The sequence below is a fragment of the Notothenia rossii genome, assembly GCF_949606895.1.
Source record: "Notothenia rossii genome assembly, chromosome: 5".
Classification (NCBI taxonomy): Eukaryota; Metazoa; Chordata; class Actinopteri; order Perciformes; family Nototheniidae; genus Notothenia; species Notothenia rossii.
Genome location: NC_136903.1, coordinates 36,526,665 through 36,587,612, shown reverse-complemented (window position 1 = coordinate 36,587,612; position 60,948 = coordinate 36,526,665). Strand labels below are relative to the sequence as shown.

Below are 60,948 nucleotides of genomic sequence, written 5' to 3'. Positions count from 1 at the left end.
ATTATTCTACATTCAAAGCCAGAAATGTAGTTATGTGTCAGATTCTCAATAAACCTTAAATATATTCCACATGTGTAAAATTCCATATTATTGATATTCAACTTTTCATTGACCTTCATATGGAACCTATTCTAACTATCACTAATACAAATATTTAAAAAAACAACAACATTGATATTAAATGAGAATCCTTATTTCAATTGAAACCTTCCTATTGAAAGTTATTATTATCGTTGTATTGTGAGTAAGTGACAATTGTAAGATGGATTTTTTCAATAATTATCCTTTATGTCGTCGTGCACTATGCACCTTATACAGTATCTTAAATACACTAGTAGTTGCATATTACTGTGCCAAATCTTCCGGGGTTTAGTCTGTCAGGCAGCCTACTTGCCATAAACTGCTTACCGAATATTTCTCAATAAAGGTAAACTATTACTAACAACTAGTAACTGTCCAACACCTGCAACGTTTTATATACAATCTAATGACCACTGCTTATATTTTGCCCAGGTTAGTGTTTAACATCCGGAAGCGTTGTTACCTGACAGACTCAACTTGGGGGAAGTATATTTTTAGGATGCTATTGCATGATGACGTCAAACAAGTTGTGTTGACGGCTAGCCTGATGCTAACCCGATGCTAGCTAGCCTACTTACGTCAACACAGTCTGGGCAAATCCCCTTACCGACTCTTATGGTTTTACAAGTCTTGTGGACATTTTTATTCATGCAGTGTCGACTATCGGTGTGAGACATGCAGGATAAGTATACGGAGATAGACCTTCTTCAGCAAATACTCGGTTTGAATTTAGTGCCGAGGAAGAATGGCACATACCGAGGAAACGACACATCTCTCAACGACTTCTCAGGTGGGCTAATGTTTGGTAGCTTGTTAGCTCTACTCACTGTGTATCAGTGCGAATATGCTGTATAGTGGCGTCTAGTGAATTATTTTTAAACGAAAATGGGGGTTAAATTGTGCTTAATTCCCTTTTTAAATGCATTGTTTTTATAGATGAAGTAAAGTTGTTTCACGCTGGTGTACGTGTTAGCTTAAAGCCTCTTACACACCAAAGAATACGTCCCGACGGAACGTCGCCTCACGTCTCCTGTGTGTTGACCATGTTTCGCACTGGAACACACCGCAAACACTTCAGCCAACGGCCAAGTTGCACGTACGAACTGCGCATGCGTGAGTGGCAATAACTCTCCTTAGCAGCAGGCGGCGGTAGTGTATACACAAGTTATTGAGCCGTTTCCGCTCTACATCCTGAACTCCTCCCTTCGATGCAATGCACTTCCGTTTTGGCGGACTGGGTTTGTTTTGCTAGCTAGCTCCGTTGTGCCGACAAAGCACTGATATCGCAGAGACAAAGAGGATATAACAATTACAACATGAAGAAAAGTGGTTCGGGAACTACGTGTGCGGTAGTTGGTTGCAATCACTCGAGAAAGCACCTGAACGAGTGGTTAGATAGAGAGTGCTACGACCACAAACCAGCACCCAGCCATGTTGTTCATTAAATACAGATAAACACAACAAATACTGCATGCATTGTATTTTTTAATATTATATATGAATATTTTCATAGTGATGTAATTGTGTGGGCTGCTTTTATATTTTAATTTGTAATACCTGTTAGGATTAAACATGTGATCTTTCTTGTTGAAGCCATTTCTTTAGTTTCCTCTCAACAATTAATTAATTCAGTGTTATTTATGTACAGTATGAGCTTAATATGAATGATGAACTGTGTTAAAAGAAATTGTAGCACTCTAAGGAACATATGAAATGCAATAATGCAATAACAGTGCAATAATGAAATTAAATTACATCAAACTTTATTTTCACTCAAACAGTACAGGCACATATGATATATTGCACAGAATAAAGAGATCATGTAAATTGTGCATTATGTAAACAACAGACAACTGTTGGCTCCTGTGGGCATGACCTAAATAAGGCAGTTTATTTTGGTTTTAAAATGCTGAGATATTTACTGCAGAACTGTAACCTTCCCTCAACAAAATCGTCAACAATTTTCGGGAGCATGTGGGCAAAGTAGAATGTGCGCAGCCTTATGATATGCCTTCAGACTGTCCATTGCTTTTCCATCTATTGTCATGGATTGAACGAAGTAGGAGCAAATTTTGCTGTACGTTATGCTGGGCCACGTCGTCATGTTATCCTCCCAGTTTTGCACTGAATTCGGGTGGGGGAGAGTAACGCCATCTCCAGTCAAAGAAGTAGGATCGTGTTCCCAAGCTAGCATCACTGTTAGCATCGAAATCGCTGTGTTTACACCAGTGCCCGTCTGACTGTTTACACCGGTTTACACCGACAGACGCTGTGCAAAAGACTTCCGGCGGAAATGAAGTGCATTTGTGTAGGGTTATGGCGCTACCCGTGGTTTGGCGCGTAAACTTGTCTATAGGATGCAACAACCGGAAGACAGACTGCGTGATACACCGAGAGAAGAAGAACAGACAGCGTGATATAAACAAACAACAAATAGTGGGCGTTCCATTTTCACTCTAAGCTCAAGGGGCTTTCCCGAACCTGTGTCGAGAGCTGGAGTTAAATGCAATCTGAGATTTGCCTTCTTAATAGTTTCTTTGGGTCACTCACTTCCATTTCGCTTCTCATGCACTGATTCGCTAAGCTGAACAGCCAATCAGAGGGATTTCTTTGGCCGATGGCCTTTGGCCGACAGTCGGCGGCGGAAGGTGTCAGCACGGCCGAAAAGACACGAAGGTGCAGTACACACCATTCTGAGTAGGGCGACACGACGCTCATCGACGGCCCGACATCTATAGAGAGTAGGGCTGCTCAATTAATCGTGTTTTAATCGCAATTACGATTTTGGCTTGCAACCATTATGCAAACAACATAATCGAAATAAAACGATTATTTATTTTATTATTATTTATTTAAAAAAATATATATATATATTATTTGTATTGGTTTTTCAATTGAATTACACATGGGACCTTATTTCGGAAAAAGTATTGAAGTCAATGGCGAGAGAAAGAATATCTTTCGATCCTGTTTGAATTGTGCCACGAATGACACATATGATGTTTGTCAATTTAAAAGATCATTTTGCAAGTCAAAAAAATAAAAATGTGTCATAAAACTGTGAAGTAACACTTTTTTTTGTGTGAAACCGCTCAATGAACTACATATCCCGTCTCGCACCACACACCAAGACGGCCTTCACGTTAGCACATTTCACTTCTTCCTTTCAGAATGAGGCGAAAAGTATTAAAGATCCCATGTCATGGCCATTTCTACTGATCATAATTCCATTGTTGAGGTATACTAAAATAGATTTATACTGTGCAATTTTCCAAACTCACATTGGTTTCTCATACAGCATCTCTGTAAAGCAGTGGTCACCAACCTTTTTAAGCCCAAGATCACTGACCTCGGCCTAGGTGAAAGGCGAGATCTACCTATTGCAGAATTGAGTGAAAAAGACGGCCCAGACAATGCTTCCAATTTGAGGCCTTTTATATAGGCTTATTGCATCTGAATTACTGTTACAATGAAGGCTCCATAATCAGCTCACGGCATTTATAGGCAGGGGTAAAGTGCTATTGGGGGGCGGACCTCACCTCCTCAAGGTGGGTTCGGGGGGATGCTCCCCCGGGAAGATTTTTTTTTAAATATTGAAGTTGGAAGCATCAATCTGGTGCACTTTGAGAGCAACATGAAGAGATCTATGGATACCTCTCTCAGCACCCATATGAAACAGAACTGTAAACAGATTTTCTTTTTCTTTATGGATATTTTACAAATCACATTAAACTGTATTCTTGTTTTACTGCCATATAGTAGGCTATTTCATACCTGTTTTTCATTTATTCTCTTATTGTTTGTATAACTATAATGATCATATGAAGGTGTGCCGTGGAAATAATCTTTTGAATAATTTGTGACAAAACTGTTCTAAACACTCAAGAGTCTTTTAGCTCACCTGAGCCCCTCAGTCTGACAGGAGAGGACCCTCCTCCAGCTTGTTGTGGAAACAGCTCCTCATGTCCGTTAGTGCAGCTAGCTAACCAGATGCTAACATCACGGTCCCCGCTAGCACCGGTCCCTCTCTCTCCCTCACTCCCTCTCTCCCTCACTCCCTCTCTATCACACTAAATGCGCTATCACCACACACACACACACACAGAGCCGAGCTTGAATGACACAAGCACACGTGTATTTCCATGCAACTCTCTGATTGGTCTGGTGTGTTGCCTCTGTTGCGTTCACTGAACACGGGAAATTACAGTCATGAGGTTCGCGTAAAGCACGGTTAATGTATTATATTATTCAGGTGTCTCAAATATACGTCAATCAAGTGGCGCCTGCTAATGGGGTGGTGGATGATAGGTTTACATCTAAAAACCTGTTTTTCAAACATTATTATTTTTATTTTATTTTTCTTTCTTTTGTTACTTTTTTTTTAACGGACCGCAATCTACCCGCACCACACTCGCGATCGACCGGTCGATCGCGATCGACTGGTTGGCGACCACTGCTGTAAAGTATGTGTATTCACCGGTATTCACTCTCTGTCCTAAACGGCTTGTTGGAGCTCCTGCCCCCCCTCCCTGTGAGCCCAGTGTGCTCTGATTGGTCGCGACGTTGAGGCTCGTTGCTGCTCGCAGCTGCTGCAAGGAGCAGACAGGCTTCCATGTCGGCGATACACGGAGAACAAGCGAAACTCATCCTGAGCACACACAAACACTCAGCCAAAGTAAAAACAATAAGTGTGGCTTGATATTGGGTAAGAAAAAGGTTTATAACGCTGTGAGCATGGGTCTGCGGTAGGGCTGTCCCGAATACCATTTTTCGGGCTCCGGATATTCGGTAGTAATCAGCAGCGAATATTCGGCCCGCGCGGGGGGTGGTGCGTAGTAATCAGCAGCGAACCGCTTCAACACGTGTATTTCGGTGTATTCACGGCATTCATTTTTATTTTCAGTCATATCTACATATAAAGACGGAGAAAGTAAACAATAACGTTTATGGTTAAGTCTTAGCACCCCTCCCAAAAAAAACGGGAAAAACAAACAAAACGAATATCCGAATAACAAAATTGAAACCCGAATAGTACTCCAACGAACGAATATTCGGATATTCGGGTACAGCCCTAGTCTGCGGAGAGCATTTCTCCGCGATCCCAACGTAGTAGCCCGAAAAACGTTTACCCATTTAAATAGTCGTGGTAGATACTGTGTTTGTTTTAAACATCATAAATACACAAACAACAATGAATACTTACAGGTTGTGTACCCGAATCTCCCGCTTGTCCAAACAAAGTAGGAACAGCATCGTTCTTCAGTGCCCTACGCTGTACACAGTGTTTCCGCCAGGGGGGCGTCTTGCCGTCATTTGACGCCCTTATTCAGCTCGGAACGCCCTGCACTCAAGCCGAGGGCATCCAAAAATATTAATAATTCGAGAGAAGATCGAGAGTTTTTATTGCTTGAAATGACGAAAAGGAAAAAGGACAAGGACATCCCTCTGTTGGAGGGGCAGAGGAGTCTGGTGGGATTCTTTTCGGAGTATTGAAGATTGTTTCCCCGACATCGGCGGTGCCTGCTACAGGAAAACACGGAGCGTGCGATTTGGACGCGATGAGCTGCGCTAGTGGAGCCCGCGCGAAACTGAGGCTCCGTGGTAAACTGTGGTAACATGAAGAGCCGTTTGGGAGCCGAAACAGCCGGCGCTTTAAGAGAGCCGAGCCAAATGATCCGGCTCACTAACGTAAAAAGACAGTATCTATAAGGGATAGATACGCCCTCTCAGCCCTGGTCTGGCGAAAACACTGGCTGTACATTTCCGGCATGAATCGCTGAAAGGTTTGGGAAGCTTTGTTTCGTGAAAGGCTGGCAGAGGGTGCGGCCATAGCTCTGGGCGTGGCTACTGGGTATCCCTACGTAGCGATACCCAGGAAGTAAACAATGGAAAATCTCCAACGAGGTGTTTTGGGGAGGTCTTTTCTGTGTTAGAGTTTTACTCCCTACAGGGTAGGCTTGGGCGGTATGACGGTATTACGGTATACCAGGGTATTTCGAAATACAGTCGGTATGATTTTCAATACCGTGACGTCACAGACTGTGCGCCAAATCACAGATGCGTTTCATTCTATTACACTGACACGGAGTTTTGACAGGGACGACATTGGTTGTAATGCACAGCACGCGCCAGCAGAGGGCAGGGGAGGGCAGTCCGTCTTTCCCGCTCTCAGAGCTCAGCACAGAGCTGAGCTGATCAAGATGGCGGCAGCATTTGCCGGCCCCGAACTCGGACAACTAGTAAAAAAAGAAAAATGCCTCTTCGCCTGTTTGGGACTATTTTGGGTTTACTCGTCGCCAGTGACTTCATCCAGCACAACGAGAGACAGAGGCACTTCTTTGGGAATGTTTAAGACGGGGTGAGTGAGTGTTGACATTTTTTAATCCTATGCAACTGGTTGATGGTAGGCTTGGGCGGTATGACGGTATTACGGTATACCAGGGTATTTCGAAATACCGTCGGTATGATTTTCAATACCGTGACGTCACAGACTGTGCGCCAAATCATAGATGCGTTTCATTCTATTACACTGACACGGAGTTTTGACAGGGACGACATTGGTTGTAATGCACAGCACGCGCCAGCAGAGGGCAGGGGAGGGCAGTCCGTCTTTCCCGCTCTCAGAGCTCAGCTCAGAGCTGAGCTGAGCAAGATGGCGGCAGCATTTGCCGGCCCCGAACTCGGACAACTAGTAAAAAAGAAAAATGCCTCTGCGCCTGTTTGGGACTATTTTGGGTTTACTCGTCGCCAGTGACTTCATCCAGCACAACGAGAGACGGAGGCACTTCTTTGGGAATGTTTAAAACGGGGTGAGTGAGTGTTGACATTTTTTAATCCTATGCAACTGGTTGATGGTTTTGTAGTCGAGGTCGGACGGTTTTAAAAACGAAAGCATTTACGTGCTAAACATTCACGCGAGTAATCCAATGAATCAAACGGAAATAAGGTTTTTAACACATGCACGGAATAATATTGCCAAACTAGTTAGTGAATATAGCAAACTTTATTCAATAAGCGTTAGAAATTAAAATCAATGTTTTAATGGGGAAATGTAGTTTAAACATGCCTTCAGTTTTAATGCTCTTTTATACTAAAAAACCAGAAATTCTTGTGCACAAGCAGTTAAGCTTTTATTCTGAAAATTCTTCATCTACGCATGTAGCATGTGGCTAATATACGATTTCCTAAAGAGGTGAATTTAGTAGCGAAATGATATGGAGTGGTGCAAACCGAAGCCTACTGATTTAACACTACAACTATAGATGTCGAGATACTACCATGCTGAATATTAAATGAAGGTACAGTTTATTTGAATACATTATTGTTTACAGACGAGAGTAGCATGTGACAACATCCGGAATGACCGGAAACCAAACGAGCCGAGAAGTATTTGTTAGAGTATTGATTACAGCGTTTAGAATGTGTTAAATGAAAAGTGATGAAAGAGAATATGAGGAGAAAAGGCGTGTTGAGCATATATTGGATGTGAAAGGAGCCAATCCTCTGTTTAAATGCAACAACGGACATTGGAGACGAGGCGAGCCGGCAGGCGGGGAGGAGCCAGCAGAGGATATATAACAGCACCAGAGGAGAGATCCAACTCTTGGGTTCCCTAACGAGGAGCGGATCACAGCTGTTTGTCTGACTGAACAATATCATTCTTGTGACAAACCCGCGCCTTTTTTAATTAAAGTACCCAATTGAAATTTCACAGAGACTCCATTTAGTCTCCTTTTAAAGCTTCTCTCCTGGACGGGAGAATAACGAACACAGTTTACATAAGTCAAGTATTTACTCCCGGAAAATGTTTATGTATGATGATATATTGTTAACTTAGGTATGAAAAAAATGATACCGCCCATGCCTAGTTGAAGGTTTTGTAGTCGAGGTCGGACGGTTTTAAAAACGAAAGCATTTACGTGCTAAACATTCACGCGAGTAATCCAATGAATCAAATGGAAATAAGGTTTTTAACACATGCACGGAATAATATTGCCAAACTAGTTAGTGAATATAGCAAACTTTATTCAATAAGTCAAGTATTTACTCCCGGAAAATGTTTATGTATGATGATATATTGTTAACTTAGCTCACTATGGAAACAACGTCGGACATCTACAAACGCGTCCTGTATCCGATCTCAAAATGTGCCATTTGCACAATGTGTCATGTATGCAGCCCTTGTTTTGCACTTGCGCGCACTTCGCGGCACTTTGCGAGCGTCTACCGGCTCGGGCTGCATTTTACACCGAACATATAATATACCGTTCGAAACATCTATTTGCCGCCGAACGCCACCTCACTCAAGTCGACCCAAGTCATACCGTCAGTGGCGGCTGGTGGAAAATATCTTTGGTGGGGCTGTTGATATAGTGAGTAAAACATTTTTTTTGGGGAGAAATTACCCCTTAAATTGGGACTGATACCGTCATATACCGTATACCACGGTATGATGTCAGCAAGGTATGACGGTATGAAAAAAATGATACCGCCCATGCCTACTACAGGGTGTACTTTGAGGGTTTTTGACTCTGCAGACCGTTTACAAACTTTACATGCATAAAAACCTTCATAACTAGGGTTGGGTACAGAGAACTGGTTCCGGTTCGGAACCGGTTCCAACATTTCGATTCCAACGGCATCATTTAGAAATGTGAATTTCAGTTCCGCTTTTCGATGCCTGAGGAAATGTTTCTCGCCGCTCTCCGCAACCGACTGTATGACTGCGGCGGGGCGGGAAATGTAGCGTTGCACCTACACTTCCTACAGCGTAACCTGAGACCAGGGCCGGCCCGTCGCACTGGCGGATGTTCGCCGAGGGCGCCAGATCTGTGGAGGCGCTGCGCTGACAGCTCTGGGAGGAAAATGTTTTGACCGTTGGTGCTCATCCTAATTTTCGGCCTTGATGTAACAACATTCATAATTAAGTAAATGTAACACCCTTTTCATCCCGGTTACACTTTTAATTTGGCTTGTACGATGGGCGCTGTAAGTGATGAAAATGGGGGATGTTGGCTTATCTGGCACCCGCAGCTCACAGCCAAAGTGCGAGTGAGCGTGGGAGCGAGCAATGGAAAGAGGGAGGGTGCACCGGTACCAGCGCTGTTGTCATTAGCATATGGTGCTAGCTGCTCTAACGGATATTAGAAGATGTTTCTACAATAATGTGGAGGGAGAGTCCTCTCCAGTCAGACTGAGAGGCTGATAACTACAGCTCAGTGAGGTAAAGGACTCTTGAGTGTTTAGATAGTTCACTTTAGTCTAAGTTATCTCAGTGGGTCTCAAACGTTTTGATCACAATTTATGTAAACACATATTTCCAAGGCACTCCTTTATAATTATTTGGATAAAACAGGTTTGAAATCATTCCAATGTATACTATAGGACAGTAAACCAGACATATCGTTTTAAACTGGAGAGATAACAAAATATGAATAAATAAAATAGTAAAATAAGATACGTTACATGTATTTGTTATTGGTTATGTTCACATACTTATTTAATTATTAAAATGTAAACCAATCTTTTTCATATGGGTGTTTAGAGTTGTACCCCCTAGATCTAGTCTCTAGTAATTTTGCTTAAAGTGCACCAGATTGAAGCATTTTACTTTAAAATGTTCAAACATGTCTTCCTGGTATGCCTGAGAAGGCAGGCAGATATGCTTGTTTTTCTTAACAAGAACTGTTTTTAATGGGGGGGGGGGGTTCCTTTAAAGGTTGGACTGTTGCACTGTTGTAGCTTCAGTGGTTCTCAGGTTACAGTTACATAGCAGTGAATATAAACAGACTGATTAATGTGAATATTACTGTAAACTAACCTGTGTAAAAGTTTCTCGAATCAATGTAATTTTGTTGGTGGAAGAAGCATGTATAATATTTTTACCCTGCCCCTCAAAGAATCGGAATTGAGAACCGTTGAGAACGGAATCGAAAAGTAGAATCAGAATCGTGGAAATTCAAACGATACCCAACCCTATTCATAACACACAAGGGGACGGGTAATAACCAGAAAAGCATGACATTGGACCTTTTTAAAAGAGGTGAAAATCACTACAAGTCTGGGCATGTTGAGAGCTGTACATACACAAAAGTGGAGTTAGTCGGTTCCGTAAGAGCCAGCATGCGGGACCGGGATTCTGGGATTTGTAGTCTTTCTAGTTGCGTATTTTTCGTAGTCTTATATTTCAACAGTTTTACAACAAACTGTGACTTTTTTTACATGGAAATTATTTTTTAAGATTGACAAACATCATTGTGTATTTCGTGGCACAATTCAAACGGGGATCGAAAGATACGTTCTCATTCATAACACTCCGTTCGATGTCTCACTATGGGATGCGCCTCATCCGCGGAGCAAACAGAAGTATCAATCTCATTACGCCAATCCTGATTGGCAGGTGATCTTGACGTCAGCGTCAGGGAATCCACCCCCTATAAGTAGCTTGCGCTGCGCCGCATGCGTCATTCAAACACCTCTTCTCGCTTCAGAGCACATCTCTATATTGGTAGCCGGGCTAGCTCACACAGTCCACAGACGGAACCAAGCTAACCAAGCTAACTTCGGTCGACGGGCGCTCGCCGGCTACTTTTATATATACTTCTGCAAGAAGACTGTCGGTACTAACATACCAGTTAGTACCACATTCGACCTCACCTTTTTTCTTTTCTCCGGAAATCGAAAGGTAAGGTTTTGACTTCAAGCTAGCAGCACACCACGTTGCTAGCTTGTCTCCGTCGCTATCGACACCACGACGGCGAGGACTTTTTTCTTCTCTTCTCACACCAGAGAAGAAAGGAATTAAACGACTATTAACACACCAGTTAATACTCTTTGGAAATAAATCTACACCGTCGCTTTTCTCCGGATTAAGGACGGGTTGGAAGATTTTTTCCTCTGCAACTTTCCTGTTGAGAGCGGGTCCTCTCCACGCCGTCACCACGGCGGGCAAGATGGACGCCTCTCTCCCTCACACCAGAGGAGTCAGAAACTCGGTTGCTCGGCGCTGCGACTGCGGGTTGAAAGTTTCAGGCACAGAAACACAACAGGTCTGCTCGTCCTGCCTCGGGCTGGAATACGCCCAGGAGGCTATTGACTACCCCAGCTCATGCGGACCTTGCTCCCGCTTCACCCGAAAGAGCCTCCGCCGACGGCTAGCGCGCCAAGCTAGCTTGTCGAGAATGGACCTCCCCATGTACACTGACGCGCCGGATGGCTATCAGGACACGAGGGCGCCCACCGCTAAGATTGAACCCCGCACTGTGTCGGTCTGGAGCTCATCTACAGCGGCAGCTGCAAAACCAGAGTCACGCCCTGTGTCAGGCTGGAACTCGGTAGTGGCTAGAGACGTGAGATTGGGGCCCCACGCTACACCAAGCTGGGGCTCCCAGCTGGACCTCACCATGGCCGCGCTTGCGGATGATGTCCTGGAGTCGGAATGCGTGGAGAACGAAGAGGATTCCTCTGAGTTCCTACTCTCTGACTCGGATGTGCAGGAAGAGGACATCTTCATGCCATCAGCTCAAGCTGCAATGCGATGGCTGCTCCCCCGGGCGATAGCACACCAGCTTCGCCCTGTCTGGGTATGGACCTGCAGGCCGTGTGTCAACGTGCCGCGTCCAGGCTAGACATTCCATGGCCTGAGATGGCCAAGGAGACCTCTAGGTCCCACTACGAGGGGAAAACTGTGCCCCAAGCAGCGAGGAGAAAGAGGCAACATTCTTCCCGGAGATGCTGGACGAGGTGTCGGTCTCCTGGAGAGACCGTCCCTTCAGCAATAAGGCCCCAATCCAGGGTGCCTCCTCCCTGGACTGTGACGGTATGGAGAGGCTTGGCCTGCTCCGCATACCGCCCATGGAACCGCTGGTGGCAGCTCACCTCCAACCGAGGCTCGCTCCAACACCAAGCAGGAACCCCACGCTACCGTTGAAGGCAGACGGATTGCAGTCCGCATTGGCTGATCGGGCCTACAAGGCCGCAGCGCTGTCCGCCAGGGTACTCAACATTTCCTCACTGCTAACTGCCTACCAGGCAGAGCTCTGTGGAGTGAATCTGGGCCGGCCATATGGGACGAGATCGCAGCGATCACGGACATTTGCATCCGGGTGCAGCACTGCGCGGTCCAGGCCACGGGCAAAATAATGGGCATAATGGTGGTGCAGGAGAGAGCCAGGTGGCTCGACCTGACCAACCTCCCAGACCGGGAAAAGGAGGATGTATTGGACATGCCTATTGTTCCCGAGGGTATTTTCAGCTCCGCTCTAGTCTCAATGCAGCGAAGACACGAGTCGAAAAAGAGGGAAGACGAGGCCCTTCACCTTTGTCTCCCTCGAAGGGTCCAGCCGCTACCCGCAACGGTTTCACGGCAATCCTTCGCCCGAGATGCCTCACACCCTGCCCGGTTCGACATACCGAGGCAGCAGAGGCCACAGCCCGCCCCGAGTCCCCAGCCCAGGCAGGAGACGAGGGCGAGCTGGCCGAGCAGATCTCCGGTTATGGCAGCAGCCGTGCAGGCGCATCTGACCCAGATCCTCAGCCACCTGACGGGAAGAAAGAAGCTCTTTACTAATGTTCCATCGCTGAAGCATGGCTTCAAAAGCCTCACGGATCATATCGGCTGTGTGTGAACCTGGTAGCTCCTGAGAATGCGCCGTCAGACCTAGCATGCTAACGGGGCTAACATCACTGGTCCATATGTCCGTGGTGAAACTTATGTCCCGTATATCGTTATCGATCAGAGTATGAAGGAGTGTGGCGATCTTATTATACTTGGCTGGTAAACACTCGTCTGAGAAGTGGCGGCGGCTTGGAATGATAAACCTGGGCTCCAAATTATGAACTAGCCGACTGAATCCTTTATCTTCGACGAGGGAGAAGGGTTGGTCGTCATGCGTCATCATTTATATTATGAAGTTAGAGATCGTTTTAGCCGAGGGGTCGTCTCTGGCAAACTTCTTGCCTTTTTCAAAAGCCTCGTCGATAGGTAAAAGCCCCGGTGCCTTTGCAGCTGGCTTTCGATTTGCCGCTAGTTTAGCAGCGCAGCCATCTTCGTACACTTTTAACACACCATCGTAGCGATGGCGATGTTTCAGGTGACTAATCAGGTTGGAAGTATTATAGCTCGTTGCCTTTTTCCCTCCTCGTGGAACTTCTGAATTGCATTTGTTAATACAAATAGCAAGCAAACTATCTAACTCTGAAACTTTGAAATAGTCCCATACTACCGACGACATGTTTGTTTACTGTCCTGGCTTCACTGCCGCACACCATTTACGTCACAGCCAGGCATGAGTTAGGGAGCGCTGGATTTGTGAAAAACTCCCCTCTTTCTAAACCACTAATACCACAGTACTGGCAAAACGGGAAGAGCCGAGTAAAAAACAAGCGCCCCTCATCCCAATCCACCCACACCGCAGTATTTTTTTCTTTTTTTTTACCCAAAAAATATATTGTATATTATCGGGGCTATTAATACTTTTATCGGGTTTATCGGGATGACGTCATAATTCCTAATATCGGACCAATAATTATCGGGCCGATAATTATCGTGCACCACTAATATACAATTTATAGTATGAGAGCACTCTCATAATAACGTAACACAATCAGAGACTGGATATATCCTCCCCCCTCTCTCTGCTCGCTGGAATGGGGAATTGAAATTACGGGCCGAAAGTTGTATTTACAAGTATTAAAATTAAGCATAGGACACCAAACCAACTGAGACCCGTCTGTCCGCCGCATCTACGCACTGTACAACACACACACCTACACGCTGTACAACACACACCTACACACTGTACCACACACTCACCTACACACTGTACCACACACTCACCTACACACTGTACCACATACACACACCTACACACTGTACCATACACTCACCTACACACTGTACCACACACACCTACAGCTCCGAAAGCACAATCAGGCTACAGCCATTGTGCATTTTATTATGTGAAGCACTAAATGTTCTTAGAAAAATATCGACTCTTTGTTTGTAGATATCTACTAAACTACAGCGTACAAATACAGAGTATTGTAGGCCTGTTATACTGAGTGATATATATTTTACACACTACACTGCTCTGCTTTCTGCACGGACCTCACAGCTGTTCTCACTGTAAACGTCGCGATGAAAGCAGTTACTAAAATAATATCCAGGGGATGCATGCAGAGCTGTCATTGACTGAGATCAGTCCGGCCGTGCGTCACGCCTCCACCGTTCCCGGAAATGATCATAGCTCCTCCAGAGAGCCTCCTCGATGTGCATTTAGAGAAATGAGATGTCCTTCAACATGGCGCGCTGAAATTCATTTCCGGGTCACTACCGGAGGACCGAGGAATCGAGCAGGGGACATTTAAGAATTGAGAAGCCTCTCAAGTAGCACGTACGCACTGTGCATGCGTGAGTGGCAATAACTCTCCTTACCAGCAGGCGGCGGTAGTGTGTATTCATCATTCAAAAGAGGCAACCGGAAGACAGACTGCGTGATATATACAAACTTCAGCTCTCTGAAGCAGAAAGAAACTATTAAGCATTGTGGTTGGCAACCTTAAAGTACTGCTGCTACTACATTCCATGCATCAGTAATTATAATCCAAGATTATATTAATATACAACATCATAACACTGACAGGCAAATGATGTATCATCATGTACATCTGTATCTTCTGACTTTTATTGTAGTATAGCTAATTGTATCCTCATTCTAATGTTGTGTTATCTAATGGCTGTAGTATGAAGGTACGAAATAAAGTTTTGTATTTTGCAATATCGGTAAAAAAGTGGTTTATTATCAAATGTAGAACTGTACAATGTAAACAATCGACTAAAATACAAAAAGATACAAATAATAAGTAATACAATAAAAAAATAAAAAAATAGCCACATTGTCCAGGGTCCTGTCCGTTAAATAGTTGAAGAAGCTATTGTCTACCTCATGCAGGACTTGTGGCAGCAAATGACGTGGCAACTGAGTTGGTCTTTGGTTTCTTCATTCCAGATCACCATGATGTAAAATAAATTCTTGCGTCCAGGTGAGATGAAAAGGAAAAATAATAGCCGTCTGTGTGCTTAATCGTTTGTTTACGTACCTCACTTCCGTTTCGCTTCTCATGCAGTGATTGGCTAAGCTGAACAGAGTGATTTATTTTGCTGACAGCCTCCGCTGCCGATTCAACATGGTGAATCGGCCGCGGAAGGTGTCGGCACGGCCAAAAACAGACAACGGTACGGGACACACCAATCGTAGGGCGACGGGATGCCCATCGACGGCCAGACATCTATCGACGGCCGAAATCGGCTTGGTGTGTCAGGGCCTTAACCCCTGCAGTCAACATGTTGAAGTGTCGGTGGGCAATATACTTGACCCTAAATGGATCCTGAAGGCATGTCTACGGTATAGAAGTGTATGTAATCGGTTTTGGATTCAAGTGTCCACTAAACTACAGGTTATCTAAAAAATAAAATGATCATGCATTCATGATGTATATTGACTGAATGCACAGCTACTGTGTTTGTACATTTTGTAATGTCTATAATGTGATAAAAAAACATTAAGACCTATTTAGGGCTCAAAGGCCAGCGTCTAGATAAGGGGTCGGCAACCCCTGGCACGCGGCACCGTAACCAGTGTCACACTAGGGATAAGTGGAAGGAGTGTGCAAAATATTAAAATTTTATTTTCGGATCCTGAACGAGACCGCCGCCAGAGTGCGTCCCCCCGTTACCTGCAGAAGAAAGCCATGCACGTAACGCAGCCCCGCTCTCTTTAACTCCAGGCGACTTTCTGCCGCTTTCCTCCGTGGTGCGGTGCTGATCATTTTACCACAGAGGAAAGCACTTCACAAATTGCAGTAGGCCTACCCACAAGGAGCTGTACAAATGCCGCAGCTTTTGCGTGTATTTAGTTGAAAGCCCAGTGGCGATCTACTCATCGAAATAATATGCTACAAAGGGGCGGACTGGCCATCTGCGTGTTGAACTTTCCTGTCGGCTCCCAGACCGTAGTCGAGGAAACAGGGGGGATGACTCTCTGTCGTCTCCCAGGGCAGAAGCAACAAGCTTCAGGTTCAATAACCCACTTTGGCTTAAATGACTGGAGAGAGGCGAGCTCTTCTTGGGAGGCCGTTGCATTTATTTAGTTGTTCTTCTGTTTCACAAAATATATCACAGACCTCTGTTTTCTGCTGCCTCGTTTCACTTCCAGAAACACACACACGCTCGCTCACTCTCGCTCAACCATCCACACACACGCGCACAGGCGCCACACCCCTCTCTCTCTCTCTTAAAGGGACAGCGATCTCATCTCACTCTGCATGACCCTAATATCATAACATGTGTGCTCTGGAGAATCACAGAACGGACGATCCTCCTTATTGTTATGCCCAGGGCTCGACATTATAATTGGCCCGCTGGCCCGGAAGCACTATTTAGACACCCCGGGCCATCATAACGTACTTTCCACTTGCCCGCTCGGGCCACAAAAAATATTGCTTTAAAAAAAAAGAATTGTCCTGTGGTATTGGTATTTTGACTTGCAATTTAGTTAAATTGTTTCGTTTATTAACGCTACAACATAGCGTTTTATGAGTCGGTTGTCGTTGTAGGGTGAAAAGCAAACAGCTGTTTGCTGCGGAGCGGAGCGCGAGCAGGCTCCCGTGAGCGGGAGCGCGCTCCTTCACTACAGACTATCGCGCCACCTAACCATTCGCCAAAATGTTTTTAATACCAGCGGTAACCGGCCAAGCGCCGGGCAAAAAACAATCTTCAAATAAAAGAAAGTCACCGGAGGAGTTAAAGGAGAGTGACAGGGAGTATGAGAAGAAGAGGGAGAGAACGTTTTAGCCAGCTTGATCGATGGAGTTGGCTTCTAGTGCAGTCACGCGTCCTAAAACCCTTTTATAATCTATCGATTAGATTTATGATTTGAAAATTATAAAAGTAGGGTAGACATGTGGAGATTATCCGGCTGAACAAAACGTGCATTTATCAAACAGGTTTGTTTTCCACAGACCTTATTTCCAGCTATTTTCCAAAACCCTTTGGAGAAATCCCATTGCTTTTTGTCGAGGAAACCAGCATCTTATACTTCCTGGTTTTAGGACACGTTACTGCACCTTTCAATATGATGCCAATATAAACAAGGTCTTCTGTCGGCTCTATACATCAATGCCGACCTAAGCTGACAAGTAAGTGAAGAGTAGAAAATATAAAGGTATTGGCTATAGGGAAATGTCCCAGCAGTTTAGGATAATGAAGGTACTAATCTAATCTATTACATAGCCATTACATTTCTAACTCCTAATGACAGGAAGGCGGAAAGCGCATTATACTAATAATAATACTCATAATAATAGCTGACATTTTTTAACAATGACCACAATATCATTATTTTAATAAACCAAATATGAACAATTGAGGAAAGTGAGGAAGAACTGATGATTCAAATGTTGTAGTACAAGTAGTAATGTAGTTAGTGCATAAATTACTATTGCAACAAATGTGTTCATTTTCTTCATTATAAGTCGATTTTTTTTTGGACGAATGCTCCGGGCCAGTGGGTACAATGGTGGGGCCAGTAATAATACAATTCCACCGGCCCGGAGGGCCAGTGGCATTTTACCCTTAATGTCTACCCCTGGAGGCCGTTTAAACCAATTATTTAAATGGGTTTGTTAAATTCGGCATCACGCATTTTTTTTGTAATGGCACTTCATATCAAAAAGGTTGCCGACCCCTGGTCTAGATTCTCTGAACATAGATCATTGTTCTCAATAACTTCAGGAACAGCATTCTTCCAAAGCATGTTCCTCTATGGGGTGAATGTGATGGTGCTGGAGAGGGCTGTCCCTTCTTATCAGTGTCCAGTAGGGTTAACATCTGGTGCCTGAAGGCCAGAGCACAGGAGTCATATATTTTCCATACTTATCAAACCATACACTGGGCCCTCATCAGCTGAGTACAAGCTCTAGACTTATTTATACAATTGCCAGAGGAGATCAAAGGTGTAGAGACAGGGAGCTGGCATCACATTAATGAATAATTGGTGTGTGTGTGTGTGTGTGTGTGTGTGTGTGTGTGTGTGTGTGTGTGTGTGTGTGTGTGTGTGTGTGTGTGTGTGTGTGTGTGTGTGTGTGTGTGTGTGTGTGTGTGTGTGTGTGTGTGTGTGTGTGTGTGTGTGTGTGTGTGTGTGTGTGTGTGTGTGTGTGTGTGTGTGTGTGTGTGTGTGTGTGTGTGTGTAGAGATGTGGTATGGAGTGTTCCTGTGGGCCGCGGTCTCCTCCCTGGTGTTCCACCTGCCCGCCGCCCTGCTGGCCCTCGCCACGCTGCGGCAGCACAAGATGGCGCGCTTCATGCCCATCGCCATCCTCCTCATGGGCATCGTGGGGCCCGTCTGTGGGGGAGTCCTCACCAGTAAGTCTTCTGCTGCTTACACATGTGTATGTCAGGTACTTGTAAGTGATTGTGCAGTAGTTCCCTCCTTGAAAAATGATCTTGACAAGTGCTAGTTTTCACTCCCATATTTGAATGTAATGCTTCTACTGTAGAGGACAGCAGATTTGTCCTCATGTAGTTTTTATTATTCATATTTCCTGTTGTCTCTGCCTGCAATGCTCATAGAATACTGAGAGAAACACCATATTGATTATATTGTCTTGTTTCTACAGAACAGAAAAGCATAAATCCTTCAGATATGTTTTCCTTGTTGTATTGACATTTGAAAAACTGCAACTACTTTGCTCACTCGTATAGTGTATATCGTATCATATGTTTCTGACTGTTTGCACTAGGAATTTCCAAAACAGACATTACCAGGAAAACACAAATGTAGTAAAAAGCGATGCTCATGCAGAAAGTGAGAGCAGTCAAACTTGTGTGGGGGGGGGGGATTACAGTGTTCATTAATGTCATGCACATGGCCTTGCATGACTTCATGGTTTTTGCACCAAAACAGAAATATACTTTTATTGTAGTTTTTTTTTTTTTTTTACATTCATCCTGCATCCTGATGGATTCTCGTTATAGACTCCATTACTCCTCTGTAGGGTCAAAATTGAGGCCCTATAGTGTCATTTATATTACAGACTGGAATGATCAAGATGATATAAGTCCAGAAATGACCTTTTAGTAACCCATAAAAAAAGTTATCTCCCCTTTTCCAGGTTTTCCAGGGAGAAGGCAGCTTCTTACCGGCTTTTAAGGTTCATTTATTTTGTGAACGGTTGACCTTTGTAACTTTCATGTTTATAAGAATTAAATCAAGTTAGGTCCATGTTTGAGATCTCAGAGAGTGCAGATCTGTAAAACTCAAAAGCTCAGGTCAGAAAATCATAGAAAATCAATTGCCTTGCAGTTATTTTGTACCAATAATGAGCCTATGAACAGGCCCACTATATTATAATATAATTGTGATTTGTGTAACTTGCAAACTGTTAGTAGAGCAATTATTTAATTATATTCATTAGTCAATTCAACTTCCTATTTATACAAAACATTTTGTGGCATAAAATCATTGCTCTCCAATTCAACCCAAACAATGAATCTCAAGAATATTGTGGTTTTTCTTTTTTCTTCAAAGGTGCGGCCATAGCAGGAGTGTACAAGGCGGCGGGGAAGAGGATGATCTCGTTGGAGGCGCTTGTTTTCGGTGTGGGACAGTCCTTCTGTGTCCTCATCATCTCCTTCTTCAGGGTGCTCGCCACCCTTTAGCAGAGCCCGATGCTGACAACAGTGTCACATGGTACAGGACTAGATACACATGTGAAACGGGACATGATGTCACTTGCTGGATGGACCAAGAGCTGTAAAGGTGTGTGTTCTGCAGGGCCGAACACACACCACTCAGCTTTTCTCTGGACTAAACTGAGGATGCACACCCAGGGTTAGCTGCACATACAGTCATGGTCATTCCTGCTGGATGTGAAGGCAGCAGGAGGACCCTCTCTCTTCTCAGGGTGTGTGTGTGTGTGTGTGTGTGTGTGTGTGTGTGTGTGTGTGTGTGTGTGTGTGTGTGTGTGTGTGTGTGTGTGTGTGTGTGTGTGTGTGTGTGTGTGTGTGTGTGTGTGTGTGTGTGTGTGTGTGTGTGTGTGTGTGTGTGTGTGTGTGTGTGTGTGTGTGTGTGTGTGTGTGTGTGTGTGTGTGTGTGTGTGTGTGTGTGTGTGTGTGTGTGTGTGTGTGTGTGTGTGTGTGTGTGTGTCATGACTTTGACTCCATGCGCCGCCTGCACAGAGACACTAACAGACAGACTGATGATATGCAAGATTCTGGCTTTTCCCCCTTCGAGGCCTTCATTTCTAACTTCCAAAGTGGTGTTTCTCTTCAGGGCTGTCTTTCTTTGACTCTCTCTCGCTGCTCCTTTTGTTCTTCCTCATATTGATTTGAATGAATCCACTGCCTGTTAGCAATTCCAATGAGTGAGGAGCGTCCACGACATGTTCCCTTCAGCTCATTTATTTTAAGTGAAGAGGTTTTTATAGATGATTTCTATTTTTATTGATGTCAAGAGAATGTCTTCAGTTTGTTTGTGCGGATATATAGAAGTCTAAACATGTCCAAAACTGAGAAAGAGCTTTTCTTTCCTCCTTTTGATGTTTTACATGTGGTTCATTTGGTAAAACACTTATATTTTAAATGATTTCCAGGTCTTTTTAGCTTTTCAATGTCTATGACCAAATATGCTTTGCTCGTTTTCTTTCTTCTCCAAAACCGAGCTGTACTCGTCTGTCGTTCAACGGGCTCATCAAATTCCCATAGTCTTCAGTGACTGCTTTTCGTTGCTGTTGGTAACTGACGGTGCTTTTAAATGAACTCATTCTGACCGTTGAACTTAACATGTAATACTTTCATTTGAAAAAAAATAGCTTGATACTGTTTTTTTTGTTTTAGCTACTCTTGAATACTGATTTAGACACCACGAGCACAAATGCTATTATTTGTTATCTGATAGACATTTTTCTCACATTAATTTACATTGCGTTTTTTTTAACATCTATTTTTTTATCTTTGTCTTGATGAAAATGTCCTTTTCTCAACACGGGTTTGCTCTTGATGACACAAACATAAACCACCCCTTTACTTTTGGTTCCATGGAGTTTTATGAAAAGTCTTCTCTTGACCATAAACAGCTACATGATCCTGCTAGAGCAGTGGTTCTCAACTGGTCAGGCCTCGGGACCCACTTCTTTCCTTCGTCAATAAATCGCGACCCACAATTTAGAAATGTCACTCTAATCTATCTATCAGAAGTACGCTTTTAAAGAACGTTTAATCCAGTAGTTCTCAAACATTTTCTGTCAGGCCCCCCCTTTGGAGAAAAAAAAAAGTCGGGCCCCCCCCAACACAAATAGTCAGGCTCAGTGGTGGCGCCAGAGATTTCTTTTGGGGGTGCTAGGTAGCTTGACGTTTCATAGAGGGTGCTCAAACATTTAGGGTTTCCCATTAATGTACCGGTCGCTACAGTGGAATCTTCTACTGCAACAATCCCAACGCATATACACAATGTACCCACAACAGTTACAATGAAGGCTCGATAATCAGCTCACGGCATATAGGTGTAAGCAGGGGTCAAGTGCTATTTTTATAGATGGTGTGTGGACCTCACATAGGGGGGTCCGGGGGCAAGCTCCCCCGGGAAGATTTTTAAATATTTAAGTTAAAAGCATCAATCTGGTGCACTTTGAGAGCAAAATGAAGAGATCTATGGATAGATCTCTCAACACCCATTTGAAACAGAACTGTAAACAGATTTACTTTTTCTTTATGGATATTTTACAAATCTCTCCCTTTTAAACTTTATTCTTTTTTTAATGTCATATAGTATTTCATACCTGTTTTTACTATAATGATCATATAAACGTGTGCCTCTGAAATAATTGTTTACATTAATGGGTACCAAAACATTTGAGACCCACTGAGATAACACTCAGAGTCCTTTAGCTCACTGAGTATCTCAGTCTCAGTCAGTCAGTGGAGGAGAGGACTCTCCACCGTGTTGTTGAAAAAACTCCTTATATCCGTTAGCGTAGCTCGCTAGCACCAGAAGCTAACAACTACGATCTCCGGTACCGGTGCGCTCTCTCTCTCTCGCTAGCGCACGCACACAAAATGGCTCATTCCACACACACACAGAGCAGAGCTTTAATGAAACACAGAGACCCAGACGTAATAGTACTGTATCATATTATTTTCGAATATATAATTTTTCAAAATATGATTTTTAAAAAAAATTTAAATAACCATTTTTCCTCCTGGTCTCTCGCGCCCCCCCTGTCATGCCTCTGCGCCCCCCACTTTGAGAACCACTGGTTTAATCTGATGATGGTCATTAAGTTTCTAGAATCAAAGTTGAACTCTATAACATAAAAAGGCACACTTGACTTGTATTCAATAAAAAGGCAGACTTGGAGCCAATCAAAATCCTGCAATGAGATTTTTATAAATACTAACATATAAATATGCATTCTGGTACACACTGAGAAGAAAATAAATAAATATATTACTACCCGACATATTTAATCATATTTTATGCCATTTTTAGATTTTTACATTGTTCTGACAGCTGAACTTGCTGCTCCTCACAGAAAGAAGAGCAAAGAGGAGATCGTCCTGTTTCATTATTTTATTATCCAAATTTCATTACGTGTTCATTTTTATCTGAATATGTACCCATGGATGTATAAAGAGTAGTTATACCGCAAAATATGCCGTTATGTCATGCCGTTATCTTGATTCTGATTGGCCAGAAGACTCAAAAAGACATCAGCAAAGATGTTTTATTGAGAAGATGATCACTACGTGACAGAAGTTTTCAAAACAGTTTATGTTCTCCGGCATTTCCAGTCCAACGCCTACTGCATGCGCAGCGTTAGAAAATCTGGCTTTCTAAATTGAAGTTTGAATTTCTTTTTCAAAAAAAAAAAAGTCACTTGCACACATTTGCCCACTCGAAATGGGTCTGCGACCCACCAGTTCAGAACCACTGTGCTAGAGGACAAAAAAATGATGCAGTTTCACCCAGTTAAGAATCTAGACTTGACTAAGAATAGACCCGATAGAAGACGTGTGACTAACATCCAGGAAGAAATAGACATCCCCATTGTTTTTCATCAGATTTATGAAGAGTTATGGTGAAGTGGGCTCCAAAAGCTTAATTTACACCCCCACAGATTGTGATAAAAGGATATAGAAATGTCCTTAAACATCTATTTTCAAGAGGATCCTTGTGCCTGTTACAACTCTCATTACACCTGTACAGCAGCTGTACCTCTGAATGATCAGATGCACCTGTCTACCATCCTCGAGGAGACATATCATTATTTACCATCAGAGGGATGATCAATAATTTATTCATAGAGCTCACAGGAACAGCTGAAAGATTAATAACAGGGCCAATGGTTCAAATGTAATCAAAAGAAGAATGATCATCACTCGTAAATCGTGTTATTGCAGCCTTTTATTTACAGAACACTGAACACTGCAAGCATAATGATCAGTCAAGTCTAACCTTATAATACTTTGACCAACAGTTATCTGTAGAAAGGTGTACACTGGTTTGAGGAGAGCTGTAAAATGGCCGTTTCTGTGAGCGTATTCTTAGCAGCATTTCCATTTCTGACCCATTCAAACATTTTCTTCCTTGTTGTTTTGCACATTCCAATTGGATATTGTTTACTAAATGTTGCTGCGTAAGCCACAATGATCCCAATGATCCCCGGATTGGGAAGTACGCAGAAGAGAAAACTAATCTTTTTATCCCCTCAAAGAATTTCTTTAACCCTTCCAACCAAAGATGTAATTTGCGCCCTGTATGTCACTAGCTCTGATTTCTGGCCTGTACAGTCTATAAAACTAGAAATAACGTGTAACACCGAGATAGTGATGAGAAGACTCCAGAAGTTCAGCACCCATGGGACCAAAGGTGGGACAAGAAACGGATCCCTATTGATTTTAAACCATCAGAGGAGCGTCTTTATTTTTGAATTATTGTAGATGCATTACAAAACCCCTAACTTCTGGTGTGCTCTACTGTACATATATTTGGAAGTCAAATGAAAGCACCTCTTCAGAACAAGTGGCTGATGCAGAAACCGATGAGCCCTTGGCCTTGCTTTTACGCTGTACATTTGAAAGAATGTATTTTTTTATGGTTGTGTAATTTGAGCTATGTTTCTCTGTGGTTCTGTCACAGCAGTGCAGACATTCAGCTGGTATTTATCTGAGCATCAATGTAACACAACATTTGGTATGTTCATCAACTAGTGTTTTATGTGTTTCAAAACGTTCTTCTTCATGTTCTGCTGGCAGTCTCTTTATCCATCTCTTCATATGACCCCGCTAAAGAGAGGAAACTCATTTACCACGTGAACACTAGCATCAAGTATAAAGCTAATCCTGTATGTGAACTATTTGGTATGTGCATATTGCATAAGCACAGAATCCTTTACATGGGTTTAAAGTCCCTGTACACTACTTAAGGATAAACTAAAAAGTGTTAGCCTGAGCTAAAAGAACATTAAGTAACACTAATGAGGGCACAATTTTGAAAAAAACAACTAGTTGCGATTATTTGAACTGATATTGCAGAATACATAATAATAGTGATGTGATTAGTGAATAGTGAATAGTGATGGTAATAGTATACCAACACAGGGACAATCAAATATTTCATCAGCGGGATACCCATCAGCCTCAGCGTGACACCCATCGGCACCATGCCTCACAACATCCAGAAACACTACGAGCTGGGAGGGTTCAGGGAACAACGTATAGACTCGCATTTCTCTAACTGATCACAACTCCCTGATCTCACACAACTTCATAACACTATAACAGACAGAAAGATCAGTAGCTACGTTTCAGCAAGGTGGACCTGATATAAATGATCAGAATTGGTTTTAGGGACTGATTTCGATTTTGTCATAAAAAAAATTGTATTTGTGTCCTCTCTATTTTTTAATGCCTTTTTATTTTTGTGGCAGAGATTGGCTTCCCTACAGTATATGTCAGCTATCGCCAGAAATGTCATCCAGCTTCCAGCCTCCTGCTTATTACGATTCCAGTTTTAGTGAATGTTCTGATACAATGATCTGTGATGGAAGGTAAAGTCTCTGCTGTGACAGAACCACTCTCTCTGTATTGTTTGGTCCGCATTCCTGGACTGATATTGTTACATTTTTCCCGGATTAAAAGGTTTTAAAGTTGATTTTATTTGAGTAAATTAAGTTCCAATGGTTCATATTTTCATGGAATAAAACATGTTTTAACTATTATCTTGTAGTTGATTTCCATGTTCTTTAGCGACCTCTAGTTGTGAGGGCTGTTTGTAGGATTATCTTTGCATATTAAAATATTAAACCATGTTATATATGTTACATAATGAATACCTCAGAACAAGGTCTGCTTGATTTGTAAAATGTAACTAATTGCAATATATTGAGTTAAATGGCAATTTCCATATGTTTTGCAATATTAGAGGGAATGCTGCATTATTCAAATATACTTAAAGATTATTATATAAATTATTTATTTTAGAGAAGATCTTTAACAAACAATGTTTTCATGAAGTCGTACCTGTTGTAAGCCAGGACTTTTCTGCAGCTCCATAATATAATAATACACTTTATTTGTATGGTTTACTTTAAACTTTACTTACTAAGTAGAGTTTGTATCATTATAATACGATGATACATCTAATAACTAATTATTACTTTAAAAATGTATTCTTGTACTTTCACTTCAGCTTCACAAAATGCACAAATATTACCATTATCAAATATGAATCTATCTAATATTATGTAGGTAAAATCAGAGGTGGGAGAAGTACTCAGATCTTGTACTAGAGTAAAAGTAGAAGTACTCAGGTCTTGTACTAGAGTAAAAGTAGAAGTACTCAGGTCTTGTACTTGAGTAAAAGTAGAAGTACTCAGCTCTTGTACTTGAGTAAAATTAGAAGTACCAGAGTTTAGGAATACTCTGTTACAGTAAAAGTCCTGTATTCAAAATGTTCCTCAAGTAAAAGTAGGAAGGTATTATCATCAAAATATAGTTAAAGTACCAGAAGTAATAGTAGTCATTGTGCAGATTGGTCCATTTCAGAATAATATATATGATATGTTTTATAATGATTGATCATGAAAGTGTTCTCAAAGCTGGTAAAGGTGCAGCTAGTTTGAATGACTTTGTATACTGCAGGGTAGCTTGTAGATTTACTCCAGGTGGAACTAAAGTCTGATTTAACACTTGATTATATTTCACATCATTCATCCACATCTGTAAAGTAACTAAAGGTATTAAATACATGTAGTGGAGTAAAAGTACACCATTTACCTCTGAACTGTAGTGGAGTAGAAGTACAAAGTAGCATAAAATGGATATACTCAAGTAATGTACAAATACCTCAACATTCTACTTAAACACTGTACTTTAGTAAATGTACTTAGCTACTTACACTACTGTTTAAAATACTCTTTATAATGTTAAATGATGAGGATCAGTGCATCGGAGACTTCCAGCTAAATAGTATGAACTGCTGCTGCTCTCTGAATGAAGCTGTTTAAAAGTGAGAAACTAAAGGTGATGTTCAGTGCTGCCTCCCTGTGGTCACACAGAGGGAGAGGGGTCTGCCTGCAGGCCTCCACACTATATAAGCAGAGGCGGAGCCCTCTACTGGACTCTATGGGTACTACTCTCTACCACCATGTTATGCGCATGCGAGCATTCACCTACTGAGTTGCATAAACACAGCCGGCCAATCGGGGCGAGCCTACCTGAATGTTTGCGCAGGCCCACAGTATATAAGGCGGCTACGCCTCCCGACTGCCATCCTACACCCTCTTCAGCGAGCGGTATAGGAAAGACAGGGTCCCCAGGTAGAGGGCTCCGCCTGTGCTTATATAACTACAAACGTAACCCCCCGTTATATATCACTTCAGGCTCCGCCCTCTACTGGACTCTATGGGTACATTGGGTGGAGCCCCGATGTATAAACGCCCTGTCGTCCAACAACATCGACCCATCACACTGCCCCTGACCGGCCTTTGGTTAAAAGCCAACAGCGGTTGTGACCGTGGAGAAGTCGGGCCGCAGCTTGGATAGAACACACTCACACACACTTAGCTCGTGTAGAGCGGCATGGAAAATAGTGAGGCAGGCTCTCCCGCCTGCCTGTGAGAGCCCTGCACGGGGTTTATCGTGCACCATGTTTCCTGGGTCCCTAAGGAGCATGGGGAGAACGTAAGTGCACCATGTCCCCCACACTCACACACGCTTACCTCGTGTAGAGTGTGCATGGACGATAGTGGGGAAGGCCTCCAGCCCTGTATGGGGCTTACTGCGGACCATGTTTCCCGGGTCCCTAAGGAGCATGGGAAAACATAAGTGCATTATGTCCCCCCCAGCAAGCACAGAAAATGAAAAGGAGCCAGACATGTCCAAAGATAAAACCTTATGAAGGGGCCTGGCGTAGACCAAAACTCTGCAAACAGCTGTTCAGTGCGCCTAATGACAGCCGTGCGCTCTACATAACATGCTAGCGCACGCACTGGGCAGAGGAGGTGCAGTTTAGCCTCCCTGGCCCCAATATGGGATGGAAGATTAAAGCCACCTAACTGAATAGCCCTTGACCTGAACGAACTCTTTAGGCTCTTAGGAGTAAAGGAGGGGTTCGGTCTGAGTGTCCTCCTGCTGCGGTCACCACGGATCAAAAGACAAGTTGGGTGCACCAACAGAGCGGTCAGCTCGGACACTCTCTTCGCCGAAGTCAAGGCAAGTAGCAACGTTGTCTTCCATGACAGTGCTTTCAGGGAGGAGAGCTCCAGAGGCTCAACTGGTTCTGTGACCAGAGCCTCGAGCACCAACGGCAGGTCCCATTGCGGGGAAGAGGCGTACACTACTGGGCGCCGCCTCCTGACCCCCTGCATAAACCGCGCCATAAGCAGCTGACTGAAGGCTGACCTTGTTGAGGTTTAGGATGGCAGCTTATTCTTACGCTGCACTCGGAGATAAATATTGGAGACGGAGACGATGAACTGTTTAGCCCTTGAGCATGATTTATTCCTCTGCTTCACAGGTGATTCCTTCGCTCAGCCGAGCTAACTTAGAAGAGAACAAAGATAGACAGTGTACACGTGCATCAGGTGAACACACCCTCATTTACATGACGCAAGCCTGGTCATTACTTAGCACGTAATACTACAGTGCCTCACAGTGGTACAATAACAATTACATCCCTATAGTACAGAATAGACACAATCTCTCTATACATACAATAACTGAGGACATACAGTATGTAAACATTTCCCTTAACACCCCCACTTGTTCTCAGGTTGCTGTACTCCAAAAATGTAAACAAAATGAAAATGTGGACCTCCTCACACCTTTTAAACTCCAAAAACGATTCCTGCAAACTTCTTCAGTTTCAGCTTAGTTACAGGTTTTGTCATTATGTCTGCCACCATCTCTTCAGTAGGGTAGTACACCGGAGTTACTTTCCCATCCTTTACAGTTGATCTTATGAAGTGGTACTTTATGTCAACGTGCTTACACCTCTGTCAGCTTACAGGGTTTTTGGCTAGGGCAATTGTTCCCTGGTTGTCCTCATACACTACTGTTTCTGTATATTTGTAATCATCGATACCCTCCAGTAACTGCTCTAGATATGTACACTCTTGTATAGTTGAGGCCAGAGCCATGTATTCCGCCTCACAGGTGGAAAGTGCCACTGTAGGCTGCTTCTTACTCTTCCATGAGACTAAAGAGCTGTTCTTACTGAGGCTTACACAATATCCTGTGGTACTGCGCCTGTCGGTGACATCAGATGCCCAGTCGGCATCACTGTAGGCTAGTAAGCCTAGCTTCTCACTATTTTTACTTCTGAAACACAACTCTTTCTCTATCGTGCCTCGAAGGTATCTTAACACGTGTTTCACAGTTACCCACTGCTCCTCTGTAGGCTCAGCAAAATATTGTGATAGTTTGCTCACAACAAAACTTAAATCTGGCCTTGTACATGTGGTCAGTTATATAAGGCTGCCTACCGCCTCTCTGTACATCCTGACATCATCCATTTTCACTGCATTTTCTGTATAGTCAAGTTTTTGATCACAGGGTGTTTCTCTGGGTTTACAGTTTTGAATGTTAAACCTCTCCAGTATCTTGTTAACATATTTTTCCTGTGACATCTTTACACATCCATCCGAATGTTTGAAATCGATACCCAGAAAATGTTTTAGGCTTCCTAAATCTTTCATCTTAAATTTGGCAGAGAGCAACTCTTTCACTTCCGTCAGTATTTTGTTATTGCTAGCTGCAATGATCAGATCATCGACCCAGATGATTATTATCACCTTTCCACCTTCGGTCTCTTTGGCATAGACACAGTGGTCTGCTGGGTTCTCTGCAAAATCATCTTCAGTTAAACAATCGTGCAAAATCCTGTTCCAATTTCTACCGGATTGTTTTAGACCATAAAGAGATTTTTCTAGTTTACACACTAGACCTTCCCCTCTTTCTTCGTAACCCTCTGGTTGTTGGATATAGATTTCATAATCTATAGGAGCGTGTAAGTTCGCTGTTTTTACATCCATCTGATGCAGTAGCAAGTCCTCCTGTGCTGCTTTCTGTAACAACACTCTTACACTCGTCAAGCTGGCCGTGGGGGAAAAAGTCTCTCCATAGTCAATCCCCATCCTCTGGCTATAGCCCTTGGCCACAAACCTTGCTTTGTACTTGTCCATTCCCTTAATATCACTTTTGATAGAGTAAACCCATTTGCCCCCCACTGTCTTTTTGCCTTTTGGCAGATTTGTCAGGGTAAATGTGTTGTTGTCGTTTAATGATTGGATTTCGTCCTCCATGGCTTTGACCCACTCTCTTGAGTCAGTTGACGTCATAGCCTCCTTAAATGTCTGTGGAATGCCACATACTGCTCTGTAGTAGTAGTCTATGGTAGTATGAATCCCATCACTATCACTGTCTTCAGTTACAAAGTCCTTTAAGTGACTTGGTTTCCTTCTGTCTCTAGTCGGGTATCTCCCACCCTCAGATACTAAAGTACAGTGTTTAAGTATCTGTCCCACTTGGTTGTGTTTGGCTACTGTCGTCAGACATAGTTACTGGATTGTCACTTTGTGCACTAGTCTCTTTAGCATTCTCTGTGCTCTCATTTATCTCCTGTGTGACCCTGCTAGCCCTAGGCTGCCTCACACTGTCTTTGTCATCATTTGGGTCTGACCCAAATGTCTGTGTCTGTTTCTCCACTGTTACCTTGTTTACAAACTTGACTAGCCTGTGCTTTTGTACTTTCTCAGTATCTGGGTGATAGACCAAATACGCGGGGCTGTTCTTGTCATAACCCACAAAACGACTCTGATCACACCTGGAATCAAGTTTTCCCTTGTCCTTTTTGTATGTGTAACATATAGACCCAAACTTCTGCATTGTAGAGACGTTAGGCTTTTTATCTGTCAGCATCTGGTAAGGGGTTTGTCCTGTACGCCTGTTAAAACATCTGTTACGCACTATGGCTGCTGTTTGGACTGCGTAGTTCCATAACTGTTTTGGTAGCTGACTTTCAGTTAGCATACACCTACCCATCTCAAAAAGAGTACGCCAGCTTCTCTCAGCTGTACCGTTCTGGTGGGGTGAGTACGGGGCTGACGTCTCATGTCTTATCCTATTTTTCCTTAACAACGTTTGGAAATCCCTGCATGTGAACTCTGTGCCGTTGTCTGACCTTATACACTTCACTTTCCCGTATGGGGCTGTATCTGCTAGGAATTTTTCCGTTGCCTGTACCGTGTCACTTTTAGTTTTTAGAAAATATACAAATATTGCACCCGAGTAGTCATCAGTGAATGACTGTACATATTTGTAACCATCTCTTGACTCTGTAGCTACTGGACCGGCTAGGTCCGTGTGTACCATTTGTAATGGAGCCTTTGCTCTACTATAAGGGTTTCTATTTCTGGTTTGTGCAAATTTCCCCTGAATACACACCTCACATTCTTGGTCGGGTCTATCTGTTTTGCCCTTGATCCGCATACTTTCAACCACATTTTGCATTTGTAGCACATCGTCATAATTACAGTGGCCTAGTATTTCATGCCACGTCTGTACATCATGGCAAGCATTGCATTTGTCACTATTCTCACCTTTAGTGTGCAAATAACACAACCTGTTGTAAACATGAATGTCAAACCTGGTACCGTCTTTGTGTATCAAAGCGTCTTTTCCCTGCTTGAAAACGACCGTGGCTCCGCTGGCGGTCGCTGCCTTCACTGAGAAGATGTCCTGGGGATATGACGGTATAAACAACGCCTTTCTCAGAGTAGTGGTATGTCGCCGTCCTCCGCTGTCGACCAGGCAAACCTCTGCTTCTCCCTTGCATTGAGCGACGCCGTTGCACCGGGTACCGTCTGCCAGCTCCACGCAGTGTGTCTCTGGCTTGAACGTGTCATCGAAGTTTTTGAACTTGGTGATGTCCGTGATGATGTGTGAGGTGGCTCCTGTGTCGACCATCAGGCCCTTCTCCTGGATGCTGCGTGCTGGCTGCTGCTGGACCCGGTTTTCTCCGTCTTTGATCCTGAAGACGTAATCTGCGTCGCCTCCGCCGCCATCTTCTTCTGAGACTTTTCTCGCGCCATCTTGTCTCTCTTTACGCCTGCACGTGGCGTCTTTGTGTGTGTCACTTTTGCATTGACTACACCATGTCTTCTGCCGACAGACTCTCGCTCGGTGGCCTTTTGTGCCGCACTTAAAACACACAATATCGGCATTGTCACTGTTCCTGTCATATGCACCTTGCTTGGCGGGCTGCCGTCCGGGTCTCGCTTGAGTCTTCATCACGTTATCACTCGACTCTGTCGTGCTTAATTTCTCTGTGTCTTCAAAACTCCTTAGCTTTGTCCTGAACTCTGGAAACGTCCTATTTTCATCATTATGTGCCACGTGTATTGCAAATGGCCTAAACATCTCAGGCAGTCCTTTTAAAACCATGGCTATCAATAGGCCGTCGCCTAACGTTTCACCTGTGTTCCGTAACGCAGTGATGGTGGTTTCTGCCCGTATGATATAGTCTGTGACACTTTCACTGTTCGTCTTCTGAAGCGATGTCAACATGGTATACAAGTCTATTATCCGGGGTTTTCCCCTCGCGGCATAATATTCCCTTAATATCTTTAAGGCTTCTCTTGCATTGTCGGGCGCATCCCTCATAATTAGCGAGAGGCTTTTGTCGTCTAAAATTTGTATTAGCTCAGCATACGCGTCTGCATTTTTCTTGCCGTCTGCCGCTATCTCGGCTTCACTATCTGGTTTTCTTAGAATCGTGTTCTTTAACCCTAATAGGTGAAGGTGTCCTAACACTTTTGTCTCCCACAGTTCATACTTAGTTTCATCTCCGTCAAACATCAGTCGAGGCAACCTGCTTGTCCCTCGATGATCCATGTTAGCTTATCTTGCTATCCCGTTAGCACGCTGTTCGCCGTGGCTTTCTGACGGTGATAAATCTTCAAACCTCTCCCCGAATGACTCCTGGGCCCATAACCTGTTGAGGTTTAGGATGGCAGCTTATTCTTACGCTGCACTCGGAGATAAATATTGGAGACGGAGACGATGAACTGTTTAGCCCTTGAGCATGATTTATTCCTCTGCTTCACAGGTGATTCCTTCGCTCAGCCGAGCTAACTTAGAAGAGAACAAAGTTAGACAGTGTACACGTGCATCAGGTGAACACACCCTCATTTACATGACGCAAGCCTGGTCATTACTTAGAACGTAATACTACAGTGCCTCACAGTGGTACAATAACAATTACATCCCTATAGTACAGAATAGACACAATCTCTCTATACATACAATAACTGAGGACATACAGTATGTAAACATTTCCCTTAACACCCCCACTTGTTCTCAGGTTGCTGTACTCCAAAAATGTAAACAAAATGAAAATGTGGACCTCCTCACACCTTTTAAACTCCAAAAACGATTCCTGCAAACTTCTTCAGTTTCAGCTTAGTTACAGGTTTTGTCATTATGTCTGCCACCATCTCTTCAGTTGGGCAGTACACCAGAGTTACTTTCCCATCCTTTACAGTTGATCTTATGAAGTGGTACTTTACAGTATTACATCCCTATAGTACAGAATAGACACAATCTCTCTATACATACAATAACTGAGGACATACAGTATGTAAACATTTCCCTTAACAGACCTGCCTCCAAATCCCTCATGGCAGGATGAAATGGCTGCTGCATACACCTTAATTGTGGAATGAGCCAGCCCCCTGTCCACCAGTATCTGTAAGTAGGACAGAATAGAGCCCCTACATGACAGAGGCTCTAGACTCCTTCCTATATACACCATCGCTGGAATCCCGCCCATTTCGGCCTGTAACAGGCTGGATCCTGCTCTTGCTGCTTGGATATTCTGAATAACTTTGTCAGACAGTCCCTCCCTTCTCAGCCTGTCCGTCTCAGGAGCCAAGCCTGGAGAGGTTGGCCTAGAGTGGGTAACGCCCCTGACTTCATCTATGCGCGACGATGTTAAAGCCCATTTGCGATCCTTCCAGCAGGTAAGAAAAACCGTGAACATGTGCCTGAACTCGAGAAAATCATTCAATATTCAGCACAAACAGCCTTATTTCGGACCAATAAGACATTTTTGGAACATTTACAAGTGCAGGGTAGTCGTTTTTTTGCCTGTAAATAATTTTAAGACATTCAAAAAAGTATAACTTGCTGCATCAAACGTGGAGAATGCTAGCTAGCTGCTACTAGCTATTCGCTAGCACAGAAGGTGCTTCTAAATTTAACTTTATTTAAGAGGTGGCAAACGACTGACACCTGTTATTGCATGAAATAGTATTTATGATTGTTTAGGAATGTAGTTATTATGTGTCAGTTATGTGTTTTCAATGGGGTTAGAGTTGATTAAATGAATGACACAACAATAAAAATAATTAAATAATCATATAAGTTCAAAATATTCCTTCATGTTCATGACACTAATGCCAAGCCCCTTACATATTAGGTGACCTTTATTTGTCAGATATGATCTTACAGGTTACAGTCATAGGGAATTGTATGGTTTCCATTAATAATGTATTTCCAGTAACCTATGTTACCATAGCTCCAAACTGTCTTTTTGTAATCATGCTATGTTGATGTTGTTAATGATTTGATAAGATAACGCCACTGTAAAATGTAAGGTGTTCAATTCCTAATTGTTGTTTCTTCTCTCAACAGATTCTTCTGAGTTCTAAGTGAAAGCCAAACACCGTTATAAGCTATAGCATCAATCCAAAGGCACTTTTAAGAGCCACGTCCCCGTTGTTTCCCTGTACTTGCTGTTGTGAAATTGTCCTATCTTTGTTGCTGTCTGTGTATCTCTGTCTGTGTACCTGTGTATGTGTCTTATCTGTCATCTTTCTGTTGTTAGTCCATTTCTCTCAATCACCATGAGTGATTCAGAGCATCAATCATTTACGGATCTTGATGATTTTCTTGATGAGTAAGAATTCAAAGATGAGATGGAAAGTCTTGATGAGTTGATTTGTGAGCTTCAGGATGAGGATGAGGCACCAGTCCAGACACCTGAACCAACCATAAGGTGGACAAAGAGAGACATCGATGGAAACATAATATATTCCAGGCCAAGATCAAGCAGGAACCAGTCAAATCAGGGTCAGTATTGTTTATTATTGAAGATATTTAGGAAATCTAGATTATTTAGTCACCGGTGAGTTTATCAGATAAAGGAATACATGTATACCTTGATGTTTAGGGGATACAGCATCAAACTAAAACCAACGATAACAAAGATATGACTGCTTGTGCATTGTGCAGTTATGGGTAACAGGGACAATTTAATTGTAATCTTGTTGATTTGTTTTTGGTACAGCTGGTCCTAGTCGGAGAAATTATCCTTTCTTGGATGCCCCTGACACTAGCCATGAGTTGGCCATTGCTCCAGGGACTGTTGGTATGTATTTTGTGTCTACATAAGCCCTAAACTGAATATTTATATATTTGTATCTTATACTGAATTGGAAATGTAAATGTAATGTTTGTAATCATAATATATTCATTTTGTAATAATAATAATGATTAAAGCTGTTACACCTCTCAAAGCCACAGCCACTCAGTACACTTTGATATTTTATAAAATAATATTGATTTATTATTCTATCTTTTTTAACAGAGTGTTTTCTACGAGATCTCCAGCACTCATTGAGCGATACCTCAGAGGATGACCAGGACGCATCAGCCCAAACTGCTCCACTCAAGGCTTCCTTGGATTGGGGAACTAGAAAAAGTCTCTTTTCAGAACGGTGGAAGACAGAGAGGCCCCGTCTGGTGAACAACACAGTGGAACAAGAAGATGTGGCAAACCGCATCTGCCAACAGTGTGGGAGCAACCCAGCTGCTGTTCGGTGCCGTGACTGTCGACCAAGCCCCTTCTTCTGCGCTGAATGTGTAGGCATGCACACCAGACATGTCCTACACAACAGAGATGCCATGATAGCGGGATTCTTCCAGCCACTGCTTCCATCAACTGTTGTTTTGGATAAAGCCCTTTCCAGTTGTGGTAAGTCCTAGTTAGTGAATGTACAATATATATCATATTTTTGGACTCAGCTCTTTTATTTGACAATTTATTCAATGCATTTTTGTTTCTTATTTCTTTATTATGCATTTATCTAGTACATTGAGCTCAATGTCAGTAAGGTTCCTGAGCATCTCTTCCGTACTTAAAGCGTCTTTGAGTTTTGAAAAGCGCTATAAAAATACAATTTATTATTATTAGTACTTTTGCAGGATTGTACTTCATGGCTATTGAGCCTTTATTGAATTTACTCACATTTAGGCTCATGCTCTTTAAGTGGTTAAGTCGATACAAATGATCTAATTTCACTTGAACAATCTTTTTTAGTTCGACTTGTGCCTGTGGAAATGCCTGCAGAAATCTGTAGTTGTTCGCCAGTTTCATTGAGGGTCAACCCAGGAAAGACTGTTGCTGTGGTGACAATTAATGGTAAGAATGCAAAGAATTTTACTTTTTTTTTAAACGATGTCTCGTTTCAATAGATGTGTATGTGACATATTTACATTTACATATTACTTTTGTCTACATTTTAAATTAGAGGGGATGTTTTTTGTTTTTTCTAGGAAGACATGATCTTAGCATGCCTGAGTTAAGTTGTGACGCATGTCATGCCACTTGGGCTGCTGGAGTGGACAATCTCATTCGGAGTGGATACTGGCCTGCTACACTGCAATTTGCCACAATGTATGACACGGATGTCTTTCATTCATTCGAAGAAATGAAGATGGCAGTGCCAGGACTGTCCTGCCAAGCATTTTTAAGAATGCTTGATCAGAGAACTTTGCGCTTTGGCCGTGTGAGTATTCAAATGATTTATCCCACAGTATTGTTGATCCGTTTGTTTTGTGGATTTAAAAGCTGTGTGCTACTGGTAATGATTATTCGCAGCTGACTTATTTGTTTTGAAATAGGCTGGAAAGATCTCAGCAGACAGCTTTCATAAAAGTTTTTTGGAGTGGGAAGCTGTGCGGTTTGAGGTGGACAACATCGTTAAGGAGGAGCGCTTCATCTGTCCTGCCTGCAGCCCGGATATGCTTGCAGTTTCAGTGAATGGAAACCGCAAGCATTACCGGTTCAAGAATTCAACTAGGTACAAAACATTTGTATATTTGTATTGTTTTTATTAACAAGTACACGTCACTCTTTAAGTGCCCCAATTCATCTTACACTCTAAGATACTCTAACCTTTTTGTATTTAGATCTGAGGAACAGGCCATCTTTGAAGGGGTCTTCATATCCAAGGATGAAGATGTAGCAAGATTTGTGGACTACATTCACAGCACGACCAAACATGTACAATTAAAGAGTACAATTATTATATTAACAAACATATGAATAACTAACTATATACACTATAAACCTCTACTGAAGAGTTGGTTTAGGTTAGTCTTTCGATCAATTTCATCAACCATTATCCATATGTTAGGTTCCTGGAAGAGGCGTTTGTGGAGGGGAGTGGTCAGTAGCCAGAGAGACCTCCAAAAGATCCACCAGCAAGTTAGACGAGGAGGGCCTGGAGCTTGCGGTGTGTCGCCATGGAGTGCTGCTCTCTGCACTGAATATGTACAGGGGAGAAATCTTTGCCTATCCCTTGTACTTGCAAGAAAAGCTGGCCAGCAGGAATATAACTTTTTTTTTGTATGGATGTTACATGTAAATATTGGCCCTACCTTCAAAAAGTTACAAAGAGCTGCCCAGAGCTCCAGCACCTTCTTCAGATGAGGCCCTTCCTCTCGGTATTTCATGCCAAAGCCCATGATTTCAAATGCGAGGTGAGGAAGCTTCACGTGAAAGAATCTCTTTTTTTCAGCTTTTTTTGTTTATGTTTTACTTTATTTAGTTAGGAGTGGGGCGTATCAGGATGGGGCTGGCTTAAAACTCGGGGAGGAATTTGAACAGTGCAATGCCTTCCTCTCAAGGATTGCAGTAACAACAAAACACATGTCCAAAGCAGGTGAGATGACCAAATACTCAACTAGTTTGATCATAGGTAAATTAGTTGGGGGTGTAGTAACATCATATTTTCTGTCTTTTCAGGACGCACAGACATGCTGACTCTACTGCTCATGTGCTGGAACCAGCAGAAAATCAACAATTTGGACACCTCACTGTCCCATCGATATCAGAAGGTGATGACATGACAAATATCTTTTAAGATACTTTTCTGTGTTAGCATTACTCAAAGCTGTGGCCTGAACCTTTGTTTCTTGTTATCTGTGGTTGTTTGACATTGTAGGCCACCAAAGCTCTGCAAAGCCAGATGTAGGCTCTGGAGACCATGAAAGCCCAATTGGCAGTGACCGAGAGCCAACTGGAAGACTGGGTTAATAATGATGTAAAGGAGTGGGCAGAAGGTGAGGAAATGATTACTGGTTCAGCGGAAATTTCTAAGTGATCACGTCTTTCCAGCTCAAAATTATCAATACAAGTGGATGATTATTATAACAGTCTTTTCTAATTATCTTAATGCAGATTGCCATCTAACTGATATTTATAAAGAAATCAAACGTACAGCTTCGCTATTCACATAATTTAATTTATCGTTTGAAATGCTGTTCAAATGTAACTAAAAATTAAATAAGAATAGTACAATATTACTTTATCCCAATTTGGCTATATCTTACTGTAGTTGAAATTGTAATTAAGCTATGTGCCTAGACTGGTTATGTTGAAGCTATTTAATAAGTGTTTTAATATTATGTTGTATTAAACCACATACTTCTTTCTAAGCAGCAACAACAACAAAAACCACTACCAATGATGCTGATAACCTGGCTAGCAGAATTGAGACCCTGGTTGCAAGTATAAAGAGACGCTCTCAGCGTCTTTATAAAGATACAGATGGCAAAAAAGCTCGTGCCAGGATCCGGTGCAAGATCAGAAAGGAGAAGGAGATCCTGACCTCGGTTGTAGAGAGTTACAACAAAATTGTTCCAAGTACAGAAACTCTTTGCTTGGAGAACATTCTGTCGGAGGAGGAGAATGCTTGGCCATGGCAGCTACCACACATAGGTATGTACACAAGTCTGTATATAAGTCTGTATAAGTCTGACATAGTTTTTACATAATTGTGTCTGTTCCATAAATGCAATCCAGACTCTGTCGATCTAAAGACCAAGAGAAGGGCATTTGACATTGCCAATGCAATAAGGAGGCTTCAAGAGGAGAAGAAGATTGTTCTCATTGAGATGGACCACCATTGGAGAGCTCTTCAAACCCGTGGTGATGGGCTGAAAGAGCTGTCCGGCCTGCTTTCCAGTGAGACAATGCGAAGTATGTATTTAAATTATAAATATCATAAACAGAAAAACATTATTACAATTATGTTATTCCAACACTGGCTTTATCTTATTGTGTTTTACTTTTAAGATTTGCCCTGGTTCCTAAGTGAAGAGGGGTTGAGAGGTCTGCAGAGCACCATCCTCAGAGAGCGGCAGAACATCACAGAGAGGAAGTTGCAAGCGAAAGCCTGTTACCTTCAAGTTTTGTCTGGAGCAGAAAACATGAATTTCTTGCAAAAGGCTTCAGCTGATGACTATGACAGTGACTCTGATTCTGACATGGATTAGAAATTGACCCCTTCTTATGGACGATTATGAATATGCTTCTTCAATCCTCCCGGCCCTATCCCTGTGGGGCCCCCTTCCTGCACTCAGGATCTAAACAGCAAAATTACTGCTATGGAACCAAACAGCTTTCTGAGATCAACTATTTCACAGGATCCAAAATGTTCATCCAACCGTAACCATCATAATCAGTCATCATAAACGCTCAGAAGAACACTCCTGACACATCTTCAAACATTGTGAATAGCCTCTTAAAACACCACTTCATTTGATTATAGATTACATTTTTAAGGTTAAATGCACATCTTTGTTTTTTAAATACACAAATCATAATGCCAATCAATATAAATCCTGCATACTGTATATAATGTATATAGACATTTATTTGCTTCATACATACTGTACATAATCATGTACTCCATGTATATCCATTCAATCTGTAAATCCTTGTTACAAGTTGTTATGTTAAGAATGAATGTAAACACTCAAACTTGTATTGTGTTGTTTGTAACATTTAAAACGTGTAGATATAATTAGGATTTATTCAGTTATATAAATACAACAAATTATATATAGGCCTAAGTTATATCTATTTCTGTATATTATACTGAGAGCAATGAAAAAGCAATATTTCTATCTGTACACATAATTTGTAAATAAAGTTGATTGTTGCAACCGAGGCTCGCATCACATGTTTAATAGGTTTGTCGGGCTTTAGTACAAAAACAAATAAGTTATTTATTGTTTGATTTAGCTAGTTTAGTTTGGCAGAAAGTCATTCAATCATGATAGTCAACCACCTGTTATAGAATCTTGGTAACACTTTATATTAAGGTACACAAATTAACCATCAAATAGTTAACTAACATGCATATTAGCAGTATATTGGCTCCTTATTAGTCATTATATAAATGTATTAATGCCTTATTCTACATGACAGTATTCTACAAGTAATAAGCCATTAGTTGAGAGTTTTTCCTCAATAACCCTCTAATTAGTGCTGATTTATTGCAAGAAAGGAAGTTGTTGTACATGACTTTTGGTCTTAATATGCTAGAGTTCTTGCTAGCGTTAGCATACAGGCTAGTGCATGCTTATTGCACAGCTAGCATGAGCTATATTTACCTTGTTTACACTTAGCGGTTGTATTAATCTGTGTATGTAACACTAGCATGTATGAGATCATTAAGTGCCTTGTAACTTATTTTTGTATAGTTTCACTCCGTTTGAATGTCAGTGGACTGCAAGTAAATTAATAAAGGAGCATGGCTGCTCATTCCCTGGCTCTCAAAAGAGTTTGGCTGGCTGTTTAATCTATGTTCACACTGAGACAGTACACATAGAGAGATAAACTCTCAACTAATGGCTTATTACTTGTAGAATACAGTCATGTAGAATAAGGCATTAATAAGTGTTTTATAATGACTAATAAAGAGCAAATATACTGCTAATATGCATGTTAATTAACAAGTGAATTTGGTGAATTTGTGTACCAGAAAAGTGTTACCAGAATATTTGGTTGTTGGGTTATGTAACTAGTTTTAAGTTCCCCCTGCTATTTCTTTGGCGTCCCCTAGTCGATTGTTTACATTGATCCACATTCCTTCTCCTTTATATATGGATATATTATATATCTTTGGATATCAGGACTGTCTATGATGCAAATGTATTTTGAATGTATACACACTTGGTATTGCTCGCATGTCCATCCTGGGAGAGGAATCTCTCCTCTGCAGCTCTCCCCGAGGTTTCTTCATTCATCGTTTATTTGGGAGTTTTTCCTTGAATTATGTGAGGGTCTAAGGACAGAGGGTGTCATATTCTTTACAAACTGTAAAGCCCCCTGACACAAATGTATATTTAGTGATTATGGGCTATATACATAAAATGTGATTGATTGATAGATTTAACTATTCTCTTATTCACATTATGTAAGAAGTGACATTCCATTAACTAGTCCATTATTTACATTTCCTTTTGAACTTGAATCTTATTGTAATATTACCTTGTTCATGTCCTTTGTATTATTATGTTTTGGGATCAAACACCCAAGTTCTTGTTACTATCTTCATTGAAAAAGGCGAATTCGATTTTTGTTGGTATTGGGCCTTCAAAGCGCTCTGCGAAACTACACCTAGGATGGCATGTGCCCATGAAATGAGAAAATTAAAACTTTGTGTTAGAGCAAAGCCAAATACATCATTGGAAAGGCCTTGATCTGCAGAGTGGCGTAGGTCAGTATGAAGGTTTTCCATGCCTCCTGCTTTGAAAAATTGACCTTTAAACCTTGTCCTCAGTACATTAATTCAGCAACAAAAGGGACTACAGACATGGGGCCAACTGTTATAGAGAGCTCTTGACCTCAGCTATCCTAGGTGTATATCCAAAAGGTTTGGCATTGTTACATATGGGAGAATATAGTAAAAAAATCATTGTCACAATTACATATATATATATTTACAATCTAATTAGATATATATGTTAACCAGCCCTCTATACTACTATGTGTACTCCAAATGTAGTATTTACAACTACTAATTTAAGACAAAAAACACTTGTATTTTTTAAACTACATTTCCCTCGAGCAGTGCCATGATGTTTTATTACAAATCAGCACCATAGTGGTAGTTTTCGAGTTTTATAAGAAATAAGTTTGAGAAATTATATATCTAACAAAAATATCAAATATCTATAACTGCCGACTTAATAATTACAATTTACACAACACCAATAGTATCCCACAGAGACCCTCACCCACAGGAGGGTTGAGAGGGAGGATAATAGGGTTGATAGTGATGGCAGAGCCTCTTTTGAGGAGAATGTTCTCTAGACTGAGAGGACGAGACAGGAGGGACAAGCTGAGTTCATTCTTATGTAACAGGGACAGTTATGTCTCATTTGTATATAATATATTATGTAAATATGTCTATATAATTACACAAAATCTGTGTTTATTCTTGTTTCATCTTGTGTTAATACCTGACGCAGTAGGACTCACATCAGTATGTGGAACTATAATTTTAGCGTGTACCCCTACGTTCCTTATGTATGTGACACTGTTCCCCTTTTTTTCGCGGGGTTCATGCATCGTTCTCCCCTTTTGATACTGATCTCTGTGGGAGAGGTAGGCGGCTCTTCAGCCAGAAGCAATTTCCGTGTTTTAGTGTCGACTTTATGCACTTTAAGTTACTTTTTATTACTTATTTTTGTTGTAGTGTCTCACGGGTGTTCACAATGTATTTCTGTGTTGTTTAATTTGTATAGGGGCACGTTAAAGAGAGTACTGACTGGAGAAATGTTTTCTTTCTGTCGCTGTTTCGTCAGGTATGTTGTGTTACTTTTTACGTTATGCCCTTTTGATACTGATCTCTGTGGGAGAGGGGCACGTTAAAGAGAGTACTGACTGGAGAAATGTTTTCTTTCTGTCGCTGTTTCGTCAGGAGTGAAAATAAATGTACATCCTGAATGAAGCTACACGTCTGGGTCGTCGTCTTTCTACACAACACAACGCAGAGTCAGACACAGCCGGTTACACTTGGTGCCGTGACGACCCGTTGTATCCGCGACCAGCGCCGTCTGGTCCCCGGGGTAAAGCTGCTGCCCACCGGCGGGAAGAAGGAAAGACTGGAGTGTGTGTTTTTTTTCCTCTTTTTTTTTTTTTCCCCCTCTCTTGCTGCGATGGCAGGTGCGTTAAAGGGACAGTGTACATATTCAAATTGAGAGATGCACTGAGTCTGAGAGGACACTTATCACTGAGTATATCTGTCTATCTGTGTTTTATCATTTTATTTTATTTTAGTGTTTTATCTCTTGTGGGTGGCTTTAAACTGTGTTTTGATTGCTTTGTGGGATTTTTTTGTTGTTGTCATTAACAATATGGATGTTAGTGGGCATGTTGTCACATTTGGGTTGGGGAGGGGCCAGCGACTTAAAGGTAGTGAAAGATTTGGGTTCGCTAGTGATTTCAACCCGACATTAACACCTGCTGCAAGCTCCACACCTATTATGCAGCCAGACCGTAAACTTACACAAGTAGTATCTGTTGAAGCTTTTGGGGAAATGATAACAAGTTTGGCTAAACAGATAGGTGAGAACATATCAAGCACCATGCACCAGCCCAGTGCTGCCCAGCCTCAGTCTCCCACCAATCCACACCCGTCCCACCAGGCTGATTTGTCTCAATTGAAGGTTGTGGTGCAGTCAGACACCAAGGCTCCGCCTTACTTCAGGGGTGATCGTGCTGATGTATTTTCTATTCATGAATGGGAGGACATGATGAGATGTTACCTGAATAGAGTGAAATGTGACACTCACGTAGAAAGGTTTGATCTGATTATGTCAAGACTAACAGGTAAAGCCAGGGATGTGGTGAAAGTGTCAATCCGCAGCCGACCTGACTTGAGTGCGACCGACCTGCCCACAGCTGTGTTTGACATATTAAAGGGTAACTTTAGTGAGCTGTCATACTCTAACTTGCCCATGAAAGATTTTTACGGCACTGTTCCACGTGCTGGTGAAAGTGCTATGGACTATTGGATACGCCTTAACAAGTCAATAGATGCTGCGGACGAGTGCCTCCGGAGGCGAGGTAAATGTGTAGATGACCCCAGTGCAGAAGTGGTCTTGATGTTCATTAATCACTGTCCTGACCCCAGTCTCGCCATATCATTCCAACTGAAGGCACCTGAGCGGTGGACCACGGCTGAGGTTCAGGAGCGTCTGGACGCCCATATGAGAAATGTGAGAAAAACAGCAGCGCAGTCTCATAATGTGGTGGGTCTGTCAGTTTATAGTCAGAGCCCTGTGACTGATTCTTTTCGCCCTGTCAATCTGGGGATGTCTCAGGCCTCATTAGCGCACCAACCAGACCCCCCTCCCAACTCTCTACCGGCCACTGCCCTTGCTTACAGTCAGCCTCAGCCAGACCATGCTAGGGTGAGTCCCCAAGTGTCCCCCTTATCCCTGCCTCTCTCTGCTGTCTCTGACCCAGCCCCTACCACCATCAACCCACCTACTACCGACGCTGGTGTTCAACAGGTAGTTGCAATGTTTGACAGAGTTCTGGCTATGTGCAACGCTTCCCTTACAACCAGTCAAAGGCCAGACTACCATCAGCCAGGTAACCACCAACAAGCCCACCGTCAGAATGGTCAGCCAGGCAACCACCAACAAGTCCACCGTCAGAATGGTCGACCCCGTTACCAGCAGGCATCTGAGTCCTTTCCATGCAAGGTTTGTGGCTCCAGGGACCATTCAACCCATGCACACTGCAGGCTTTACAGATTATGCCTTAACTGCTTCAGTCCTGGTCACATAAGAAATCAGTGCCCACAGGCCTCTACTTCCTCAGCCATGCCACCTTCTCCCTCCAATGCTGGTTTAAACTAGCCCGCCCGTGCAGTGAGAGGGATAGCATGGGCGGCACTAGTGACACCCTCAGTGAGGAAAATGACTTAAGATCAACATATGTGAACTGCTGTAGTAATCTTCCTGATGACAAAACTGTGATTGCTGTGGGTTCACATAGAGTTGAAGGAGCCAATGACTTGTTTTATACCCCAGTGTTAGTAGGGGTCAGTCAACTTTAAGGGGGATGCTTGATTCAGGGAGCATGTCATGCACACTCAGCGAAGAGGCAGAGTCCAATCTTAGAGCTGCTGGTGTCCTCCCTTGTCCTCAGCCTGTGCCAGAGAAGGTGGTCCTAGTTGGCTGTGGTGGCCTTATGACACAACCCAGATGTATCTATGACCTGGAGATTGAGGTTTACGGTTCTAAATTCATTGTGCCAACTTTCCTTGTCCCGGGGCAGAGAGACGAACTCATTATTGGTAGCAACGTCATCAGGCCCATATTACAGAGGATGAAGTCTGATGAGAAGTACTGGGAGCTCATCCAGTCCAACACCTCAGACCCCGACTGTGAGCAGTTTCTTCAGTTGCTCAGCTGCATCACTCGTTGGTCTGGTCCTGAACTGCCTGACAAGGTTGGCACGGTCAAGCTATGGCAAGCTATCACTCTAGCACCACAGAAGGAGTATCTGGTGTGGGGAAAGCTACCTGGCAGTGTTCCTGTGTCCCCTGGGAGCACTGTCATTGTGGAGCCCACCTCCTCCCGTTCAGCCCCCAAAGACATTATTGTGGGACGGGTTGTGGCACCCATGTGGGGAGATCGTTGGGTCCCTATGAAGGTCCTTAACCCAACCAAGAGTCCCGTGACACTACGCCGCAATGCTAAAGTGGCCGATGTGTTTACTTGTGTCGCGATGGAAGACCTTCACCTCTCTCAGGGTGTGAATAGGCCACAGACCAGTCAGGCAGCTGACCCTCCTCCCAACTCAGATGCCAGCTCTACCCACACTCAGCAGCTTAAAGACTGTGGATTGGCAGACATCGACCTCGAAGGCTGTGCGGTGTCAGATGAATGGAAAAAGAGACTCTCTGAACTGTTGCTCACTTACCAGGATGTCTTCTCCAAAGACAAGCTGGACTGTGGGGAAGCGAAAGAGTTCGTCCACCGGATTCATCTCACTGATGATCACCCCTTCAGGCTACCCTATCGCCGTGTCCCTCCAGCACACTATCACAAACTGAGAGAGGTGCTGTCTGAGATGGAGTTGAAAGGCATCATCAGTAAATCAGTCAGTGAGTATGCATCGCCGCTGGTCCTTGTCTGGAAGAATTCAGGAGAGTTAAGGATCTGCACTGACTTTCGCTGGCTTAATGCCAAGACCGTCAAGGACGCCCACCCGCTGCCTCACCAGGCCGACTGTCTTGCTGCCCTTGGTGGAAACGCCTTTTTCAGCACCATGGATCTCACATCGGGGTTCTACAACATCCCCCTCAATGAGTCTGACAGGAAGTACTCGGCATTCACAACACCCTTAGGCCTGTATGAGTACAACAGACTTCCCCAAGGTCTTTGCAACAGTCCCGCGTCCTTTATGCGGATGATGATGAGTGTGTTTGGTGATTTGAACTTCTCCAGCCTCCTCTGTTATTTGGACGACCTGCTTGTCTTTGCTCCATCCGAGGAGGAAGCCCTGAAACGGCTGGAGACTATCTTCTCGCGGCTCAGAGCCAACAACCTGAAGCTGTCTCAGAAGAAGTGCTACTTCCTTCGCAGGACTGTGGGGTTTCTGGGTCACGTGATAGACAGCAGTGGCGTCTCAGTCGACCAAGAGAAGGTGAGGGTCATCTCAGCTTTCGGGAAGGAGGATCTCATGAACGACGACGGTTGCACCCCATCTCAGCGGAAGGTCAGGTCTTTCCTCGGGATGGTGCTGTATTATCAACACTTCATTCCTGGCTCTTCTTCCATCGCAAAGCCACTCTACGCCTTAACTGCAGGGCAGAAGAGGAAAGCCAAGGGCTCTTTCGGTCGGAGAAGAGCTGGCACCTTTCGAGAACTGACTCCTCAGGATTGGACCCCTGCCTGTGAGAAGGCATTTGATGATCTGAGACACGCACTCCTCAACAGCGTGGTGCTGGCACACCCAGACTTTGATAGGCCTTTCATCCTCTCCACCGATGCTTCCCTTGATGGTCTGGGTGCTGTACTGTCCCAAATTTCTGCTGGTGAGGAGAAGGCAAGACCCATCGCCTTTGCAAGCAAAACTCTCAGTCGCAGCCAGCTCAATTATCCTGCACACAGACTGGAGTTCTTGGCTCTAAAGTGGGCGGTTTGTGAGAAGTTTAGCCACTGGCTCAAGGGTCACAGATTCACCGTCTGGTCAGATAACAATCCTCTCACATATATCATGACCAAGCCGAAACTTGACGCCTGTGAGCAGCGGTGGGTTGCTAAGTTGGCTCCGTATTCCTTCGAAATCAAACATATTCCCGGCAGGTTGAACGTGGTGGCGGATGCCCTCAGCAGAGACCCTTTCGTGAAACCTTTGATGGAACGGTTGCTGCGTGAACCCTACTTGGAGCTACTGGACCAGGTCTGTGACGTCAGTGATGGGTCTGTGCAAGATGCCTTCCGCCTCACCTGCCAACCACAGTCACCGGAGGGTCCATCTCACTCTGACGCCATTGAAGGTTCAATGTCTGAGGATGAGGTCTCTTCTCTTCTTTCCTCCTTGGACGAGTGGGACTCTGCTCCTAGGCAGCGTGCAGCCTCCCTGGTTGATCACCTCACCACCTTTGAACCACCTGGCCAGGACACGTTGCATTCCCTATCTCTTTCTGAGCTGCAGTCACACCAGCAACAGGACCCAGTAATTTCCAGGGTCGCTCTCTATGTCGACAGGAAGCGCGGGCCTTCCAGACGGGAACGCTACAATGAGAGTCAGCCGACTCTGAGAGTCTTGAAGCAGTGGGATAAACTGACTCTTCTGAATGGCGTCCTCTACAGGGTCACGAAAGATCCCTTGACTAGACAGAAGAGGTCCCAGTTCGTGGTGCCGGAGTCGCTAAAGGCAGATGCATTATCTGGTGTTCACGACCATGCTGGCCATCAAGGTCAGCCCCGCACACTGTCTCTGGCCCGCCAGCGTTTCTTCTGGTACGACATGGAGAAGGATGTCCGCAATCATGTGAAGCACTGCCACAGATGTGTTCTCAGCAAGACTCCTGAACCTTCCGCAAGAGCCCCACTGGAGAGCATTAAGACCTCTGCCCCTCTGGAGCTTGTGTGCATCGACTTCTGGTCAGCTGAAGACCGTCACAACAAGTCTGTGGATGTTCTTGTGATCACCGATCACTATACAAAGTTGGCACATGCTTTCCCCTGCCAAGATCAGACAGCTAAGAGAGTAGCCAAGAAGCTGTGGGACAACTTTTTCTGTGTTTATGGCTTCCCTCAGCGCCTTCATTCTGACCAGGGAGCAAACTTTGAAAGTGAGCTGATTGCTGAGCTCTTGCAGTTGTCAGGGGTTGACAAGTCCCACACCACACCTTACCACCCTATGGGGAACGGCGGCACAGAGAGGTTCAACCGCACCCTGGGCAACATGTTGAGGTCTCTACCACTTCGCTCCAAACAGAAGTGGCCGCAGATGATACAGACAATGACTTTCGTGTACAATTGCACTGTCCATGAGACCACTGGGTTCGCGCCCTTCTATTTGATGTTCGGGAGAATCCCAAGGCTGCCAGTGGACCTTCTGTTCAGGAATGTACTTCATGATGTGACTGTGTGTGACTACAATGCCTATGTGAAATCCCTCTTGGAAGACCTGCACTGTGCCATGGCACTGGCCCAGAAAAACTGCACAGCGGAGCAGAGACATCAGAGTGACCAGTATAACAAACGGGTCAGGGGCCAACCTCTGTCTGTCGGTGACCAGGTGCTGCTGGCGAACAAAGGCGCCAAGGGAAAATGCAAGCTTTCTGACAAGTGGATGCCTGTTGTGCACACTGTGGTGGCCTCAAAACCAGCCCTCCATATCTACCGGATCAGGGATCCAGAGGGACATGAGCGTGTTGTTCACCGAAACCTGCTGCTGCAAGTCAACTTCCTTCCGCTGGAGGAGGCCTCGGATGGTGAAGATGATGCTCCTGTGCCCGCACCTACCCCTAGCATGACCGATACCGCTCCGGCATCTGATTGGCATGGGACAGAGGTGTCCGAGTTAGACACAGCAGCTGCAACAGCTGGGCCATCCCTAGCTGGTTCCCTCTCGGATGTTGACGGGGAGGATGGCCGCACCGCCTCATGGGTCCTTGAGCAGTCCCCTGTTGATGACTCTGTTCATCCAGACCACCCACCACCTCCTTCTGTGTTGGTCACCCCCGTTTCTAGTGACCCTGCAACTGCTGTAGAGACCCCAATGGCTTTCCCAGCTCCTCTGCCACAACGGCCCCCTGCCAATAAGCGTCAAGCATCACATGTAGATGGCCAGGTTACCTCACGATTCGGCAGAGTCATTAGACCTGTGCGCCGCTTCATTGAGTCCATGGCACAACTTGAGTCCCTTCTTGAGGGTTGAGATAAGGCCGCGTGCTGTTATTAATGTGTGAAATGTGGCGTGTTAGCCATTATTTGTGCTCTGGTGATATACTGCTGTATTGAGCCTTTTTTTTAATTTTATTTTTCGCTCATCCACATCGTTTGGCCAGGGTGTGGGGTGTAAACTGCACCTCACCTTGTCTGTAGAGTACTGTGGGTTCTTGCTGGGCCCAAGCGAGTCCCTCATTCTCTTATCCTTTAGGTAGGAAGCTCTTATTGCTGTTTCATATGGTTTTGTTGCTTGTTGTAATGGCCAGTGTGTTTATATGTGGATTGTTTTGCGACCCAGAATTTTGCATAATTCTAGCGGGGTGAGTGTAACAGGGACAGTTATGTCTCATTTGTATATAATATATTATGTAAATATGTCTATATAATTACACAAAATCTGTGTTTATTCTTGTTTCATCTTGTGTTAATACCTGACGCAGTAGGACTCACATCAGTATGTGGAACTATAATTTTAGCGTGTACCCCTACGTTCCTTATGTATGTGACACTGTTCCCCTTTTTTTCGCGGGGTTCATGCATCGTTCTCCCCTTTTGATACTGATCTCTGTGGGAGAGGTAGGCGGCTCTTCAGCCAGAAGCAATTTCCGTGTTTTAGTGTCGACTTTATGCACTTTAAGTTACTTTTTATTACTTATTTTTGTTGTAGTGTCTCACGGGTGTTCACAATGTATTTCTGTGTTGTTTAATTTGTATAGGGGCACGTTAAAGAGAGTACTGACTGGAGAAATGTTTTCTTTCTGTCGCTGTTTCGTCAGGTATGTTGTGTTACTTTTTACGTTATGCCCTTTTGATACTGATCTCTGTGGGAGAGGGGCACGTTAAAGAGAGTACTGACTGGAGAAATGTTTTCTTTCTGTCGCTGTTTCGTCAGGAGTGAAAATAAATGTACATCCTGAATGAAGCTACACGTCTGGGTCGTCGTCTTTCTACACAACACAACGCAGAGTCAGACACAGCCGGTTACACTTATACACATAAATATACATATATTTATATATATATTGTCGTGGATATTTTAAACTCGTCAATACTGTAAAGATGTACAATGAGAGTAATCAATAATAAACTGGTGAAAGCAAGCAGCGTTATCTTTCGTTGGTTCTTTATTTGAAGCGCTTCAAAGGTACATGTCTCACAGAGTACAGAGTAGTCTGCAGGAGTGCACACAGGGTATAATGTGTGTGTGTGTTTTATAGAGGACTGTTGCTGTGCAGGAAGTAAAAGAGATAAGACTTTCCTTAGAAAACTGTTATCTTACAATGCTCTCATAGGGAGGGCCGCATCCTCCAGGTACGTTCTTGGCGGGATGCTACCGTGTGGTACAACAGGTCGAGTTGACCAAACAATTTCTAAGCATAATATCATCATTTGGTTTTACTATATAAAGTAATATAAGAAATTGCCACTACAATATATATACAGGGTTGGGAGGGTTACTTTGTAAATGTAATCAGTTACTGATTACTGATTACATGGCTCTGAAAGTAATCCGAACACAGTTACAGTTACGTGTCTTAAAAAAGTAATCGTAACGTAATCAGATTACTTTTAGATTACTTTCTTTTTCCATCACAGATGGGTATGTTTTGGTGAACAGGAGACACAAAATTGCAAAAGGAAACTGAACGTGTTTTTACTGTTTTAATGGCTTATCAAGAGCACAACTGAAACATAACATCTGAAACGATGTAACAACATAATACACTTTTTGGGGATGCAGCTTGGGATGTGAGGAGTGAGGGACACGGCTTAGAACGGGCGTGTCGTCTTCTGTCCTGCCAGTGTTGGCAGGACCTCCTTCACTTCATGAAATCTCTGCAGCACCAGGAGGCAGCGGGAGGGTTAACTCAGCCTCTGAGAAGACAAGCGCACAGTGCCTTTCACGCACCGCCTTTCAAGCACCGCCTTCACTGTGTTTACCTTCAGAATCATCAGAAAGGCTAAAGAGCGGTGTGGCTGATGTGTTTTAACTTTTAACCACACACACCTCTACACACACACACACACACACACACACACACACACACACACACACACACACACACACACACACACACACACACACACACACACACACACACACACACACACACACACACACACACACACACACACACACACACACACACACACACACACACACACACACACACACACACACACACACACACACACACACGATTTAAACGCAGACTTCTGTTCCTCCATGTTCCGTTGTTATTGTTTCACTGAGCGGACCCGCACATTTTTTTCAAACGCTCCCTTTTTTGGTCCATCTGCGGCGGTAATAGGTTTTGTGCGCTGTGATGATTCGGCTGTACCTTTGGTAATGAATATTAAATGTTGTGAGGAAATCTTTCCACCAATAATTACAATAAGTAATCCAAAATGTATTCACTTCAGGTTTACGAAAGTAACTGTAATCAGATTACTCGTTTTTCAAATGTAACGCGAGCTGAATACATTTACTTCATTTTTGTATTCTGATTACGTAACGCGCGCCGTTACATTTATTACGTTACAACCCAACCCGGTATATATATGTGTGTTACTGATGGATGTTAGTACTGACTCACTGTTTCACTACTATCCAATGTTTACATAAACTCTGTAGGCCTGCAGTAACAGTAGCCTACTAATACTACGTACTAATACTCTGTTACAGTTAAAGTACATGTGTACTCTTGTACAGTAACAGTACTGCAATATCCATGTGATGCAGTACAGGAGAGTATTCAGTATCAGAGAGAGTAAACTAAAGTACCTGAACATTGTACTCCAGTTCAGTACTGAGTACTACACTCCACCTCTGTATACAGTATAGCCCATTCATGTGTATGAGCTGCTGTATGCACTCCAGCTGAGGGTCTGTAGGCATACTTGTCAACCCTCCCGATTTTCGCGGGAGACTCCCGATTTCATTGCCCTCTCCCGGTTTCCTCCCGGGGTCATATTTCTCCCGCATTTCTGACAAAATCAGATTTACACACGACTGTTTCCACTCTGACTTTAATACAGCTACACCATTGTTTGGTTTCCATGGTAACACGTCTCTTTAGTAGCGCGCGCAACTCAAAGTCTGACAGGGTGACGCAGATGGTCACAGAAAACAAAAATCCGCTCTGAAGACCACCGTTTTATATTGTGCAGTTAAAGATTGGTCTTTAAATACATGTTGTCTCTTGAATTGTTTGTCTAAAGTCAAGGATCTAGAACTGGTACTTAGTTTTAATGATACAGTCTGGTTATTATGCTGTTTGGAGGAGGCCTCACAGGTAAGAGCACTAACTAGCTACCATCACATGTACCTTAGCTTGACTTAAATGTATTAAACGTATAATTAAGTGATGGCAAAATATAAATAACTAATGTCATGCAAACATATTAATATTTGCTTGATTCCAGAGTTGAATTTAGCACAATTGCATACAAATGTCAAGGGATTTTAAGATTCTGAAGTCTTCGTTCTAAATAGAAAATAGCATGGATAATTTACAAAGGCTTTAAAAACACAGCAGGAGCCCAAGACAATTATAAAACGTGTCATTATTTCAGTACAGTTCAATTGGTTTTATTTTCATAAACGGTTATCAACCGTTAGTGCCAAAGCAGTAGGCTATAATATATTAATTAATGCTTTAGACTACAACCACTACTTGTTTAGCTAGCATAAACTCAACAAAGCTAGCGTTAGCTGGCTAACTGACGTTAGTTTGCCGCTAAACTGCACGATATAAAACGGTGGTCTTCAAAGCGGATTTAATCCTCAATCACAATAATAATATTCAAAGTAATACTGGGCAAGTAATGGGCAAAACTTACCGTTGATTGACGCGCCATGTCAGCGGACTGGTAGCGACACAACCGTTAGCCCCGCAGTCAAGCCTCGTCGTTCTGATAGCTCCGCCCCTTCGCACCAACCCCCCTCCCTCCCCCCACATCTACAGCTGATCTACAGGTGAAAATTACTTTTGCGACACATTTATCGCAAGAAGTGTAGCAAAAGTCAAGACCGCATATTCGTCGATTTATACTGCCACAGAGCAGATTCGTCAAGTTGTAATGACTGATTTGAGAGGTTGTAATAACCAAGTTGCAGTTGTAATGGAACATATATTTAAAAAATATGTATTTTTCTGCAAGTGAACCTTTCATCACTAAGTTCATTTTTTTTCTAGAAGCTACAAAACTTTTTTTTTTCTTCTGTGACTTCAAATTTGGTTCACAGTTACGTGGATATTTTATACAAGTGTACATTTGGTTCACAGTTACGTGGATATTTTATACAAGTGTAAATGTATGCACACAAGCTCAGATTTTTTTTCTGCAAGTGCTCACATCAGGTTTTACACGCTCTCGCATTTTGCACCATATCTACCTTCATACCAATGAGTTTATTATTCTCTTCTTCTCTTGGGAACAAAACCCTGTCCCCATGAGATTAACTATATAATTGTGAAATAAATCAAACATTGAAAAATGATCTGCAGACTTATCTATTTGTGTCAAAGATGTTTGTCCCTATTTCATGTAATCCAGCAAAATGTCCTGGGTAGGCTTCACAAAAGCCTCTTAGGTTAGCCAGGCATCAATATCAACCATGACCCTTTCATAAGCCACCAAAACGCAGCTAAAAATATATATTAAGAATAATATGCTGTGCACTGGTCTGGTTAAATCATTGATTTAAGTTCAATGTGCCTGGTATCAAATGTATTATTAGTGTGTGAAGTCAAAATGTACCCTCTGTTTTCATCTTCTTCTTTTTTGGCTGTTCATTCAGAGAAGACTGGGATATGGCATGAGGAGGAAGAATACCAGATTGTGAGTAAGAAGAGGAGAGAGAGGGTGAACATGGCACCAGATTGAGAATGAAATAAGTCTCTTGCTGCTCTGCACTGAGGGTCTCTTGCTGCTGTGCTAACGGTCTGTGGTTTCTCGGCTGTGGGAGTTTCAGATGCAGGTTGACGGTCAGTGGAGCTCTCTGTAATGCAGGTTTACTTACAGTTTTTGTTAAAATAAAAAAAGGTTGTCAAATGTACGTGGGTTTTTTATTGATATATGTACTTAAAAGTCGGGTAGGTAATTTATTTCAGAAACACTTGTTATATTCCATGGAGTGCTCTTAACATCCCGATAGCAATGAATATATTAAATGCTTTGACAATAAATCCATAAAACAATGTAATCTGTGGAAGCCGTGGTACTGTAATACGCACGACCAATCATCTGAGCCGGCCCGGCTAAAATAACTGGATGGCCTACCTGCCTGTCAGCCTTCCATCTCGTGCACTAACTTATCTCGTGCCTCATTGGTCATGTGCGCGTTCGTGTGTGTTGGAGGAGGGGCTCTTTAAGGAAGTCTGAAGGAAGGGGCACATTTTTTCGGCTGCGTGCTTTCAAATTCTAGCGCACTCAAGCTGGTTTCTCCATTCTTACCTACCCTTTCTTTAACACAATCTTTTGAAAAAGAAAATACTCTTACCCTTTGCCAAGAGGTATTCATAAGCCCTCCGCATTTGGTCCAAAAATCTTATGTTGTTAGGAGTGGGGGGCAGATGGGTTATTACATCAGCAGCCCACCTATTTGAAGGCCTTTTTGGCTTGCCATAAAATAGAATTGGCTTGTAGCCTAGAGCCTCAAGTTTCCGCACCTGAAATGAACAAAAGCAGCTGACACACATTAGTTTGACCCGCTACCTTAAACCCATTAATACTGTTTCTTTTGGATTATTATACAAGCAACATGAAGGTATCTTGCATTGTGTAAGATTAATTGTTATTTGCATGCAAGGGATAAGGTACACCTGCTGTTTCTGCCATTGCCTTCATTACAACAAAATCATTATTTTACAAAGAACAATACGCATTGTCGCTCTCTTTTTGGACCAAAAACACTGTGTGGGGCTCTCACAAAATACTTACAACATTTAAGCATCACAATAAGACGGGGTCAAAGAGGTAAATACGATCACTGTAAGATGTAACATCTGACAATAAGACTATATTTTCAAAGGTCAGGGGCCTCATTTATAAAGGGATATACGCTCCAAAAAATGACGTACGGTAGTTTCTACGCAATGTTTGCGATTTGTAAAATACTAACTTGATGGGAAAACGTGCGGTCCTCCACGCAAACTCTAACCCATGCGTACGCACTAAGCACAACAACAGGAGAGACGAGAAACTGCGACACCGTTGGCAGAAGGAAGAATGGAGAGAAATATGTGGAAATAATACCATAAATAAAATGTTACCTCTCATTTATCATATATTAGACCCTCCAGAAAAACGCGGGCAAAAATCCTTGATTATGCGGGCTAAAATCCTTGATTATGCCATTAAACATGCGGGGGTTTTATGTGATTTTATGCGGTGTTATCAACTCTAACCCCATTGAAAACATAACTGACACATAACTGACACATAATAACTACATTCCTAAACAATCACAAATATTATTTCATGCAATAACAGGTGTCAGTCGTTTGCCACCTCTTAAATAAAGTTAAACTTAGAAGCACCTTCTGTGCTAGCGAATAGCTAGTTTGATGCAGCAAGTTATACTTTTTTGAATGTCTTAAAATTATTTACAGGCAAAAAAAACGACTACCCTGCACTTGTAAATGTTCCAAAAATGTGTTATTGGTCCGACATAAGGCTGTTTGTGCTGTATATATTGAATGATTTTCTCGAGTTCAGGCACATGTTCACGGTGTTTCTTACCTGCTGGAAGGATCGCAAATGGGCTTTAACATCGTCGCGCATAGATGACGTCACAAGTGTGTGCCGAAAACATCGTTGCGCATAATTCAGTACCCAGCATGCATCATCTCAACTTCACATAAGATAAATAAATGCCTATAAACCTATTATTGTTGCCTAACTGTCGCCGAGAACTATCACAGAGTATGAAAATTACAATTTTGTCATTTTGTATAAACTATTTATAAAGAGCAATGACGTCTCGCACCATACGCTTCAGCTAAAACGGGGAGCTGTTGCAGCGTCCATAGCAACCACCTTAGCAACCATGGATGTGTACACATTCATGAAGTAATCTTCGTCATAACTAGCAAACTAAACATCATGTACATCTACTGCACAAATAATCAGAAATAACAACTCATATTAATCGCATAAAATGACATCAAAGCACATTTTAATGGCCAAATGAACCTTAAAATAGGCATTTTCCACCGAGAATAACACGAAGGTCGGCCATTGTTGTTGATCACGTGGTCTATGAAGGTCTATGGGACGCCCTGCCCGTAGAAGCCTGACGGCCAAGGGGTACCCTGTACGTAATAGGGTGACGGGGAGGGGCCCTGACCCTCCGTCAATATGTGACGGGTTGGGAGTGAGAACGTGTTGTGCACAGAGATCCGCCGGTGGAGAACATAGCGTTTAAAAGAGACAATCTAATCTACAGAGCTCGATGTGGTCAATGCTCACAGAAACACGAGCAATCTGTCCATCAACTGGCCAAAAGGCATAATATGCACCGTTTTCCACTTCCTTAACTCTGAGTTCTGTTGCCCCAATTACGTGTAAGGTGAGAGAAGTACTCAGATCAGTAGAAGTATACTGTGGGGTAGCTTATGAATTTACTCCAGGTGTAACTAAAATCTGATTTGAGAGTTGATTATATTTCACATCATTAATCCAGATCTGTAAGTAACTAAAGGTATTAAATACATGTAGTGGATTAAAGGTACACCATTTATGAACTGTAGTGGAGCAGAATTACAAAGAAGTACGTCTTTTAAACATGAATATGTGTCCCCGGTGTGTCAGGGAACCCACCAAGTGTCAGAAAACACAACCCTCTTTCTTTTCCTCCATACCCAAATCTCTACAAACGGGGCTGCAGGGAATCTGATACAGACTGATACAGATTTGAAAATTCTCTGACGTCAGGAACGATGAGCTCCGCCTATATGGCCAACTCTCCACCTATCAGGCGAATGGGGAGTTGGGCCACGGCCGGCCATTGCCGCTCGAAAGCGCTGGAGACGCTGTAGTATATATGCCAGGCCTGTAAGTGGCACTGTAGTCTGCCACAAAAGCAGCGAAGAAGACTTCCCGTGCATGGTTGCCATGGGTTATCCTTCTGTTTATTCTCCGCTGTGGACGCTCTGGCTCTTTTTCTCCCTCCCCTAGGCAAGCGTTTGCGCCTCCTGCTGCTGTAATTCAATGCAATCCCTCCCTCGCTGTAATTCTCTCCGGTAGTCCACCAGCAGATGACAGACACCCACCTCTCCGCCTCTTCCAAGGGACGAAGGGACCGTGCGGCAGAGCTTCAGTTTTTTCGCCGGTCAACATGTCCGTTAAAGTTTAAATCTTCCGGACAAAATTAGAAAAGTTCCGGTCAGAGGTCTTCCTTGTTATTTATTGAGCTTTAAAACAAATGAATAATGACTCTATATAATCATATATAAGAATAAAACACGGAGGACGGAGATCTCTTTTTCTCCCCCTCTTCTGAGAGCCCAGCAGCTGATCTCAAAGCACGCTCCCCTCTCCTGCAGGTGGGCGTAGTCAGCTGCAGCTCATTTGCATTAAATCTACGTCACAGAATCAGCCCTTGCAAAAACAGGGCTGGAAAGAGCAAATAGAGCGAAATGAGGCATGGCTAAAATGAATGATCTGTTTGGTATTTTGAAAAAAAAACTATATTTATATACTTTATATAGGTATGGCCCTACAATATATTGTTCAAATATAGCATGATTGGTCCACTTTAAGTACCTCAATATAAGTACAGTACTTGAGTAAATCTACTTACTACCACCACTGCAGGTGTTTTATGTGTGCTAGCAGCCCATAATCCACATTATACATAAAATGAATCAATGTGAATTCTGTTTCTAATTTGTTTAGTTTTTCCCCTAAAAAATAACCTATACAAATACTGTTAAAGAACCGGATCGATATGCAGTATTTGTAATTCTTTCAATTAGGCCTCATTATTTCACAGTGGCATTGGATAATCTGCCAATACAAGCACTTTTGTTCATGTTCCAATCCATAATGAAATATAAAATTACAGTTGGATCTTTTATGTCTTGTTATTATTAGCAGAGAAAATGTAATGTTTGTACAACTATATACAATTAGTTCTACCAATCTCGGTGGGAACCGGATTAGGGGTGGCTCGAAAATATTTCCAATTACACAAGGGGGGCCTGACTGAAAAAGGTTGGGAACCACTGGCTTAGCTAAAGGCTGCAAATGTTGGCGTGATGACGTTTAGTCGTCTATTTTAGGCACTTGTGGGCAACATCAACATTTTTAAGAACCTTTAAATCTTCACATGTGGGGTATTTACAGACGTATATTATGTCGTATAACAAAAAATGTCAGGCTTCCAACCAAAAACACATTCAAAAAAACAAAATGTGCTAAAATGCTAACCCATTTGCGAATTCAAGTCTCATTCCCGTACCACTCTATTAAGGACGGATTTGTTTACCTGCACTGTAGCCATTATTATTGACGGAAAAAGCTTTTTATGAAGCGAAATGTCAAAGTGTCTGTTCACAAAATATCTATATATAAGACTCCAACTGTGTTGATTTTTTTTAATGTTTAAAATACTTATCTATCAATTAAAGTAATGAACAGGAGAACCAAATATGAGAATAATCTGTACTTGCAGCCATGTATGGCGTGTAAGTGAAATTTAAATTATTATCAAATTCAGATGAAATTCTGCAATCCAACACACTGAGCCGGTTCTCACTGCAAACATGTGTTTATTGGTAATAGTTGATAGGTGCACAGATGTACATTATCACAGGTCTGGATTCAGGTAAGTGGTTTCTGGTTTCATCAGCTGAGGAGAGGTGGAGCAGAGGGAGCGGCGAGGGGAGAGAGGGTTGAGTGCATCTTCATCTGGGACAGAATGATTCTCCCCCATCCTCCCATACCTCCCCCTCCTCCCCTTCTAGTCCTTCTTGTTCTTGTAGTCCTCCAGGTGAGACAGCACCCAGCCGGAGGGCCCCAAGATGGCCACGAAGAAGGCCGTCATAGCAATGGCCTGGTCCTGGGGGGCAGAAACAAAGAGATGGTGGAAACAGGAGTCGACAATGGTAGGGGTGAGACTGTAACACTCCTAAAAACCAAAACCAAAAGGAAGGAAGTCTTCTCTTATAGTTGCTGTTTACTAGACTTGTGTTTCATATAAAGCAGATGGCAGCACGTTGGCAGAAAACGACATAACGATTATTCTGCAATTATTAAATAAAAAAACAACACAGCTATTTTTAAACAGTTCTGAGTACAAGCAGCCACTAAAGCATCCTAGATAAAAAAAAGTGCAAACATTTCAGAAAACTGTATTGTATTTCATACATTAAACCTGTACAACTGTATCTAGTGTCACTGCCGACCTCATATTTATTTCAATTAAATGAATACATCTTTTTAAATGTATGACAACAAATAGATACTAATCTGAGGTTCCTCCTTACTTTTGTTTTGTAGTTGTAACTCGAATGTCCAGAACATTTAATATCCTAATGTCACAAATTACACAGTGTGACTGCATGAGTTTTACAGACTGCATACAACACCCTCTGTCCTATGACCCTAGCAGCTCCCGGGAAACCCCCCACAATTACCAGGAAAAAGGAAGAAACCTTGGGGAGAGCCACAGAGGAGGGGTCCCTGTCCCTGGACAGACATGCAGAATAAACAACATGTTCCAACTGACCCCAATCTCCTCTAATCTGTAGTCTTGTCAATATGAAGAATACAAATGCCCTCGATTTATTATTTAGGCATTCCCTCTTAAAATGTGTCAAATAATGAGCTAAATAACCGAACATGGGGGCCTTTTGGGTTAAAGAAGTTGCCGTGTCCGTGATCGACATCAAGGTCAGACACCTGGCACCTGATCAAAACTTTACACAGCGACAACAAGATATTTAACTGTTAACTATATAAAAACTCTCGCTTAATTCAGGAGTAACGTGTGCAGTCTCAGCCTTAGGATGTGTAAACATTTCTGGGAATAACCATACTCTGAATATTATAGCGTATAAAGTAATAGTCTATGTTGCTATTTCTGTCTCGGCTGGCAGAGACGTGTACGTGTTGTTTTCAGGCGGAAAAATGGCGAGATGCTGTCGACCTTGATAGAGTTAAAACATAATTTCGATTGAGAAAATAAAAGTCCCGCATAAGCATGGCATATGAATAAATATGATATTCATTATTTGATAAAAGTATAATCGAAGCCTGAAATATAAAGTTTGGCGCAGTTATAGGGAAGTGAGCCCTGCAGTGGATTATGCTCTGTCATATCAGGCCCTCGAGAGCCGGCTATTATCCTTATTATTGCCGCGTTATCAAGCTTGCGCTCCTCGCCTCGAACAATATTCAGGGCACGGCTCTTTGACATACTGTATCCCTGTTAACATGTGCTGCTCCGGGCATGTGAGGTCAGCGGAGGCTCCATGGACTCACCACTCCAGAGATGACGTGTTTGGCGGGTTTGGACGACAGATTGGCCACGGGCACGAGCTGAGTCCTCAGGGTGCTCCTCAGCAGGCGGCAGGCGGCGGGTAGAGACATAGCGAGGCTCCGGAGCACAGGGACAACTAGTATGAGACTCTGCGTTACTTTTGGTTCTATGAGCGCCAGGCGCAGTGTGTGTTGGAGTGTGTGTGTGAGGGAGGGAGGGGGGAGACGGTACGTTGTCCGCCCTCAGACAGCGTCGGAATT

At 43.0% G+C, this 60,948-nt stretch overlaps 3 protein-coding genes across 6 annotated transcripts; 2 read left to right on the top strand and 1 right to left on the bottom strand.

Annotated features, from left to right (window-relative positions):
* Positions 1-582: 582 nt before the first annotated feature.
* Positions 583-25,355, top strand: tmem170a (transmembrane protein 170A). Its single transcript, XM_079680040.1, has 3 exons — positions 583-871; positions 18,331-18,501; positions 19,667-25,355. Exons 1-3 carry the CDS (start codon positions 757-759, stop codon positions 19,795-19,797), a joined length of 417 nt encoding a protein of 138 aa, XP_079536166.1. The 5' UTR covers positions 583-756; the 3' UTR covers positions 19,798-25,355.
* An 8,081-nt stretch (positions 25,356-33,436) lies between these two features.
* LOC307042096 (uncharacterized protein) lies at positions 33,437-39,935 on the top strand. 4 transcript variants are annotated; one of them, XM_079685811.1, is made up of 14 exons: positions 33,437-33,656; positions 34,330-34,767; positions 34,985-35,065; positions 35,285-35,671; positions 36,017-36,118; positions 36,253-36,485; positions 36,601-36,779; positions 36,889-36,995; positions 37,530-37,643; positions 37,727-37,818; positions 37,926-38,043; positions 38,423-38,701; positions 38,786-38,962; positions 39,059-39,935. In XM_079685811.1, exons 2-11 carry the CDS (start codon positions 34,614-34,616, stop codon positions 37,953-37,955), a joined length of 1,479 nt encoding a protein of 492 aa, XP_079541937.1. In that variant the 5' UTR covers positions 33,437-33,656; positions 34,330-34,613; the 3' UTR covers positions 37,956-38,043; positions 38,423-38,701; positions 38,786-38,962; positions 39,059-39,935. The 4 variants fall into 4 exon arrangements, with proteins under 4 accessions (XP_079541937.1, XP_079541940.1, XP_079541938.1 ...); XM_079685814.1 differs by lacking the exons at positions 37,926-38,043; positions 38,423-38,701; positions 38,786-38,962; positions 39,059-39,935 and having other exon boundaries at positions 36,889-36,982; XM_079685812.1 differs by lacking the exons at positions 37,926-38,043; positions 38,423-38,701; positions 38,786-38,962; positions 39,059-39,935 and having other exon boundaries at positions 36,889-36,982; positions 37,116-37,643; positions 37,727-37,757.
* A 19,021-nt stretch (positions 39,936-58,956) lies between these two features.
* On the bottom strand, positions 58,957-60,942 carry cox8b (cytochrome c oxidase subunit 8B). The gene is made up of 2 exons (XM_079683890.1): positions 60,691-60,942; positions 58,957-59,266 (listed from the first exon to the last, which is right to left on the bottom strand). The coding sequence occupies exons 1-2, from the start codon at positions 60,796-60,798 to the stop codon at positions 59,168-59,170; spliced, it is 207 nt and encodes a 68-aa protein (XP_079540016.1). The 5' UTR covers positions 60,799-60,942; the 3' UTR covers positions 58,957-59,167.
* Between the last annotated feature and the right edge of the window lie 6 nt (positions 60,943-60,948).

Excerpts from the sequence above, each read along its gene's own strand:
- LOC307042096 (XM_079685811.1), top strand. The coding sequence starts at position 34,614 with ATGGAAAGTCTTGATGAGTTGATTTGTGAGCTTCAGGATGAGGATGAG. Across the intron at positions 36,119-36,252 it reads TGCTGTGGTGACAATTAATG|GAAGACATGATCTTAGCATG; the intron begins GTAAGAATGCAA and ends TGTTTTTTCTAG. Across the intron at positions 36,486-36,600 it reads GAACTTTGCGCTTTGGCCGT|GCTGGAAAGATCTCAGCAGA; the intron begins GTGAGTATTCAA and ends GTTTTGAAATAG.
- tmem170a (XM_079680040.1), top strand. The coding sequence starts at position 757 with ATGCAGGATAAGTATACGGAGATAGACCTTCTTCAGCAAATACTCGGT. Across the intron at positions 872-18,330 it reads ATCTCTCAACGACTTCTCAG|AGATGTGGTATGGAGTGTTC; the intron begins GTGGGCTAATGT and ends GTGTGTGTGTAG. Across the intron at positions 18,502-19,666 it reads CTGTGGGGGAGTCCTCACCA|GTGCGGCCATAGCAGGAGTG; the intron begins GTAAGTCTTCTG and ends TTTTCTTCAAAG.
- cox8b (XM_079683890.1), bottom strand. The coding sequence starts at position 60,798 with ATGTCTCTACCCGCCGCCTGCCGCCTGCTGAGGAGCACCCTGAGGACT. Across the intron at positions 59,267-60,690 it reads AACACGTCATCTCTGGAGTG|GACCAGGCCATTGCTATGAC; the intron begins GTGAGTCCATGG and ends TCTGCCCCCCAG.